The following is a 60,421-nucleotide window of genomic DNA, read 5'->3' as shown; positions in this document are numbered from 1 at the left end:
TAGGTAATGATGGTAGTAATTTAAATAAAAGAAGGTACGGCTCTCGAGATCATTTCCGTATGGCCTCGCCTTATAAAGTCCGCCAAAACAATAATCCGACAAGCGACTAGGTCCACATCTTAGACCTATCGCATTGCACGGGCCACTTTATGGACAATTGACCGTCGACACTAATTCTCGCCATGTACGTACAACATTGACTTGTTCCTAGGAAGTTCATCTTCTATGTGCCAAACTACACCTAACCTACCTCCTAACCTAATCTTTCCGGTTGAATGTTCTCTTCCCCAATGGACATTTGCACGCCGACTTCGTGAGACCATTGTTGCGCTATGATGAGGAATACCATACCATTTATACCATTTATCTTTTACGCAGCGTAAAATCCCGATCGGCGCGATCCTAATCCGTTTTGGTGTCTACTTGAGCCTTAAGCTTGCCAGCTAAATTCCCTTACGGACCATGACGAGGAAGCCTTGCAGCCGTACTGGATTGAGTACCGAAAGGGTATTAATCACTACCGGTAGGTTGTTTTTAAACATTTTTTACTTGCTGCTCTTCAACTCAACTCTTTATTTTTATTTATGGCGAGGCTGGTCTATGATGAACGAATATGGTAAAAGGGCGGACTGCATCTATGGATACTGCTGGTTTTGAATTCTATAACCCGCCTCACATTCAGCCAATGTTTTCTATCTGAGAACGCGTCTTCAACCCCCGCAACATATTATGTAGGGCTCGCCACACTTAAGTTATTGGCCCGTCCTTCACTTCGGGGAGAAGGCAAAGAAAGTTGCAGCAATAGCTGTATGTTCCGCTATATAGGAGCCTAGCTTTGCATTACCACCATAAGGCAAGACCAAAGGCTGCGGTGAATATACGCCCCAGGGCCCAAACTCTGGGGATCGTGATAAGCGAGGTTCGGAATTCGAAGCCGGTGTATCCTGCAGGTTGATGACTCAAATTAAAAACTGAAAAGATCTGAGACAAGCCTCCCATTTCGTTTTCGTTATCCTTTATCGGGTGTGCATACCAATAATTATATCCAATCTAACATTGTCTATAGGACCTCATTTCTTATTGGTGTCTAAAGATATAGGTCGGGTATACGACTATCCTTCATCTTTTTAAGATAAGACGTCGAGCAACATCACAAGACGAATTACTATTCAAGCCACCTTTTTAGCAAGCTCTCGTTTCCCCTTATCTCTGTTCTTATTGCTGCCGCCTTTTTTTTAACGGGTTTGTTCAACCATTTCAGTAAGTAACCTGTCTGTCATTCACCCCGCCAGCTCTCTCCTTTTTTTTTCCTTCCCTTTTTCGTCTTTTCAATTATCTACCCGGATTAATCTGGTCGTGTCTTTTCCTCGTTTCTACTTTTATGCGGTTTAGTAATCAAATTTGCCGGCGGCGCATCTCGACGATCTCTCACTCGTCCCGTAGTTTTCAAGTATTGACTTTTTACTCGAGGTAGTTCCCAGTGTAATCACTGAAGTTATTTCCATCATAAGGGAAAAGGCGGCTAAGATGACACGACTTCGACAAAACTCAAGGGAACGAACGCAGGTATCTTGTTGTTATTTTCGCAAGCCCTCGCGGCTGCCCGCGCATTGGGATTTAACGAAGCCTCCTTCCTACCGCATCACGTTCTTAGATAGAGTGTGATTGGGTTATCCCAAAAATTGAGTCATGGAGAATAACCAGTACATTTTACAACGATGTCAATTCAAAGAATGCGAAGCCCCTATCTTCATCAAGGGACCTTATTGCTCAACGCATACTGACAGCATAAACGCGCTCAAACCTGCAACCGTTATAATGCCCTCTTCTACTCCGGATTATCAGCAGCCGAGCAATGATCAACATTTTCAACGGCCCGCATCGCAGCCCCAAAGTAATTCCACTGCTATAATCCACCAATCAGAGAAGCTGAGAGATGCTATCACTGTGAAGGCACCACTTCCAATGGCGGGTCCTGTGAACGAAAAGAAGCACCTTCCCATTAAAATGGTAGCAAGGAAAACTGCCGGCAACGCGTTTTCTAACTCGAAGCACGAACCAGTAGGCGTACGCAAGTCCGAGCCCAAGCTACCTTTTAATGCTAGCCCTACTGGGGATATCTCTTCCTCGAGTCAACGACCACAAAAACGGCCAAAATTGTCTGCTGACGTGGATAAAGGCGAAGTAGAGACCTATCGTCGTGTTTCTCTATCTCCCGCGGTGATATCGACGAATATTGGTGAACGTGATCACGAACCCGTGGCAGCTTCTGACTTTGCTCTTCGGCCGAGGAAAGGAATATCTTCTCCGTTGGAAACGCCATCAGGGCCTGGATCACGGGATATTTCATCTTCGAAACCTTTCTACAAGGGTCGGCCACGTGAGCAACAAAGTCTATATGACAACTCCAAGGGTTACAAAATTCCAACTCACGAGGTCATAGACCTCACAGAGGATGATAACCCTCGTCCCCGATCTTCCAATAATGCCGTTGAAAATCTGAATGTCAGTACAGAGAAGCATCACGAAGACCATGCCGGAGGTCCCAACCCTCGCACTGCACATATTCCATCCGAGTCAAGGCGCGAGGGAGAGTCAATAAAGGTGCAAGTCTCCAAAAGTAAAGACACGAGTAAGCCGCGCGGAAATGGTGCAACGGGTTGGAAAGAGCAGAACGGTGTTCGCAAGATAAGTTCCAATTCGACAGTTCGGTCCCTCGCGCGGAAGCCTCACGTTCATATCGCACCCCGACCCGCGCCAGCGTTGCCTTCGCCGGACTCACAGGTCGCTTCACCGGCAACGGAACCCAAACCAGCTAACGGCAAGCAAGTCTCTGTCCAGCATCCTAAATTGCCCCATGAAAACCCCGCAGCTGAAGCCTGTCAGAATGATACTCAAGATCAAGGAAAAGGCGAAGTGCCAGAACCGGCGGAAGGTACTAGAAGAGTTGTCAATGGTGCTGCTACTAATCCCCCACCAGTAACGTCTGCTGTTCCTACTACAGTTGCAACGTTGGACACTACAAGGGTTAATGGGGTGCATCGTATACCACACGTCCCGACGAAAGAACAGGTAGATGAATATATACGCAATATACTTGAAAATCCGACAAGAATAAACATTCCCACCATAAAAAGCCCTAGAATTGACTTAGGTACTCCATTATCTCGGTTAAATTCCGAGGAAGTACCTAATCCTACACAACGGTCGCCGAGTAGGGAAGATTCAGATCCTTCAAGTACACAGACACTCGGTAGATCACAGGTGGCGGAGAAACCTCCCTCAGCAAAACGTCATCAGGCTGTGCCAAAGACAGCACAGCCTGCCAATAATCGGAGCACAGCAAAGAGGCCTGCCAATCCGTCGGTGGGCGAATCAACTCTTGCATCCATAATTCAAAACCGGCGTTGGAAACACCTGAGCCCCGAGGAAAGGCGGCAGGTCTGGATATCTAAGCATGATCCGGATAAATTCGACTCATATATCTACGGAAAACTTAATGAAGCTAATAGACCTGGCTCTATGTCGTTCGGTCGACCTGAATATCAACAACCTCCGCGTCCCACTCGTCCAGCGACACATTTTGGCCATATAGACCCGCGAGTCCACTGGACACGTCCCCGCTCCAAGAAGTGGTATTTTGAAAAACAGAACGAGATTCGTGAACGGGGAAGTAGAAAAAGTAATTTTGGCCAAGCTGCAGCTCGTGCAGTGAAGCGGAGACGAGAAGAAGGCGACGACGCGCCCAGAATCGACTTACCTGATCGAGTGCAGAATAACCCTGCCTGGTTATCCGCTCTAGATGAACTAGACGCGATGGCAGACCAGTATTACGCGCAAAGGCGTCATATCCGTCAAAAGGGCATCCAACAAAAGGAGATGGAAGGTAAAAACATGGTTGTGAATGAAGATAGTGATATCGAAATGGACGGAGATCCAGCAGAGGCCGTTTGAAGGTTCAAAAGTGAGCTATAATTCCACACTCCCGGGCCGACTAGCCGCCCGTGAAGTTAATGGCCCGAGGACTATTGAAAAATGCACATATATAATGTTTTTGGCTGGCGCTGCTACGAATAGCTAGGCTTCCGATGGCATGGCGATATAGGCAATAAGGAAATGATCTTTAAAGATTATTACATTAGACGGCGTGAGGCGTCTTTAGACAGGGAGATACCACTTACTAGGAGGTAGCTTCAAGTTTACGGAGGAGCTAGAAACAATATATGAACCAGGGTGGTTGAAGGTAGTCAGTCGCTACTATACACTCTAATCATACGTACATGCGATTCGGGTATCTTGGAAAATTACTATGCGTATGCCACTAGGAGAAATTGACTGAGACCAAAATTATAAACTATTACTAGCCAGCTATGCTCCATGTTACTTTCGCTGAGTTCCCAGGACCAGGGATGACAATTAGTTTTGAAGGTTTAGGTACCTTAGTTAGAATAAAATAATAACTATTCTAAAACGTTAAGTTGACTACCTAATTTAATTAGTATAACAGCTTCTTAAGTGGCGTGTTCCTTTCGGGATCTAGGTAAATTGCTACGGCTGTCTTTACTATAGCTATCAATAATAAGTCTAGCCGCTATATTAATAATTAAGTAAGACAATACTATAGGTAGTAGATCAAGTCGGATATTCTTAATGTTCTTATTCCATACCTATAAACATATTTAGGTATTCCTCCTTCTTCGTTGCAGTTTAAAAGTTTAACAGCTGTAGAAATACCTAGGTAAAAATATCTCCTAGAGTAAAATGTGAACAGGCTTCATTTTAAGTTCCCTCTAGGGTAGAAGTATGTTATCATGTCTATATTTCTTTTTTTTATGTATCTCGACTAAACTTTTCATAACCTAGGTACCGCTTGGCATGCTTGTCTATAATTCCGTCATATAACATATAAACATACGCTACACATATCTATCATCGAGCACATAAAGCTGACCTCCGTGTGCCTCAAATCCACCCATATCACTTACTTTTTCGAGAGTAGATTTAACGCACTGCCTGCGAGAATGAAGCCCGCCTGGTCCTTGCTAACAGCATGCTTCGTCTTTATGAGCACCTCCTCTCCGGTCTTGTGCTTCTTCACCTTAAGCGCCACCTCTCCCTTACCACCATTTTGCAGCATCTCATATAAGCCAATTGTAGATACCTCGTCACCGGCACCGATCTTATCGTAATCAGCCTCGTTGGCGAAAGTCAGCGGCACGACACCCTGCTTCTTCAGGTTCGTCTCGTGGATGCGTGCAAAGCTCTTGGAAAGCACGATCCTGGCGCCTAAGTACCGCGGCTGGAGCGCAGCGTGCTCTCGTGCGCTGCCCTCTCCGTAGTTATGTTCTGCTACCACTAGCCACGGTTGTTTAGCCTCCCTCCAGCGCTTTCCTAGTTCCGGAATCGTGTGCTTGGATCCGTCTAAATCGTAAGCGACGTTGACTTCGCCGGTTTCGGCATTTATCGCCGTGTTGAGCGTGTTCTCGCTAATATTGGGGAGATGGCCTTTGTACTTCAACCAGGGACCGGCGGCAGAGATAGTGTCCGTCGTGCATTTTCCGGTAACTTTGACTAATACGCGAAGGCCTGATAGTTCGGAGGTAGGAAAGGGGTCGAACGGTTCCAGAAGCGCAAGACGTTCCGAAGAGGGTGAAATGGCCACATCTACAGATGGGTCGGGGGCTTGGGTAAGGGGTCGAAACTGTTCTCGAGCTATCTCGAACGGCTGGGCTGGAATTTCGAGACCTGCAGGAGGTGTAAATCTGAATTCCTTGCCGGATGGAGTGGGGAGCGAATCGGTTATGGGATTGAAGGTGGTAGTGCCTGCGAAGGTCATAGCGGTGACGATCTCAGGTGATGCAAGGAAGTTCATAGTGTCGGGATTTCCGTCATTGCGGCCGCGGAAGTTACGGTTATACGAGGTAAGTATAGCGTTGGGGGTTCCCTTTTCAACGCCATCATGTCGCTTCCATTGACCAATACAAGGGCCACAGGCATTTGAAAGCACAGTGCCACCAGCCTCCTTAAACGTATCCAGAGGACCATCTCGTCGTAAAGTTTCCCTGATTTGGTCACTACCCGGCGTTACGTAGAAATCGGATGCAGGTTTTAAACCGGCCTCTATCGCCTCGCGGACCATGCTCTCTACACGCGTCATATCCTCATACGAACTGTTTGTGCAACTTCCGATCAGACCTGCTGATAGCTTGTCGGGCCAGTTTTGCTCCTGTACTGTTTGCTTAAACTGAGATAGCGGCGTAGATAGATCAGGGGTGAAGGGCCCGTTGATATGAGGCTCTAATTTGGATAAGTCGATGGTAATAACCTCGTCATATTTCGCACCAGCATCGGCCTTAAGCTGAATGATATCCGAGAACTTCTTTGCTTCCCTTGCTACATCATGTCGGTGTGTCGCCTCCAGATATCGCACGTGGGCAGCATTAAACGGGAAGATAGAAGTCGTAGCCCCAACTTCGGCGCCCATATTACACATCGTCGAGGCTCCGGTACAGCTGAGTGTTTCTACACCAGGCCCAAAATACTCGATAATAAATCCGGTGCCGCCGCGTACCGTAAGCTGCCCCGCAAGGTTGAGGATGACATCCTTTGGTGCGGCCCAGCCGCTGAGCTTGCCCTTCAGCTCTACTCCCAAAATGCGAGGGGCCTTAAGTTCCCACGGTGCGCCTACGAGAGCTTCAACAGCATCAGCACCACCAACGCCAATTGCTATCGTGGAAAGACCTCCGGCGTTAGGCGTGTGACTGTCAGTGCCCAGCATCATCAGGCCGGGGGCAGCGTAGTTTTCCAGGACGCTCTGGTGAATAATACCAGCACCAGGAGGCCAAAATTCAATACCGTACTTCTTCGCCGCAGATTCTAAGAAGTCAAAGACTTCCTGGTTCACCTTGATTCCCGTTTCTAAGTCGGCCTGCGCGCCTCGTTCGCCCACAATTAAGTGGTCGCAGTGGATGCTAGCCGGGATAGCTGTCGAGGGGAGATTGCAGGTCATGAATTGTAAAAGGGCCATTTGTGCCGAGGCATCCTGCATGGCAACTCGATCAGGCTTTAGCTTAAGATTTGCTGTCCCTCGAATATTTCGTCCACCATCCGTATTAGTCGTGAGAGATTCCTCGACATTATCCAAATGACTATAGAGGATCTTCTCAGCCAGGGTAAGGGCAGCACCCTTACCCAGTACCTCCTTGACCTTTTCATAGTTCTTGGCCAACTTTAGGTATGGCGGTATTCGGGGGTTCGAAGTGTCGAATGTGGGCGTCGCAAAGGTACGTGTCAAAGGGATGCGTCCTTGGCAATTTCGAGTTAAGAGCCCCTATAGTTATACGGTATTAATTCTGGAACTAAGTATAGTATATGAATAGTATATGAATTACACGTACTCGAAGAGGGGTGCCTCGACGGCACAAAAGATTAGCTGTCCTCATTCTTTTTGATTGGCATCGCAGGTGCAAAAGCATGCAACAAGAAATACTTGGCGAAGAAAAAAAAAAGTAACACAAAATCACAAAATTCAATTCATTGCGACAAATTGACAATTCAGTCATTTTGATTGGACCACACAAAAAGTTACTTGCGATGCCGGAGCGGGTAGGGGCAATAGTGGGTCCCTGTAAAATCTGGGGTACAGGAAGGACCGTATCATTAAGATGCACAGTGTAAATCTCGTATTGGCAGAAAGTATTTGATGCTCCTATGAAGCAGGGAGTAAGCCGGCTGTTAATTATATTGGAAGATAGGCTACTAACCTGTTGGCAAGTCAAATAATAGCACCTTCTGCATTTGGATACGAATAAGTTTATTAGGTAGGTACGTATAAGAATCTGGGTTAGGGACTCGTTTGAAATGTTCTATAGGCGAACATTGTAGAATGGAATATTCCATAGTTAATAACTATATGAAACGTGGGCACGTCACTGTCTATTTTCTAGGAGGAACTATTATATAACTGATATAAACGAGTGGCGAGGTTTCTTTTATAATGATATATTGACTCCTATTACTCTTTATGAAATATGTTATAATGCTTAGTTAATATCATTAATACAACTTGGATCCTATAACTAAGTTACCTATGTAAGACTAGCCTCGAAAGGTGCACACATTGTAGACATCAAGGAGCATATGGGAAATGACATCCATAGAAAGCAGCAATACCGGCCTCCTGAATATCCTTGCCAGAATCATCATCTTACAATGCCAAGCAGTCGTATTTTACTCCGGTCCAAGATGTATTACGATGGACCGCCGCTTACATCAGGCTGGGGTCCCCATAGTCTCTGCATACTCTACCTACCCCAAATTGCTTTGTATCTGTGTAAGTTCGTATAAGTTGGCGTGGAGAAACAAGAGCCGGGACGCCACCACGTATGCCACCACGTATGCCGAGACAGCGGACTTAATAGTGCACCAAGTATAGGCCGATGGAAAAGGCCGACAGACCCGATTCGGTACCGGCTGGCTATCATTTTGATCGTATGACCCGTTCGTAATGTTTTCAGGCGTGGTTCGCCGTAAATCTCTGTTTCTCCGTCGCCGTCATACGAGTTACACCAGCTTCATAAATAGGAGAGAAACTCGAGTAGACAAGCTATAAATCTCTATAGGCCAGGAATCGAGCCACCGCTCTAGTATCAAGTCCCTCTCAGTATCACGAAGAATCATGGGCTCTCGTTTACTTGTCTTATTGGCATTATCAGCATGGCCTCTCAATGGCTTCTGCTTCAGCACACCACGTGGGCCGAGACAGTCACTCCAGGGCTATGCGGCCAGCAATGATTCAGGTACCCCAGCCTATAGAGACTCTTCTCTATGCGTCAACGATAGAGTTGAAGATCTCTTTCAGCGAATGACCCTAGAGGAGAAAGCCGGCCAAATGTTCCATGCGATGCTGTTCATGGGTCCTAACGGCACATTGGATGAAGGGAGCGAAGCTGCACTTCGGAATAGCACCGACTTCATGATTGGGAACCAATTTCTAACGCATTTTAACCTCGTGGGTGATATTACCGATGCGAGGGAGACAGCCGAGTTCCACAATCGCGTCCAGCAACGAGCTCGGGAGACGCGTCTTGGAATTCCTATAACGCTATCCTCTGATCCTCGACATCACTTCACTGAGAATATTGGAACTGGCTTCAACGCAGGTCGCTTCTCTCAATGGCCCGAGACTCTCGGACTCGCTGCACTTCGAGACGCCGACTTGGTTCGGAGATTCGCCGAGATCGCTCGCGAAGAATATCTAGCTGTTGGTCTGCGTGCTGCGCTGCACCCGCAAGTAGACCTGACGACAGAGCCGCGGTGGGCGCGAATTGCTGGTACGTTTGGCGAAGATTCGAACCTAACCGCCGAACTCCTTACGGCTTATATCAAAGGCTTTCAAGGCGAGAAGTTCGGTCTCACCTCTGTAAGTACCGTGACGAAGCATTTCCCTGGCGGAGGTCCGATGGAAAACGGCGAAGATAGTCATTTCGTCTACGGAAAGAACGAGACCTATCCTGGAAATAACTTCGATCATCACCTCATCCCTTTCAGGGCAGCTATTGCTGCAGACGCCCGCCAAATGATGCCGTACTACAGCCGTCCGATCGGCACTCAGTACGAGCCTGTGGGGTTTTCATTTAATAAGGGGATTGTCACAGATCTTCTACGCAACGAGCTCGGATTCGAGGGCGTTGTAGTAACCGACTGGGGTTTGATTACTGATACATACCTCGCTGGTCAATACATGCCTGCTCGAGCATGGGGAGTAGAGGACTTATCAGAGCTAGAGCGAGCAGCGCGCATCCTCGAAGCTGGGTGCGACCAATTCGGCGGCGAGACGCGTCCTGAGCTTATCGTGCAGTTGGTCCATGAGGGCGTGGTAAGCGAAGAACGCTTGGATGTCTCTGTGCGAAAGCTACTGCGCGAAAAGTTCATGCTAGGGCTTTTTGATAACCCATTTGTCGATACAGATGCTGCCGCTCGAATCGTCGGGAATGATTATTTTACGCGCTTAGGCAATGAGGCCCAACGTCGCTCGTATACGCTGCTTACCAACAAGGACGAGACTTTACCACTTCGCAACGCTGGGCCGGAGACTAAATTCTATATCGAGGGTTTCAACGCAACTTTACTGCAAAATCGAGGTTATACGGTAGTGGATAAACTCGAGGATGCTGATTACGCTCTTCTGCGGTTAGCAGCTCCTTACCAACCGCGACCAGGAGGTGTCGAATCTATGTTCCACGCTGGATCTCTTGAGTTCTCCGCCGAAGAACGAGCGCGCCAAGAGGCTATATACTCAACAGTGCCGGCTATTGTCGACATGATGTTAGACCGACCAGCCGCAGTACCTGAGGTCGCAGAACGATCGGTGGCAATGCTAGCCAGTTTTGGAAGCAGTTCCGAGGCATTCCTCGATATCATATTCGGTGTTGCTGAGCCTGAAGGCAAATTGCCGTATGACTTACCGCGTTCGAATGCAGCTGTCGAAGCGGCTATGGAAGATGTGCCGTTCGATACCAAAGATCCAGTGTTTAGATTCGGACATGGGCTAAGCTACGCAGATCGACGTGTGAAGATATGATGAGGCACCGAGTGACTGAGTAGCTGGTAAATTAACGATTCTAATGCTAGAAAAGGGGCCTATTGAGAAGTTTTAGTTAATAGATAATTACCTAAGTAATAATATCCAAAAGAAGAAACATAAGTGTTTCCCTTCTCAATACCACAATCAAGCTTTCAGGGCGTTTGATAGGTGGAAAAGCGAGAGCTTGTAGTATAGAAACCTTCCCGGAGGTAATTTTGTTATCGCATGAAGTATAACAATTAATATCCGCCCAGTTAGCTTTTCCTGTTATGACAACATCAAACCAGGTCAGTTTGGTTTTATTGGATACAAGTAGTATTATAAGGTCTCAACCGTTTCCTGTATAGTTTCGTGTGATAAATCCGACCAAACAGAGTCAATACTGTTCCATATACTGGCGTAAGGTTTCTATAATGTTCGTGTAAGGGGTGCCTTACGTTTTGGTCTTCATCCTAACATGGTAAAGGTAAATTGTTTTGTCGTATGATTTAACTTATGTGCATACTTAGAAGAGATGTAAGTTAGGGTGGCGCGTTCCTATACCTTATAAAGTATCGAAGCACCTCCCTCGAGGGATACGGAGCTATAGTACCCAGTCAGGTACACGTGTTGTTTTATATAAGATATCCTCCACTCCTTCCCATACCATTACGTTAAGCTTTTACAACACGTCGTAAGATACGTACCTCTTAGGAAGGTCTCATGAATGAGTGAGCTGCAACTGCAGGTTATGAGGTAGTTAGTTAAGAGGTAGGTGCGTAACAGTTCCTTGCATGTACCTACCAGACGTCTCCATGCGTTGAACTTTCTTACGTCGCCAGAGGAACTCCGACCTAAGCTTAGCGGAGTTAATATTAACTCAAGATCTAAAAATTATTTTCACTCTTTTTCTATTACGAAACCTCCCATCTCTTGCACACACAGACCACAGGAGCACATTGTCAATGATTCCCAACACTTTACCTAACTTTAACAAATACATTAATCATCTATCCTCCTTGTATTCTTAACGGGAATATGGTGCCATACCTAAGCACGCACCGGGCAAGGATTGGTACGACCGGTACCGAAAATGCGAGGACGGCAGCTCGCACTTCGGCAAGCTGGAACTCATCACCTGGGGCGGCGTTTGCTCGAATAACGACGAAGAAATAGGTTGGGGCAACAGTGTCGCGTCCGAGTCGGCGCGATTGAAACGCATGTACGAGGAAGACTTCAAGTCGGACGACATCCGCCCGAGTAATAAACTATACGACCACCATGGCAACGCAAACCTGCGTAGGTTATTGCTTTGCAATAGCAACATTCAACATGGAGCCTATAAATACCTATCCTCGAGTGATGAGTCTTCAATTCGTGGTCTACCACCCACCCATTCACCCACCCAATTCACCCACCCAATTCACTCACCCAATTCACCCACCCAATTCACCTTTTGTACAACTAAGCTATCGGAAGAATGTGAGTAACATTATCCTACCTACAATATATTGAGTAGTTGGAACTAATAGGGACCATAGTCAAGCAAATTCACTAGAACTCCCATTATATAAAATACACACCTACAAGACTCTACATTACTTTCATCTTAAATTGTCCCGGCAATACCTATCAACAAGGCCGACAACCAAACGCTTTCCAATAATACAAAACATCTAAGCTACCTACTCGAATTACTAATTCATAAGCTATGTCTTGCGACGTAAGGATCTACTCGTATCAATCACATCTCTAGAAGCATTTACTCACAAGTTTGTAGGCTTATGACAATGGGGTGCAATGTTCACTACCAAGATATCATTCCTGCTATTGCAACAAACATCACCTCGAAGAAAGGTCTCTATACCATTTCTACAAGTTTGTTGAGCGCGAGTGGGAGTGGTATCAACACAAGGAGCTAGAACATAACGACATCAACAAGCTTACTTGGGCCCATTATCTCCTCTCCATCGCGATTTGCGCACGGCGGGTACACACCAGCCGGTATTTTAGAGAAGATCGCTGCGAAGGACATGAACAGCGTGTATTGTGGCTCCTGTCCGATCGAAATGAGATAGAGGAGTCGATTCTCCTCGCGGACTACGGAATTATCGGACAACAAGAGGCAACCAAGGGAATTAGACGTGTTCTCTTAGAGGCAGTGGAGAACATCGACGAAGAACTAGGCAGTGAGTAACAACTTACACTTTATAACTAGAGGTTACCCCCCGGGCAACACAAAAGCCTAAGGTTTACACCGCACCATGTTTCTATACTATTTTTCTTATTATTATATATTAGCAACCTATGTACCCCCTATTAAACTGGAAGGTACCCCTACAATAGCCCGAATTTACTGCTATTACACGGCTGGACAATACTCTCAGTACGATCGAGAGCTTTGAGACGATACCCCCCAGACCTAAGTAATAAAGAAGCTTTAAACCTATGCATATACAGACTTATTCCTTTCATATTTACAGCTTTTTATGAGGCAGGAAAATTATCTACAAGGTAGAAAGGCATGTGTCCTAAATAGGAAATTTTTACTCGCATTCAACACAACATCCTAAGGTAAACCTTAGGCACATACGTCTTTATGATAACCATTCTAACATTGATTCAGAAACGGAATTCCAAAGGCTATTAACGGAATTCCCGGCAATCCAGATAGTTCCAGAAGACACACCGGGTGCAAGAACTAAGGCCACTGACGACGCCGAGAAGGAAGCCAGAAAGAAATACTATAGTCTAGGTGACTGGTAATTTCACTTTGGTCGATGCCAGCATGGAATAGCCAAATAATTAACACGATGTTGTGAACATCGACAAGGGATTTCCACTAAAACTTGTGGACGAAACCTCGGAATACGACAAAAAGACTCAATAGATAACTGTTGCAATTTGGGGCCGGACTCTCACCAACTTGCCGGATAGGCTCACTTTGAAGAGCTATGGAGTTGATGGCTTTTCGCAATGAATGGCTGATGGACATCAGCCTTGGACAACGTATCATTTATATTGCAGTATGCTCACCCCTACACCTGACTATCCTATTCTTTTCTGCACCACGTCCGCCCCCAGGATTTAACAGCTAACCATCAGTAGATCGTCCGAAATAGTAGATTATTCGGTGCTCAAGTTAGCCATACGGAATCCCTAGAATATAACGATGATTTAAGGCACGTAGCCTGGCTTGAGCGAGAGGGGCTAATCAGGTAGGGACACTTTTCGTTTCCCCCCCGAACCCCCTCTTTCCCATGATTAAAGGGGCTACTGACGTAACCTTCTACTCTCTAGGCTTACATAGGTATACATGGGTTATTCTTGACCTAGAACTCAGCCTATAGCAATGCGATATTGAACAGGAGCTACAGTCTCTTGGCGAGTATGGCTCACTACTTCAACAACTCAAGATCTTAGAATAGACCTCAAGAAGCTGATAGTGGCACTATACTCTATTAAAGCCTGTAAATGAACTGATAAATATGAACGATAAATGGTTCACGATGAAAAGAGACGATTAGTCGCATGACTGAACTGTTGAATATGTCGATTGAATGATATTCTAGCTAACGATTGAGGGGTGATGGTAACTATCTAAGATGTTGATCAGAGGATTGTCTGATACAGGACCTTTATAGGCTCCGTGCGGCTATAGAGATTACGTAAAGATGCCCTATAATAGACCCTAGCAACACTGCACCTGTTCAATATATCAGACTTAAATTGTGTAATACCCGAAAAGAATGTGTTACGCAGTACAGATAACCCAAATTCGACGTCTATTTTAGCGAGTCGGTTATGTATGTTGGTAACATGTAGTATAGGTAGGTAGTGTACGAATTCATACTGTGGTGTATGAAAATTACCTAGGTAATCCCTGCCACTAAACGCTAATTCTTAGCGGTTGAGATAGTGGACGTGACAGTGGACGTGATAGTGGACATGAATTCCCCGAATTTCTTTCATCCAAGTACAACTCATAATCACAACGAATCTTAAGCAATCCATTTATTATAATGGACGAAAAAGACCACACCGTGTCTGAACAATCAAACGCACCTGGTATCGAAGCGGAGGTTAGTTAGAAAGAGAATCCCGAAGTCTATCATGGCGATATTAGAAAGCTATTCTCTATGCTAACTCATGCGGTCAGCGCGCGCGTCTGCGTCGCAACCAGCGAAACTCGAGGGCGAGGAAGCAGGCCTATATCCAAAATCTCGAAAAGCAATGGAATGAATGTATGCGTTTAGGGGCTCAAGCCACTATCGAGATGCAAAAGGAAGCTCAGAGGGTTCAAGAAGAAAACCGACTCCTCCGAACTTTGCTACATGATCAAGGCTTCGACGATGTGGCAATCCAGCGTGTCATTGATGCTGCGAAGCTCGCAAATGGAAGCACGAATCAGATGCAGGTTAGTTTGTCTACACGATTTCTTCATGCGCGTTATCCTAAACAAGGTAGATACTAACTACTAAAATAAAAATATATAGAACTCGCGAGATAGCTTAAAGACTGGTGGTGCATCATCCAATTGCAATTTCTCGCCTATTCCATGTCTACCGGCGCTGTCTCGGACGGAAAGACCACAGCTCTCGGAGGACCGAGAGGATAGATCCCAGCCGCCCCCGGTCCCACATAATTATGTAGCGGATCTCTTCAATCCAGATGATGTCTTTAATACCGAAATCAATGTAAGTCGTAGTTAAACACTTCAACATGTTGAGGTTTGGTTTTAATCTTGCGCAATAGATAAACGATCAAACGTACCAGAATTATCTCGATTTCACAGAGATATTATCTGACGAATCTATGAACTTCCCTGATCTCTATAACCCCGCGTTTCCATTACAAGATGAGTACCCGACGAATGGTTCAAAGCAGGCGAGCGGGTAGTCAGCCAAACCCCCTGGAAATGTTCCATCGTACATAGCCTCGATCATTCAAGGGCGCTACATAGCCTCCAAACTCGCCAACTTTCTAACTAATCGACAACATACGATTCTTCATCAATTGAATCTAACGGTGCCTTGTGTGGCTTCCACCCCATGCCCGCTTCAGTTAAAAAAGGAGCTCAGTCTATCCTAAATATGCCTTGTGCTCCTGGGCACAGCCTCACCACAATTCGTCGCCTCTTCTCCAGACAATTGGCTTGGTTGAGTTAGCATATAAATACCAGCCGGTGTATCCCTTCACCGATCATAGAGCGAGAAAGCCGAAATACGTCCTCAGCCCACCAGCTCGTCCCCGATGATCAGGTGCGTAATGGAGTATGCGCCTCATTATGCATTTCAAACCACCATTCACATCAGCGCGGGGTTCCTCCTGTTCTACGCCCGTAGATTATACCACTTAAACCTCCGTCACGAAAGCTAATAATTGGCGTAATGCTACGCGCCAGAAGCTCCTAGGTACCTAATTCAATCATTGGTTTCGCCGTGTCTCGATACTATAACATAAAAAAATAATCAAGACGACAGTATGAGTTCTGAAGTTTGGTACTTTATCTACTGTGAGAGGAGGGAATTATGGTTCGGGATGTCGAATTCATTGAAGCATTCAAATTACTCGGTATTGGGTTCATACACTTCCCCGTACTTACACGGCCCTTTAATTGAAACTATCTTGCCATGTCCAAACCCCAAAGTTTTCCTTATAAGAAAAATTAATGACGCATTTGACAACGATCTGGGAGGTCTCATCTATCTTCTCGCATGTGGCTACAAAACCCGAGTTTGGCCTATTTAGTCGAAATGCCCCTCATATGACAACAATCCAAATTTCCCAAGACCACATGCGATCTCCCTAAATGTATCAACTTATACATTAGATATATCATATGCCTATTTCAAGACCTACTTAATATTCGGTCAGTCTACTCCCAAAGATCGTATCTCATATTTGGTCGACTTTGGCAAGTGGCTTTCCCATAATCGGACGAACTGTACCGTTATGCTCGGTCTGAGGAGACTCAACTAGTGACGTTCGCCGCAATGGTCGAAACACCAAGTTATCATAACTCCTATGTTCTTATGTTTTTATGCTCTATGAGGTCCTCCCGTAATGATAAACTCTTCGGTGAGATATTATCACCCTACTCTAAGGTAGCAAGTTGATTTCGAACATAGGTACAATGGAGGTGAGAAGAGATATATAAGATTTGGACGTCGCCGTCCTTGAGACTTGTGAAGGCAGGAACTGCAGACGAGAACCAGAAACGACTTTGACCTGCTTCATTCTCGCTCCACAACCTTAACTATTTAGTCTTTTTGAGCTTACGACACTTCTCTCCTTCAATACATAGAAAAAGAAGCCAGCCAAATCATGGCGTCTAGCACATCGCATATCCCGTTGACCGAGCCTTGTATTTGGATAAAAATAAGTATGCCATATGGAGTAGCCAGCTTAGGCTGCCCATGGTGTTCCTCCATGTGGTTCAAAAGACTTGGGGACTGCCAAAATCATTTGTTCAAAGTACATGATGGTATGTTGCGTCAGGCGGGTATCAATTTGACGATGCAGACGAATACATCCACCGCTATCAATCCTCCGCCCGGAAATCCCACATCTTTTCAACTTGGGAATATGGGCGTTACCCCGGGTCACAACTCTGACAATTCGATTCCCATCTCTGGTTCTAGCAAGACTCCGGCGTTCCCTATTAGCAACAACCCGTTTGCACTTCAAAGCCCTCAGTTCAAAGCCACCTTGCCGCCTCAGTTTTCACCTCAGCCTCGGTTCTCATCCCAGATTCAGCAGTCCATTCCGGCTCCGCGATCCACATCCATTCACACATCTGGTCCACCTCCGCCGTCCTATTGTGCCCCGAGCCAGGGCCCACCTCCAAACGGAGCCTTCCAGCCCAATAACCGTGTCACGTCCACCGTGAACGCAGGTATTCCCCCACCTTTTACGCCTCCGCTCCCTTCCAATAATCAACAGGGGAATGCAACTATACTGGACTCGTTCGACCCCAATCAGTGGCTGTCGGAATTCCAGATGAGACCTCTGGAATAAAGGACACTTTCGGTTAGCCAGCCGTAGGCTTCCGTAGCTGGCTGGCTTAGAGTTCCTCGCTAAACAACGAAGTTGTATCCCTGCTTCTTGACCCACCTCACGACAATGGCTGCTCTGACGCTGGCATTGTTAGCTACGAGTCGAGGGGTATATGGATGTATGTGGTCGATTCGGCCGACATTTGACGAAGCATATTATGGCTAGCATATGTAGGATTTGAGACTCGGTATCAGGAAGGGGGGGGTTTTTTTTTCTAGTTGGGAGAGGGGGAGAGGGGGAGAGGGGTTTCTGATTGGTACACAGATACTGGTAAACCGCGAGTTAGAATACTCCTTCGTTATAAGAACTTGTCAGATATTACTATCTGTCCGACACAAATATAAAGCATAATAGGATAGAATCTATTACCAGATAACCTTTTAGTGGTATAGCGGTTTGTTCAACAGAACTTTTCCTCGCTCTCTTTTAGATGGTCAAATTAAGTATCTTAGTTCCTCTTTAAGTTCATGTTTCCTCCCATACGTAAATCCTTATTATACATTCCTTTACCCAATAGACCTTCTCTATCATCCTCTCCAACTGCCGTTCCCTAAAATTCGACAACCGAAGTAAAGACTGTGAGTCTCACGGTGAGACCACCGGGAATGGAAGTTGAGGATGATAGTGGGGCCGATACCGTGTAGGTATCATGAGAGCCGCGGGGGCGGTAATATGTCCGGATGCGGATCTTAGATCCACTAATTAATTATTGAAAAGGTCATATGAAAGACACGAATTTGAAGATCAGTTAATAAAACATGTATATGTAGCGATACATACTGAAGGTATTATAGAAAAGGGGCCAGCACAACGGGATGATTGTCATGATTGCCCCTATAGACGAGCTAACATTGACGGCAACATGGGATCCTATCGTATTAGACGATATATGAACTTCTTGATCTTCAACCTAAATGACCGCTTTGAGGGTAGCTGTTGTCGCAGTGATGGTCGGAATCCGGGCTCTGGAAGTTGCTCCGGTGGCTGTTCCAAAATGGAGGGTTGCTTCTCCTGAGATTGCCCACTGGGGATTGGTTCTGGGGTGTTTTGAACTTGCTGTTCTATCGGAGTCTTGCGGACGACCTCTTCTTGGGTTTCAGATTGGACTTCGGGTTGTATAACCAACGTTCCCTGAGATTCTGCATCGTATTCGTCGTCTGATATGATACTTCGCTGAACCAACGACCGTCTTGATGATTCTTCCCATCGCCGCTCAAGTATAGGGTCCATATATTTCCGTAAGTCCTCGGTAGGAAATCCAGCTTCGAAAAATCCGCTCAAAAGCTGTTCCCAAGACTCCGCGCTTGCGTTCTTTATCGTACCACCCCGAGATGTTAGGAGGCAAGTCAACTTATAAAGCTCCCAGTGCTGTCGCTGATAGTGTCCATACGCTTGGAACCAGGTTGGTGCTCTGAGCGAATTCCTTGCGCAGAAATGGTCTAGAGGCGTCATTCCCAGGGAATCCAACTGGTCCACAAAAGCACCCTTATCCAAGAGCAGTTTTACCGCCAGGAATGGGCCTACATGTAAAAGCGTACTCCGAACGTTCTTCTTACGATAGATAGTAGGAATGCTGACATAGGGCTCCTGGCCATGGTCGAGCAGGAGCTCGATTAAGTCGACATGACGAGATCGTAAAAGTGGGTTGAGGTCATCATCGACTGCTCTGTACAAACTGTCGCCTCGGAGCGTCTTCATCGCGCAAAGGCCGAAGGCCATTGGATCCTGGTGCGGTGTGAACCCGTTCTCTAACATTAACTTAAAAGTTTGTTTGATTTCTTCGTCGTTGGTGTCAGCCGTTGATCTGACGACGCAGCTCAGCAATAAGTGTTTAGAAGTTCGCAGAAGGTCAGGATGGTCGAAAAGAGATTCGAAAATATATAAGCGGAGCCCAGTCGACGCGGCATACTCGAGTGGTGTCTCTATCTTTAATTCAGACTCGACGTATATTTTCCTAAATATCTTTTCTGACACACTGTTGAGAAATACTTTCATACTGCGGCCGCTAACCTGTTCGGCGGCACGAGCGTAGGTCCCGTTGATGAGGGCTTGCTTAGTCTGCATTCGAGTAGCCGGGGCCGTCGTATGATGGAAGTGTTGGAGGAATGGATCACCCTTAGTCTCGTATATGAGAAAATAACACTTAGCTAGAAAGTTATTGCCATTCTCGATCGTAATTCTGGCTAGGTTCCCTAGGACTAGCTGCTTAAACTTTGGATCAGTTACAAAGTCTTCGACGGTTTGGTGGAGAACCTGGACGTATTCGCCTGAAGCTCCGTTAACAACTTCGATCAATCCGCCACAATATTTTCTCGATTCCTTCATAGTCCGGTCCCTGAGGCCACCAGTGGTACGTACGTCCCCCATCTTTGAGAGAACTCCACGGCCGTCCTGTATGGTCTTGGAGTCCGAGCATTCGACTGCGCATAGAAATATTACAGGCTCCAGTGAATCTTTAGATCGCACGGCAACCTCGAGCATAGCATATGCTTTCCACCTAAACGGCCGCGGAATTCGTTCGATAATCTCAGCGTAGTAAGCATTAAGCTCGTCTGGATAAGACGCCAATAGCCTCTCTAACTCCATCTTGTTCAGCGTATTGAACCTCGTAGCTTGAGCAAGATCTTTAACGACGAATTTTACCCATAGAAAAACACCCCTCGAACGCGTCACGATATCAGGAACCAGGTCTTCGAGTAGAACAGATGATAAGCTTTCTTCCCTAATAGAACCAAGACAGTAATCCCTAATGTCTTCTTGCGTAAAATCATGGATCTGAAACCCGGCAACATCTTGGAAGGCATTGATAAAGATTTGCCAAGGTCGGCTAGAGAAACAGATTTTAATTCTTTTGGTTTGGGTAGGAGGAATTTTACCCAGCTCCAAGAGAAACTGACATATGAACTCCAGTCTTCCGTCATATTCGTCGAGAGCATCTAGGAATAAGCAAAGATGTAACGGCACCTCATTCTGTCTTATTATGGTATGGAACCCTTTTTGGAGAATGGGTAAGGTCCACATCCTTGGGTGCAGAGACTCAGCAGGATCAAATAAAGTCTGAAGAAATTTGGCAAGTGGTGGGTTCTTCGTAATGATTTGGTATAGTACGTTTCTCAGAAGGCCTTCGAAGGACTTTTGCACCGAAGTTCCACGATAGTGAAAAAAGAAAGCCACATTGATATAGCTGCTTTCTCCTTTCCAGTCGGAAAGTAGATCTGAAGTGCGCCGATCCCTACATATAAACTTCATCAAAGTTGATTTCCCGGAGCCTGGCTTCCCGTTTATCCAGAAGAGACCAGTATCGCTCTGAAGCCATTCACCAAAACCCGAGTCCGGTTGGTCATAGATCCAGTCAAATGTGTCCTCGAACTTATCCTCGATTTCTTCAACCCGACGATCTCCTTCGGGCACATGGATTGAGTTCAGAACCGCTGGTTGAAGATAAGCCAATGACTCACTTATAATAACAGAAAGCGGTTTACTCACCTTCGTAACTCGGACCTCTGACCGAGGTTGACTCACGGTTCATCATCCTTTGGACTATGCTCGATTCAAGCATAAGCGTATCTCTTCCACTCGTTTTAGGCAGAGATGAGCCCTTTGAAAAAAGAATCTGGGATAGTTTTTGTACTACTACCGAGTAGTTCGAGTCGTTCTCGGAGAATTTAACCATGTTTGAGTGATCCTCGTTAATCGGGTATATCGAGTCCGATCGCCTGTTTGCTCCATATAACCCGCGTGTCGCAGAGTCCGGAGTAACTAATATCTCTTTGGGTCCCGTCCTTGACCATATACCATTCGAGTCTAGCTACGAAAAGTCAACACGGGAACAGTTAAAAAAGGACTCGAATATCCATCCTTACGGCAACAGTTGGTGACTTCTTTGTCTCATAGCACCAGTAGAGTAAAGCATCTTGAAGGTACGAGATACCGCTAAATTGTTGATCTAGATGCTGGAGATAGTCGGACTGAATCGAGAGGTCTTCGACAAGTTGCATATTGGCTTGACCTTCCACGACAGCCATGAGATGTGACTGCGCCATGCCCAGATTAGGTACGCCAAAAAACACAGCTCCTCTTATCGCCTGTCGAATTGGGTCATCACGCTCAATCTTATTCGCAAGCGATACGAATGCCTGCTTCAAAACAATCCCCCCTAAGCTGTGAGCGAGAAAGACGAGAGGCTTGCAGGTTGGCAATGTCCACCCGTTAGCCTTAAGTTGATTGATCAATCCCAAGGCGAGATCGAATATCGTCTGGAACGAAAGACTCTCAACAAGAGTGGTATCGTAGCCGTACAAGATAGGCCGTACATTGCGTAATGATTGCGGCAATGCATCACGAATCCACATGAACGACTTTGAGCGCCCTTTCGGTTGCCAAGATCCGAACGGGTGGCTTGCAAGTCCTGATATTGCAATACAACTAAGAATATGAGCTTTTAAACTTGAAATGCGTCCTAGGCAAGCAATGGGGAAATCTTACTCGGCATCATGAGAGTCTGGATCATATAAGGGTGTTAAGCCCCGAAAGTGAGCATCCAAGACTAAGCCGTCGCGAATATTATCGGCGACAATACACCACTCATCATCCCGCTTCGTAACATTTGGGTTCCCGCCCTGTTCAAGAATATTCCGTATATTAGCCGCATCATTGAACATCAAGGTAGCTACTTTGCTAGGGAGCCATGGATCAACGGAGCGGGCAAGGGAGAAAATCCGAATGACCGAAGTCTCAACACCTAACGCCGTGCTGAGTAGTCGGACAGTGTCTAACCTATCGAAATCAAGAGGCAATTGCCGTAACCTGAAAACCATGCGGTCCATATCGGCTCAGGAAAAGACATGCTGTCGATCAAGGTAGGTAAAGCGCAAGGCTGGGTTTGAAGCCCCTCTTAAGGGAAGGGCGGAGAGCTAATTCAAGTAATATTACGCCAGCAGACGCACGTGAGAACCCAACGAACCAATTGATCGGAAATGAAATCGACAAGGCAATATTAACCTCGATTGGGAAGTTGGGGGCTGAAAGGAGCTGAAAAGCCCCAGGTCCGCCAAGATCCAAATAGCCATAACAGGGAGAGAGTATACCTACATACCTCATAAGCTGTTATGGAATTAGAATTTAGCTGATGTAGGGTTTTATTTTTAGCAGCCAGAGCAAATAGTTAAAAAGTTAGGTATAGTTAATTGACTATAAAATTGAGTATAAGATCCTTCAAACGCGCGTAGCCTACCTCTGGTATACCTAAGTAGATTAGGCAAGTAATCCCAACTTTCATATCATACCAATTATAAAATTAATCAAGCAAAACGGCCGGTATTACTATTTATCTAACTACTGTTACGATCGTTGTCTGTTGCCACCTCAAATGGCAGATATCGTAAATATCGTGTCCCTAGATAGCAGCACCAAGGTACCCTTCAACTCTATCCGCCAGCCCAGAAACAACGGATGCTCTTAATTCCTATTATTCGTCTCGTGGCGTCTTCAAGGGTGCTGCACCGGAAAACAGCACTTCAGATCATAAGCTTGCCATTGACATTTTGCCAAACCGCCTAGCTTGCATCCCCTGCCGAGTTACACTTAGCTCTGTCTCCCCGCGGTTTGAGTACATATTTTTCTCGGAGTTAACCACGAAGCATCTCGACGATATGCTATCGATGCTAGGCGCAGCTGTTGGTGCCGATTTATTCCCGCTCCACCGTAGCCGTAATCTCAACTTCGGGCTCTGATTATCCCCCTGTCACGACAGCCTCGGGGCGGGGATGGCTGTGGCGCTCATCGCGATTATGATACCTACCTTCGGGACTTGAGATTGAAAGCCCGTCTCGGCCCGAAGAATGGCTGCCTTGTACCGGCTGACGAGTCGTCATGCTCTGTGGCTGATGCGCTTTCGTCTTTGGTGGCGACGAGCTTCGAGCCATTAGACACGGAGTCCGCCGCCGGCCCCGCGTCGGAAGGCTCGGCGCTATCTTGTTCGTGATGCGGGCTTTGAAGCCGATCGCCCAGGACGAAGACTCCGGTTGGTTCTCGGCTGAGATATTGGAAGGCAAGTTCAATGTGAGCTGGGTCAAGGAGTTCATGGGAAAGAGATGGTGCTGGCGCGAAGGTAACTCTCGACTTGAGGACGGCGAGGATATCTTAGAATAACCAAGGATATCGAATATGTTCTATGGTGAATGTGTCATGCGGAGTGACGCTTGCCCAATAGACGGTTTTATAAGAATGGACATGCCTTATATCGTAGTTATATAACGCGCACCCCGACCCATCTTCAAGGTTAGGCAGCCGTGTGTTACTATGGGCAAACATCTAATAAATTACGCCTTACAAGAAATAAATAGCTCGTCCTGTCGCATTTTAGGTGTGCGTATTGTTTACGTCCGTTGGCTACATGTAGAGAGATGTCTGGATTATCCCCCTCAACGTGTTTTCGGGTAGCCACTCCCAGAGGCGATTATCACATCACCTGGATGTCTATATTATCCATTGGCGGAAGAGTTAGGACATAATCGACCAAAGAGAACCGATAGTGGTGCGGGATTACATGCATATCCGTTCGAGCGTCAGTTTAAGTCAACTAAGCGATTGGCCCAACTGCTGCGCAAACAACCTGTCTCGGGCGCACAAGAACAACTGGCATCGATCCGGATGCATATCAAGACCGTAGCTTATATATACACGCATAAGCTACACGACATGAGCATGTGCATATCCGAGACGTACGTACTATACTGTATGTATTAGTCCCGTGGCTTAGACGAACTATTTCCTCTTTCCTCTCCCTTCGGATAGTCGTAAATATATTGCTGCTCACCAAGAACGAGTACCTAATGTATCCAAGGTAGGTATTCTTCGTCGTCATCGTAGCCGCAGTCGCAGTCGTCAGCTCGATTGTGGCTGAGAAAGACTGTGGCAACCAGCTTTTGTCAAGTTCGGACTCGATCGGGTTTCTATTTTTGTCCGTGCAGCAAGATTCTGGAGAAACCTAGCTGGCTTGGCTTTTAATTTACGCGACATCACCTTGCGCGTTCTTGCGACTTCACCTGTTATTATCGACTGCTTGTTTTATTTCACAATACTGTATATGGTTGGATAGGTTGGGTTTTTGGTTAAAGTTATGATTATTTAAGAGTTGCGTCTTAAATGTAAAAGAAGAACGATGTCCCACGTGAAATGAAGGGACTTAAGGATGCGATACTTAGGTACTCAAAAGCAAACGACGTCACTTGGAAACGTGCTATAGGTAAGTGGCAGAAGTGGGGCAAGATCAGACGGGTGCTGGGCCGACCGGGATGGAGAGGGGAAAAGGTTAGTGTTTGTTTGGCACCCATGTACCCTTCGTACCCTTCGTACCTTTTGTACCAAAGTATCGGCATCTTTTACAGGGCAGCTGCAGGGTTAAGGTGTTGGTTTAGTGGCCTGTAATTCGCTGCTGCGCCCACTTTGTTGATCTGAAACAGGCCATCACCTGCTCCCAAGTGACTTAAGTCCTTGACAATTAAGTTGATGTTCCCCCAACCGTCGCTACCCAGTCAATATTGTCGCAAATCTTCTGCCTGGTGAAACTCTTCGATGAGAAACCCAATTCTCTCTCTTCCACCCTCAACTGCCTTTCTTTGCAGAATCCCTAATCGCAATCAACCCTTAACCCCTTCCTTCGTTTTTCCCTCCTAGCTAAGGAGAGAAATAAGAAATAAAGCAGTCTTCGGTGATTTCTCAAATATCGTTTAGTCTCCGTCGCCTGCAGACATCTCGAGTAAATTCGCAACATATTACTTGATAGCCGCAACCCTTTGTTGTCCACGTCTCGTACAAAGTTAATTATTATAACGGGTGCTTTATACCTGGTAAAACCCACTCGCAAATAACTCAATTTCAGGGTTCAAGGGTCGTTTGAATCTACCGAGGACGAATCGAGTCTCCATCCAGACCCCATTCCGCGTACATGCCACCATATTAGCACATTCCAGTCACTGGTTTAGGAGTCTCTCGTTGCGATCGCAGTCGCGTACAGCCAAAGTCTCACTCACTTCTGCCGCAACCCCTTACAACTTAACCGCTTGAAGCGCCCACCCTTCCCGCAGGGGAAATAAAACATAAACCATGTCGTATAATCGCTTAGGTATGTATCATGACTTAACCTTCCCTCAACCTGCTCTTGGAATCTTCCCATCTTGTTTTTTCGCCTCTCTTTCACTGCCACCACTCAGCTGGGCTGTTCAACGAAAGTCTTTCCTTACCTATTCATTGTCATTTCCCGCACATTCATCTTGATACTTTCGATGCCCTATTGTGTGTGGAATATACCCTGTTACGGCTTTGTTCTACCAAGTCATAAGTGACGCCAACCTCCGTGACGCAGGCGGCACATGTAGCTTAAAGCGCTCTACGTGTACTCGGATATATATATTAATTCCGACCTGAATAAATAACCTTGAAGGCCTATTGTTCTGACGAGTCATTCTTTCTCTAGACGACGATTACTACGATACTACTATGGATAATCATAGAATAGGTCGTACGCCCTCGCCGGGTCATCCTCTTCAGCACGGGTATCAGCTCGACGATGTACCTTATGGCAATCACCCTGCACCTGCAAGTAATCTTGACATACCTGCTGGCCCAGGAAGATTTACCCCGAGTGACCGTCTCCCGTTAAATGCTGCGCACTCTATGGACAGCCTTTCTCAAGGTCCCTATGGGCATAGTCAGGGCGGGTACCCTTCCGAATTCTCTGTCAATCCCGAACAACACCACGATGCTTATTACAACCAACCTTATGAGCCGCCTTCCTCCTCAACACCCTTCGCCGATCAGCATGGGTATGATTATGATGACCAGGACCCAATGCTCGCCCAGAATGACCCTTACGTGCAAGCTCAACCTCAACCGCAAGAGCCGTATGCCGACGACCCAAATCGCCAACAGCAGCAGGGTGCAGGGATCAAGAGGTGGAAAACGGTGAAACAGGTGCTCCTATACCGTGGTAACTTGGTTCTGGATTGCCCAGTACCCCCTCGACTGCTGAATCAACTTCCCCATGGTGAGCGTGACGAATTTACCCACATGCGATATTCCGCCGCTACTTGCGACCCGAATGATTTCTATAATGAGAATTTCACCTTGCGCCAGAAACTCTTCAGCAAACCGCGACACACTGAGCTTTTTATCGTCATTACTATGTACAACGAAGACGATATTCTTTTCGCCCGGACCATGATTGGTGTTTTGAAAAATATCGAGTACATGTGTAGCCGGAAAGAGAGCAAGACGTGGGGTCCAGATGCTTGGAAGAAGATCGTGGTATGCGTGGTGAGTGACGGACGTGCCAAGATCAATCCGCGGACGAGGGCGCTTCTTTCCGGTATGGGTGTATACCAAGAGGGTATTGCCAAGCAGCAAGTCAACGGAAAGGATGTCACTGCGCATATCTACGAGTACACAACGCAAGTTGGGATGCAAATCAAGAACGATGTGGTGCAACTCATCCCCAAAAAACAGCCCGTGCAAATGCTTTTCTGCTTGAAGGAGAAGAATCAGAAGAAAATCAACTCCCATAGATGGTTCTTCCAGGCCTTTGGCCGTGTTTTAGACCCTAACATTTGCGTACTAATTGATGCGGGTACTAAACCGGGTGGAAATTCTATCTACCACCTTTGGAAGGCATTCGACCTGGAGCCTATGTGTGCCGGCGCTTGCGGTGAGATTAAAGCAATGTTGGGTAGAGGTGGAAAAGAATTGATTAATCCTCTCGTTGCGACCCAGAATTTCGAGTACAAGATGAGCAATATCCTCGATAAACCCCTGGAATCAGCGTTCGGCTTTATCTCCGTCTTGCCCGGTGCCTTCTCGGCATATCGATATGTTGCTTTGCAAAACGACAAGAACGGTTTGGGACCGTTAGAAAAATACTTCAAAGGCGAAACGCTCCATGGTGCTGGTGCTGGTGTTTTCACCGCCAATATGTATCTGGCCGAAGATCGTATTCTCTGCTTCGAACTTGTTACCAAACGTAACTGCCACTGGATCTTGCAATACGTGAAATCGGCAACAGGAGAAACAGATGTTCCCGACTCTGTAACCGAACTTATTCTACAGCGTCGACGATGGCTGAACGGCTCTTTCTTCGCTTCTATCTACGCCATTGCACACTTTTACCAGTTTTTCCGTTCGGACCATTCTATTCTTCGTAAGCTGATGTTCTTCCTGGAGTTCGTCTTCCAGACCTTCAATACAATATTCGCTTGGTTTGCTATTGGCAATTTCTTCCTGGTTTTCAAGATATTGACGACAAGTCTTGGAGATTCTACTCTGCTAGGCCAAGTCGGCGAGATTCTTGGTGTTGTTTTTGAATGGTTCTATGGTATCTCATTGATGGCCTGCTTCGTCCTCTCTATGGGTAATCGCCCGTCGGGTTCCGGTAAACTATACACTGCCATGGTTATTTTCTGGTGTGTCATTATGATGTAAGTTCAGCTCCATCGTTTTCCTCTAACTTGGGTTATTAACCGTCGATATTAGATACCTAACCTTTGCGGCTGTGTACATCACCGTAATTGCGGTTCAAAACGAAGTACAGAAGAATATCGAACAGAACAAGTCTTTCGACATCAGCGATATATTTAAGAATAAGGTTTTCTATTCACTCATCGTCTCTATGCTGTCAACTTATGGGCTTTGGCTTATTGCCTCCCTCATGATGTTCGACCCGTGGCACATGATTACTTCATTTTTCCAGTACCTACTATTAACGCCAACTTACGTTAACGTTCTTAACGTTTATGCGTTCTGCAATACACACGATATCTCGTGGGGTACTAAGGGAGACGACAAGGCTGAAGAACTTCCTACAGTTGACACTAAGGACGGTAAAGGTAAGACCGACCTGCCCGATGAAGGAGACTTGAACGCCCAGTATGAGAGAGAATTGGCGGTATTTGGCAAGAAACACGTGGTTATTCAAAAGCCTCCCACTGAGACTCAGAAGGCCGAGGCTCAATTGGATTACTATCGCTGGATCCGTTCATTGGTCGTCCTTATCTGGATGATCTCGAACTTTGGTCTTGTGGCCCTAGTTCTCAGCACTGCTGGTCTTGAAAAGCTCAGCGCCCAGCAGGAAGAGGAGAGTCAAAACCAACGCTCAACGTTATATATGACAATTATCCTATGGAGTGTTGCGGGTCTCTCTGCTTTCAAATTCATCGGCGCCGTTTGGTTTCTCGTCGTCCGCATGTTCAGGGGTGTTTAGGCGGCTTCTATTCTAGACATGTCTCAATCAACAATCATTCGTATTCTACTCTTGTCGGATGTTTAGAGAACTATTATCGTCTTACTAGAGGGCATTTCCCTAGTCCTTTTATCTCGGCTTCTGGAAATACTCTTGCGGCTTCGGTGAAGCTACGAAGTAGTTAAGCAAATCTTTTGCGTCGCTACCATGCCTACAACATAGTACTCGGGAGGTTCCTCGCGGACTTGACAACAGTAGGGCCTGGGCTTAATACGGTGTTTCTCTGTCCGTTTATCCCCCTAGCGGTCGTGGACGATATTTTACATGAGCATCATATTGTTCTTCCTGCCTATCCCACACTACACTGGATAATGGTTATCTTGCCCTTAGCACTCACCCTCGATTTCTATTCTTGGTTGCTTGACGTTATGGACTTTTCAAGCATATCTTCGATGATCCTAGGCCGCCCACGGCATCTATCGACCTTCTGATCCCCATACTTGGGGGACTAGCCTGGGCGTATCTCGACTTGTCATTCCGTCCTCGAGTCGCACATTACTAAACCTCCTTACCACATAGTTCTATTCTTGATTTCCCTCTACCTCCGAAGGGGCTTCGGATTTTGTAAACATATACCCATTTCATCGAGTTCACTACGACATTCAGAGGCTAGAGAATGAGACGGCGCCAATTATTGTCGCATGGAACAATTCTGATCGCGTTGAATAATGAAACGAGAGAAAATGTACAGCGAAAAGCTGAGATGAATGTATAATGACGTTTTGCGCTGGCGTCATCGGATTATGATTTAATGTCCCTATAGAATGAAGGCGTGGCGATAACCCCTGAGGATTATTGGAGTCCCCGGTGATAGATGTTATGAGTGAAGGGGTTGCATTTATCCTTAAACTTAGGCCGTGCAATCCTTGATGGAAACGGGCCGGCTAGTTTGGATTGTTATGTAAATAGGAGAGCGACTCGTGGAGTGGCTGATGAAGTGGTATCAGGATGGTAGCATCAGTTGGCGCAGTGGAGTTTCCCAGTTTCTATTTAGTTGTTGATAGTAGCGCGGCTTTGAGATGAATGCATTATTGTACTCTTCTGAAATATATTTGCTTTGCAGTACAGAGGTGACAATTGCTGTTGAAGTGTGATGCGTATTTCTCATAGCCTCGTAAATGGCTACCTGAGTTTTGAACTGCGGTGATGTAGAGCTTGTATTTAATAGGCTTGTTCATAGGACTGATGATAATCACGAACTGATTATTGTGAGGCCATCCGCTACTTGGGAATACTTTCTGTGGATAATGGTTATATTTGAAGTCGAGCAAGGTAAGTTCTATAATTGTAAGAGGTCGATGACAAGTGTAAAATACCTACCTAAAATATTAACATGCATCTTGGGAAGAGAGTTGAGAATTATGACCCAACCTACCTAGCCCGAGGAACCAGTTTTGTCTCGAAAGAATTCTCGCATATACTTTTAGAAGAATGATATTTATAAGCAACTGCAACTGGTTGGACTTGAAAAGGGGTTTATTATATAACCTACTGGTGTGTCTATGTGCTTGGACGGGTGGCTTAGTTACTAGTTACACGTACACATATATACAAATCTAGCAATGCTACGCTACCAATATAAACACAATTAATTAACCAAGCGCACGACCACAGGTGAGGCTATATTTCTTGTTGTATTTATTAGTTCATCTACTCCTTTTTCCTTTTTCTTTAAACTCCTATCCTAGGCCGCTACCTATCTCGGGTTACTCTACGGGACTTCCCGTCCCAGCCTCTCCAATTCTTCCTTGATGAACTCGTGCGCGTTCAGGAGCTCCGTGCTACCGTACACGACTCTCTTCTTGGCGCGACCCCCCTCGCCCGTCCGCTGCACCCACTCTTGTAAATTGCCGTATTCGTCCATGCTGCCGCCGCCGACGGTGAATACGACCGCTTCTGTGTACCCCTGCCGTCGCTGCCCGAAGCTAGCGCCTGTTCCGGGGCCCTGAATCCCGGGACCGCCGGGGAGTGATCCTGGTGTGCTGCCTGCTGCACCGGCTCGCACCGCGCTGGGCGGCGGCATGCTACCCCGCGCGTTTGCACTCCTCGGGTCGAAATATAGGTAATTCTCTGTTTTGGCGATGGCGGACGTCGATGCGGCTTGAGGATCCATGATGGACTCGACGATTTTAGTGATAGTTAGGTCGCGGTTGGCTGGGAGGAAGTTTTTGATGCCGCCTATTAAGGAGTCAAAGTTAGAGGCGAGATTTGTGGGGACTCCAACGCCGGTCTCCTTTAATCGGTCAGTTAGGCGACTCGATAGAGAAGAAAAGCGGCCGAAGAGGTCAGTCGAGCCGGATTGCGCGGTTGAGGGTTGAGACGGCCCGATAGTTGTTAATTGGGTCATCTTCGTCGTAGCCCGAACTCTGAAGGTCGATATTAGTTTACTAGGAAAAAGTAGCCAAGTATAAGCGAAGAACTTACTGTCGGATATAGGCAAGAGAAGTAGTGTCTGCTCCTGCTGCCGTGAGAGCTTCTTCAAACTGGGCCCAATCCGCCCGACTGACTTCCTGCTCTGTGCTTAAGAACCAGATTATGAATAGGCGGAGCTTGTCTAAGGGATCGTTACCCTTGTCGTTATCCTTGATAACTTCTAAGACTTGAGCTTTCGTCTGCTTCATGACGTTCTCTTCCATCTGGAAGTAATTATCCAATTGCCGGTCTTTTATTCCCCTTAAAACTGACGCAAGGATATTCATGTGCATATCTAACACGGCTTTTCGTTCCCTTAACTCTGGCAGTAACGTTATCGCCGCCTTGAGATGCTGAGCGCTCGCACTTGTATCATTCTGCAAGTCCTCTATAGACGATGCGCCTGTCTTTTTGGTAATTTCTTGCGCGTCTTCTTTGTACCGCATTAACTCAGCGTCGATATCTTCTGCAACTTGGGGGAAGGGTACGCCGGAGTTCTTCTCCCAGAAAAAATCCGTAGAATTCAGGTCGTAAGCTTTCTTTGTTACCCCCTTCGCCGGGTTCTCTTCGTCTATAGGCGTCTCGATAGTGATCCTATTGAGCTTCATGTTAAGGACGTCATGTACGAGCGACTGATATGTCCAGGAATGCGAGAGCATGGGGTTCAGATCGACATTTCGGTCAAGGATGACAAGAACGGGACGAGAGGCAGGAGTGCCTGCGGATGAGGCGGGACGCGTATTAGAAGAGAAAAGATTGTCTTTAGAGTTAAGAATGTGGTCGCGAAGCTTTCGGTCGAGTTTACCAGCAATCATCTCCGCGGCAGCACCTTTAGGACATCGTATGATTGGAATGACACCTGGAAATATCTAATCAGCATAGTGATTATCATGCGATCTTGTTGGAATATCGTACCCATAGTCACGGCAACACTAAACAAACCACTGACTATCCTGTCGACGACGTGATCTAATTCCTCATCCTTGGTCTTTGCACTATTCAATGCCCAGTATGTGTGTTCCTTTTGCATCCCTAAGCTAAATAGGTCTGGTTCCGCGACGATAAAATTAAGGTACTGGTCGAATAGTTGAGCAATGTGCTCCGCGGTGCCGGCAGCTGCGGTTTGCGATGCAAAATCCTCGAGGAGGGGGCGCGGTATGGAGGAGAGGAAGTTGATATAGGCAGGAGAGTAAAGGCCTTTTTGTAGATCGCCCGTTATGCCCTCCAAATTCTTCGGACTCGGCTCGACGAGATATATGACGGGGACGTCGGGAATAGGATGTCGAGATGCGGCTAGATGCCTGGATAAACACCGTATGTTAATAAGTGATACGATAACGACCTATCCAATTCGTAAAGGTTTATTACATGTGCATAGTGACGCCCATTGATCGCAAGTCATTTACTCTCATGACGCTACTGATTACATCGCGACCAAGGTCGTCGAAGACGAGGACCTTCCATACAGGCTCGCCGTTAGCGTTTAGGATGGGACCGACAGGGGCCAACCCGTTGACATGGGTCTCGTCTTCATCTTTCTGTTCGACGACCTCGTTCAAGTTGAGAATCTTCTTTAGCGATGCTAATGTATGTTAGCTGGACAAGTCCGGAGAGCTAGAAGAAGAGGGATCTATGCTGGGAGTCGGACCAATTTGACGATCGCGTAGCGAATTCCCCTTGGCTCCAGCCATGAGGATGACGATAGAGACGATGACGGAGACGATGAAGTTCGGGGGAATATGTTTTATTCACATCCGTTTTTGCGCCGTGTTGCTATATTGGACCCTTGCGCGGTGCTGCTAGAAGTGTACTTGTCGCCGTCGTCCAAGTCATACATATACATGTATTTAGAATGCGACCTGTAAGTTGAGAGAAGATAATCGAATTGTAGTCGGATTGTATATTTCTAAGTCGTCACTCATATGCCGCTCTCGAATCGTAGGGGATTGCGATATCCCGGGGTATCATGCTTCATCCATCAAAATATTATCAAGGCTCATTGACGTCGAGGTTATTGAATTACAGAGAAGAGCTTAGCTCCCGTGGATCCAGCAAATGACACGACTTCCTATTCAATGTACGAAGTACCTAGGTATTTTGTAGCCTCGCACGTGTTAATTGGAGGATTTGGTCATTTTAATGTTCTGGTAGTACAGATTCATAAGTATCTAACCTAATAAGGTCTGGAAGGGCACTATAGCGCGCTATTTCTTTTTATGTATTTAGCAAGAGTACAGACAGGTACCTAACTGTTTTATTATATAGATGATTCGATCCCCTCTCTTCTAGCATTACTCGTATAGTTAGGTAAATATACCTACATAGCCTTGCGCTATAACTCTTGATAGGTAGGTAGGTAGGTACAAATAGATTAAATTTTATATTTATGAGATCCGGGCTGAGAAGATATGTGTACTTACTTGGCTTACTTATGATGATTACTGGCGCCTGAGTATAATAGGTATACGCCACGTTAATAATAGTAAGATTTATAGGTTTGATTACCACTTACTACTTATGTACATAATATTCCGTAGCTACCTATTGGACAAGAGGGCACCCCTGTGGGGCACCACAATAGCCCGAGTTTACAAAGGACTGAAAATCAATCACGTGCCGCTACTGGCGGGCGGTCGGCGCGCTGCGCGCGCCGCCCGCCCACCCGTCACCCGCCAGCCGGCCCGGCAACAGCGGCAACAAACTCGAATACCAGCCTTTACTAGAATTTCTTTAAAAATTGGAAAAATTGGAAAAAGGAAGAAAGCGTGGGATTCGAACCTCAATACCCTTCAGCAACCCTCAACACCCTCAGCACCCCTCAGCACCCCTCAACACCCCTCAGCACCCCTTAGCACCCTCAGCACCTTTAGCATCCTGGAGGAGGGCTCGAAACAGTACGTATTTCGACCTTTTTCTCAAAAGTGGGGAATCTGGTATCTGGTAAGACCCGTTATTCTTAGAAGATGCACCCAATAAAAACGCTTAAAGGCTGCGCACGGACGAACTTCCTTCTCAAGGAATTCTTCCATTTTAGGAATTTGAGATCAGCCAGACAATATCCCTCGTAAACTCGGGCATACGTATGTATGTATGTAGAACACACCACACAACCGGGATTATCAAGGTTGCATTTACCTTTTATTGATTCCAACTGTGAAACAAGGAAGCCGACATACCAGCGCTAGCCCCCCAAAGGGCCATAGGCGAAAGTCTCAGCTCCACTTTGGGTGGTTTTTCTTTCCCCTTGCTCGCGCGATCCCCCGAAAAAAAGCTTGCGACGCCAACTTTCCTCTTTTATCCTTTTCCCGCCCCGTCACGTCTCTTTTTCTTCTCTCTCAATTGCCACATTGTCTCTTGTCCTCTTGTCTGTCATCGACTTGCCATCACTTAATTGTACTCCATTGCAGCTCTGGTATTATCTAAATTTAATTCTCTTCTAATTTGAGAGTAAATAATTCCCATAGAGAGGGTTTCTTCGTGGTTAGTTGACCATATATTTCGCAATATTTTGTACCGTTCGCTCGGTCGCTCGCTCTTCGTCATCCGATCATTCAGGCTAGCAATCAACAAAAAACTGTTCTTCAGTCCACTCATTCAGGATCTTTGAGATAGACTTATTTCTTTCCTCCCATCTAAGTCCCGAGGAGAATTGATGTCGTAAAAGTATATCTCTCAATAATGAGAGCATGACAAGCAGCTGTCCTCTTCATAAGAAGAAGCAGTAGCAAACAGCAGCAGAAGGAGGTGGATTTCAATCGCCGGATAGGAGTTTAAACTAAAGACTATAAAGGGTATGACAATAACATCAAATCCCCTCCCCCTTTTCTCCCCCCCCCCTTTTTTTCCCCTTCCCAAGAGCCCTTCCAGCACTATTGTCTGCACAAATTTAAGAGAGCATGTGTTTGTATGTGTGTGTGCGCCCTGGTTGATTACTCTATCACGGGTTTTCTCCGCCCATCCCCGAATCCCGATTCTTGCAGCAGTATATTTGCGTTTCGGCAGTAGGAAATTTGGGTTGGCAGCCAACAGCAGGATTAAAAAAAAAAAGGAAACAATGGACGCATCTTCACTTTGAATTACAGCAGAGCATCCGAGGGGTATTACTTGAACATTAAGAGTTCTAGTGACCAATCCAAACATCTAACAAGTAACTCCTAAATTCCCATCTTACAGAGGGACGGAGAGTGAAAGAGGCTTAAAAGCTGAAGAGAGACGTAGTCTCCCTGAAAATACCCTAATTTTGAATATGAACGTCTAGCAGCATATGAGATCGTTCTGGTCTCGGCATGCTGTTAGGCTCTTCATCAGTCAATTAATGGTCTCTCCATTGTTCCCAGCCAAGAGTTCTTGAGCGTCCCTCCAAGGGGATAGGGACTGCTTTATGCCGGCAGGTCCACCAAAGGTTTGGACAAAGACAGTTAGCGAAAGCACATGGAGCAATACTCATCAGTCCGATTTCAACCCTAGATATCAAGCAGCATGTCTTCAGCTATGCAGTTTCGACTTATAATCACAAGTTATCCGGTCCCCTTTTAGAGATTCCGGCAGGCTGAACCATGCTGTGGCTGTATCTTATTCCATTACCGAAAGGGCGTGAGCGTTATAATAGGAAGCTCAGGCGTCCCGAATTTATAGACGACCATATCTAGTTATAACGTCAAAGCCGATCCGCGATGGTTACGCCAATATCCCCTTCCTGGCCGATGATTTTGGACGACGATGGCTCGATAATGCCCCATCATCGTCACTGAGATGCCACTGCCCAACTGCCTGTCTCCAATAATATTTTTTTTCTTCACTGATTTCTATCCAGTGTTGTTTCCTTTCTGCATTTTCCTAATCCACACTACCACTTCTCACTTGTGCAACTTTTTTTTTTTTTTGGTTTTCCTTTCCTCGAGGCCAACACTGATTTGTCTCTTTGCAGGTGGCTTTGATCTGCTGTCAACCCATACCTGTTCCGGTCTGAACGCAACCTGCAAGCCCCAACTGCTTCTTACAGGATCACCTTAATACCACACCCCTGCACTTTGTGGATTCACTAAACCGACACCTTTAACCCATTGAAGATCCATACCGAGTTTCACAACCATACCAAATTGACGACCTTTTCCCTGCTGGAGACGTACCCTTTACTCATGGCATTGACTGTAATGCTGTGACCAAGATATCCTATCACGCACAATCAGCCTTGGTAAGTGATGACAGCTGCTGAATAAGTTCACTTTTTGAATGGGGCTGCTTGATATCCCCACCCCTTGTTCCCCTGACGATTCTTTACCCCCCAATAGGGTTGCAGCAGCCCCACTCCATGTGTGGCTGTGATTACTAATGTGGAGACACACAGAATAGATCACGTGCCACAATTGATCCCCTATCACGTGCTCCCCCAAAGGACTTCAGCATAGCCCATGATGGCCGGTCATCCCCCCAACTGGGATCCGACCAGTTATGGTGCGAGTGGTCTCAAAGCAGATGAAGGACGCATCCAAATAGGCTCTCTGGAAGGATTCCAAACAGCAGATCCAAATAACCTCGCCCACGGCCATGTTTATCCTTCACATACTGGGCATCCTGGGAATCAGTTTGATTTGCATGGCCAGTTTCCGGAAGGTAGTGCCCAGGACCATGGGCGATACTATGGAAATCTCCATGGTTTTGGCGGTGCGAACACAAACGGAGGTGGTATCCATGGCCATGGCCAGTTCGAGCACCCATACGAAGGTCCTTTCAATGTCGACACAGGATATGAACCTGGATTCTCGAATAGGGAAGTCCACAGTCAGTTCATAACTGAACAGCCGAGTCGAACTCATAGCCATACGCCGAGTGCTTTCAGTTCTCAGCCATGGCAAGGACCTCAAATTCAACAGTTCCAATCCGGATTCGACCTGAATCCCGTTAATTATGGTCATCGCAATGGCGAACCGACGTACCAACAGCATGTGAGCTCTTACCAAGGAAATAATTTCTTTAATCAGGAGGTATTCAGCGCCAGGAATGGACCAACAGGCTTCAGATCGCAGCCTCAACCTGTGCTTCAGTCTTATCCGGGCCATCAACCGGGAGGTGCGACTATTATGCAGTTCCAGCCTGACCCGAGTGCAGGTGTGCAAGAAACTTCCGGTCAGATTTACGCACGGCATCAACAGATGCAAGGTATTGTTCCAACACCTAAGGCACACCCCGCACCCGCACCCGCAACCGTAGCTGCCAACAGTGTACAGGCGGCGCCAGTTGTGGGGCCAACGCTTTCAAATGAACTAGTTGTTGCTACGGAACCCGACAACTCTTGGGTAAACCCTGACGGTTGCCCTTTCCTTCTTGTGCGAAATCCGCCGCCTACAAAAACAGGCAGATATTGCGACGTGAACCTACGAAACACAGATAAACCATACATTGCTAAACACGACCCGCGCACCTTCACTCTCTTACCTCAACGTGAGAGTCGACTTCCCTGTGAAATTCAAGCAGAGCTTGACATATTAAAAGAAGAACACGCTAAGGCCCTTCAACCCAAGAAAGACAAACTGCAAAATCGGATAACCGAACTGGAAAACGAGCCTGTTATTGTGTCTGGATCTAAAGGTAAGCATTAAACCCTTGTTACATTAGAAATATTTACATCGGTCTTTTTTTCCCTTTGGTTAGTTAAGCTAATATCTCACTGCAGACCTCATACCTGGTGCACAAGTAAAAGTCAAAGCCAGCTCGAAACGTCAAGCATCCAACATGGATCCTGCTTCAAAGCCTAAAAGCTTGGAGAATGTGCCTGAAGATGAAGAGAGCGCGACAGACACCGCAGCACGAACGGTATGTTACTTTTAATTGCTGGAATTACTTTAATCTTTTCCCATATCTAGCTGTTTGTATCAATTTTTAAAACTAACGCGACTCTAAATAGATCAAGTCAACTCCTCGGCCAAGCAATGCTCTTAAGGCCATAGAGTATGATATTATCAACATTCTCTGGCGCGATCCTAAGCATCCTGAATTTCCACAGAAGTTGGTCGGGGAGAAGGTCCATGCCTTTGGCGACTACGTTATAGACTTGTGGTCTAAGAGCAAAGACTTAAGGAGCAAAGTTGATGATGCTAAAAAGGAAGATGATCAGGATAAAGCAAAATCACTCAAAGCTGATTTGGACACTACATATGACTCGATCCGTGTCGCTATTGAGGCCGCTATCATGTTTGGTGATAGATTCACCGTCACTCAACTGGGTATACATACCAAATTCCTAGGCAACCTTTCCATTATACTCCGGACCCTCTTCATAGCTGAAGATTATAACGGCCGCCTACCAAAGGCTATCTTAAAACTCCTCTCACTATTTGTTACGGTGGAAATAGAGTTTTTGAAAGAGAGAGTCAAACTGGATCGCGTCCGACAGAAGTTTAAGGACAATCTCGATGAAGAATCCACCGATTACATGGATCAGATCTTTGACAATGCTAAGAAGCGGTCTGCATTGAAGGCTGAGGAGACTCGAGAGGACGTCAAGAAAAGCGACGATGCTAGGAAAGCTAGTCAGGGTCCTAAGAAGTCATCTTCGATGAGCACCAAGGACCCTGTCATAGCTCCTTCTAATGCATCGCTTTCGAAGAGTGATGCTGTGTCGAAGAAGAATAGCGCAGACATCAAGAGACCTGTCGACTATTCCAACCTTGGGTCGGCCAGAAAGGTTAGCAGTACAGCTACAAAAGCGAGCCCTTCTCTTACTGCTTCCAAGAGACCTGGGGATGATGGCGTCGATTCGAGAGTCCCGAAGAAACTTGCCGTCGAGAATGCTGCCGGTGCTCCGTCGAGTGCTAAGACATCTAACGCAACTCCCGCAGTTCCCCAAAGTTCGTCAGCGAACGCACAGTCTCGCTCTAGGCCTAGCGGGTCAATGCTCCCTGGCAGATCACGACTGTCTACCAAGGCACAGCCGAAGAAGCCGGTTCCTCGACAATCTGCCTCTTCCACAATTGGTGGTCTCCTCGCCGAGATCAATTCGGAGGAGAAACCCAAGCAAGCCAAGGAACCGGAGAGAGCCCCAGAGACTCCAGAGGAGACTGAGATCAGACTCCGTAAGGAGGCGAGACGAAAGCTGCATGTTACTTGGAAACCGGATAGTGAACTCACGGAGATACGTATCTTGGAGCACGATACAGCAGAGGATAAGGGCCGAGATGATAACATGCTACGAGATGCCCGAGACAACCGCTCTGAAGGTCAGGTGCTGAGAGAGTCAGTTCAACGGGAAAAGGAAGGGGTAGACGAGGCTGAGGAGGACGAAGCCCGAGAGAAAGCAAACGATATCGCCCTCCGAAAATGGAGCGAGCCTGCCCCTTATTCATCTGTACAAGAGAGCCGTATCTCTCAGAAGCGGCAAGAAGAAATGTTTGCATCTCGTGGTGGCTTGCGTCCAGTCGAGTCCAAGCAGAATAAGGTGATGGAAGAGTACGAAAGCCGGGAATTAATGGCTATATACACAAGCTTCTCGGAAATTCCCGAGACGCCTAGATCGCCAACCGGTAGGATCGCCGAGACTGTAACGCAACCAAAGATCCGAACTCTGCCATCAGGCCCGACCCAGTGGCATGAATCTCTGCCGGCGACGAATACCAAACATGCAGAGATTCACCGCCGTTGGTCCGACAATATACATTTTGGACCCGAGGCGGCACGAGTCAATGCCCTTCATCGGGCGAGAGGCTCACCTAGTTCGACGGATTCTACTAATGTAGCGCGTAGTCGCAGTGGATGGGATGCTTCAAGTGGAAGAGATGATGCGTCAGAAGTGCTCGCCTTACTACAATCGGACAAGGTCAAGAACTACGTGGATCCAGACCCATTCGACCCAGCGCACCCCAAGACTCACCGTCGGCATGATTATGGGGATCCTAAGGTTCAAGCAGACATCGATGCTTTGGAGGATACGTTTGCAATGTTCATCAGTAAACAGGCCCCTCCCAGCCAGCCAGCCATGCCCCAAGCAAGCGTTGGTCAACAATACCAACAGCTGGCCCAGCCACAGTACGTTCAGGCACAACAGGTCCAGCCGCAGCCGCAACAGCAACTTCCACCAGAGTATCTAGAAGCTCTTCAGAAAATCAATGCCCTCAGCGCCGGTCAGACTCTCCCGCCGAGCATCCAGCCTCCTGTGGCCCCTTCTCCTCAGCCGAATCCTGTTGCCCAACAGCCATTCCTTGCCGCCTTACTTCAGCAGTCAGGCCCTCCACCTCAACCAGCTCAGCCGGCCAATCCTTTGCAAGGTTTACAGGGGATTTTAGATGCCCTAAAGGTAGCCTCAGCACCGGCGTATACTACCCCTCACGCGGCTCCCAATGTCGTTCCCAATGCTGCTTCCTACGCCGCGCCTCAGGGCTATTGGCCAGACTGGTCTCAGGGCCAGGCCCAGCCTCAGATTCAGCCCCAAACCAGCCAGGCATATACTGGCTATGGTCATAACAATCAATCTTTCGGCGGCCAATCCCAGCACAATCAACCGCAGGCAACGCAAAGTCAGCATGATAGTAATGACCGCGGCAACCGCAGGGATTTCCGAGGTAACAGGGAGCAAAAGAACATCAACCGCTCCCTCATCGGCACGAAACCATGCTCATTCTGGGCGAAGGGTCAGTGTGCCAAGGGCAGCAATTGCACATTTCGACACGACCCGAACGATCTTCAGAACCAGGGTCCGAATTAGTATAACTAGTACCAGACCAGCCTGAATCAAGACTCGACTTACGAATACCACTCTTAAGTTATATCTGCGCTTTTTTCTTCATTATTGTACAAAAAATCTGCATTGCAAGGAGTTCGCCTCAAGGAATAGGAGGCATACGGCATGAAAGGGGATTCTTGCATCGTACTCCCGTTGGTAGATCGGGATGTCATTACAACCGGTCTCGTCGGCCAGTCTGAACTTAATTCTTTTTCTCTTTTTCTACGAGCAAGCAGGCCAGTAGCATAGGTTCTCTCACCGCATACCTTGCCGGGCCTTGCGTTGAGTTACTATGATTTTTCTTTTCTTTTTTTTTAAAAAAAAAAAAAAAGGAAACCGCATGAAAACCAGCATTCTGACGTTGTCAGATCCATTTCAAGGAACGAGACTCATAATTCAAGAGGGATGGTGTAATACGACATGGGTGTTACGAAGGACGATATGATCACTAGGAGGAATGTATAATAGTTGCTTCGAGCTTAGCTTTTGCAAACCTGACGATGGACTTGCGGACCTAGCCCATTCATCTCGATAATTTATCTGAGATCGGCTTGTGTCTTTCCATCTCTCTGTTGCTCAGTTGTAATGATACTTTTTTTGGTCCTGCAAATCAAGCAAGGGTTGGCCCCTTATTTACATTAAGTCCCGTACCATAGTAGTACATCAATAATACGTAAAACCGCGCCTCTTGTGTTACCTAACCCCTATTCCTAGTACTGTGTGTGTAGCCACTCGTATTACTACCCTACATCACCCAACTAACTTTAGACGGCAAATTGGTGAAACTGCTCACTTATTCATTTAAGCCCAGTCTGTCTTCGATGATAGGAACGATGTCCTTCCATTCCATCATAGCGCCGTCTCCAACGTCGCCACACGCCAGCGTCTTCTGCTGCGGTCGTAGAACTTCGAACCAGCCGCCATCATCGTCAGTATCAGCGTTTTGGACCTTTTCTTCTTCTACCGCGTGGCCCTCGTCTGCGGTTGGTACTTGCGCTGCTTTGCTGCTGTTACGGTGGACACCCCATTCCTCCTCTAGAATGCGTAGCGATTTGGCCGTAACGGGGTGTCGCCACATGGCTGTGTTCATGGCGCTGAGATTCTCGGTCAGTGACATGGGTTCAGATGCGACTTACTTATGATAACACGAATAACTAGGCTCTGAATACTCGAATATCTAGCGGGGTATGTATGGTGGAATTACTTACGGCGCCACAATAATATGTTTCTTCTGCCGCCTCCTTCTGTTCCCGTTGAGAAGAGGTTGTTCGCCGTTAGTCAAGACCAGGTCGCTGTCGAGCTCGCCCCATGCGTCCCACGCACGCACGACACTTGTCAGAATGCCATCGGCAAAGCCGCCTACGATCTTGGCCATGGTATTTGCGCTCAGGGGGGCGATGACGAGGAGGTCAGCCCCTTTTTTTCTTAAGTGTTAGTCTATGTATTACGTTCTTGAGAGGCAAAAAAAGATAGGTATTAAGAGTGGTAAGAAAGTACTTACATCGTCGTAGCTCGATATGTAGAATCGCATCGCCGCGTTTCCAAGGCTCGCGCCACTCATCTGCGTCCACGTAGACGCCATCGACGCACGGCATCGAAAGTAGCGATGACACAGGAGGCTGTTCGTGGGACTGGCCCGCGAGGAAGCGCGATGCGGCTGGCGTTAGCAACACGCGGATGCTGAGCTCCTTGCCGCTATTTCGCGCCGAGTGCCTCTTCGCTAGCGCCTCGATGATCAGGGGTAGTTTAATGGTGGCGACGGATCCGGAGGCCGCAAGTAGTAGATGTGCTTTGTTATCCCGCAGCGAGCCCGTTAGACTTGCGAGCGAATTCTTGCGCCGCCGCTCGTGGTGGGCGTCGTGTTGTGAGGAGATGGCTTGGAGCATGGCTGCTTTTTTGCTCTTCCTTCTTATATATGTTCCTAGGGGGTATACTGTAAGGTGAATATGATGGTCTTTAATCAATTAAGTACCTAAGCTACCTATGTTTTAGTTAAGTCTAGAGGCAATAATAAGTCAGGTCAAGTTCAATTTTGCAACAGGATCAGGTTTAACTAAATAACATGGAAACGTCAAGATGATGGCAAGCTCCGAAGACGAGATCGGAGCTTCGAGGCCAGGTCTTTGTTAGGTAATCAGATCACAGGTGAAGTCTCGCTTGATTATCCAAGCTTCCGTTTGTAGTTGGTATAGAAATATGTTTCCTAGCTAGGGAGCTCCTTGCGGTTCACCCCCAGATCTTGGGATCGGACCAGCCCACTTGGCTTGCACCGTCATACCATTATACCATTGAGCTAGGTACCGGTAACGAGGTCTCGGATAAAGAAACTTGGATGGGAATAAGAACATGAGGAAAACTTACGTTTCTCCAAGGTCTGTGGCGGCCGCTTAGGAGTTGGGGACTTGTCATATGATGTATTTGTGAAGTATCAATCGCATGACGGCAGTTTGCGGGGTTTATTATGTATAGGTATCAGCACCCTTCTGCGGCTATTGTACAGGTACTTAAGCTGCTAACCAGCTAACTCAGAGCTCTGGGGGGTATGTGGGGCTTGCGATCAGAATTTGATTGGTCCCAGCACATAATACACTACCGGCGTCTTCCGTGCCTTCATGCTAACAATCGGCCCCACTACTTTATTTCGTTCCTAATTTCTTCCCCCCCTTTTCCGCGCCTGCTCCGTACCTACTCCGTGCCCACCCCCGAATACCCTCCATTTTCCTTTACGTATGTAGCTCACATACGATATGACAGTAAACTCTCCTCCTTCGTAGGGCCGTGTACTAGCTGGCGTGCGCGCATTGTCTGGGACCAGGGAATCCAGGGCGCGTTCTCGTCGTCCTCCTCTTCCATCGACTCCGGGACGCGATCGGGGTTAGACGCGTAATTGGTATGTACCCAGGGCGCGTTTTCATCACTCGAGATCTTCTTGGGTCCTTTCTTGGATCCTTTCTTGGATCCTTTCTTCTTCGTGACTTCGCTCGTACCATGGCTAGTAGGCTCCTCGTCGTCTGAGTGATCGCCCTTGAAGTAGTTCCAATCCGCACCCTTTCCCTCAATCAGTCGGCTGATCATGTAGTCTTTGAGGTACTGAGGCATTCGCGCGTAGAACGGTTCGGGATCATCAGTCGGACGCGTTCTAGTCCACTCGTCGATAGCTGTTGCTAGCTTTCCCTGCTGCTTACTCTTCTCGGTCTCTGAACGACCTAGAATCCATGTGATTCGGTTGTAAAGAGTGCGTGCGCGGATCAGTTTCTTCATGAGATGGGGAAACCGACCGTCAGGTACGATTTCAGTCCAGTCGTGCTTTTTACGCGCCGATTCGAGAATGGCGTCGGTAGGGAAGCGACTGTAGTCGATAAGAGCAAAATAAGTTTGCTGAAAGGTATTGGAAATGATGTTGGCGTCATTCATGATAGCGGCTAGTGCGGCGTCGACCTTGTCTTCTTCGAGGGTAGGCGCGGGTGCCTCGATGGCCCATTTGACTCGAACCCAGTCTTGCTTTTTTTTGAAGATCTTGTGGCCTTCTTTGAAGATGAATCCGTCATGGGGTAGAATGTCTTCCAATTTGGTATCATACCAATTAGTGAGCGGTTCCCAAGGGGCGAGCGGCATTCCTGGTTCCACCATATTGACCGTGCTGTGTAGTATTACTAGAGTTGTAGTTGTGAATGTCGGCGATGCGGCAGTTATTGTTGTGAGAATTATTGTTGTGAGAAGGAAGTCGCCGATTTTATTTCGTGCCTGAAATTTACAAACTTGTGTAGAATTTTAAAGGTTACGAATATTAAAGGTTACGAATATTTTTCCGGTGCACAGATACACATTGAAATCAAGCACACACTACTGGGAAGGGACGACAATGGTGGGCTCATTTTGCACAGATACTGGACTTTTCCTCCATAACAACCACAAACAACGCACAGTCACAGTCTTTTGCAGTACTTTAGAAGTTAAGAAAGCGCCCCTTGGTATACCAAACATTGTAGTTCCCACTATTTCAACCAGGCTCCCGAGGACAAAGTCTGTATCTTATTTAGGTTATTTCCCTCTGGCCCCCTTAGTCTTCAGCTGTCTCGTAAATACCGTTGTGGGGATAACGCGTGGTCAAAACTACTTGTAGCCCCAACAACGCGACCAAAAGTGCTGATTCTACCCTTTGCCTTCCATTTTGGTACTTACTACCTTTTTTTGATAAATACTATCGGGTTAACAGATAATTAGGTATCAAGTGATTCAGAGATATATTGGCCTAATCCGGTTTACACTAAAGCAAAGCAGTTCTTGGAGGGTAAGTTGCTATTCATTTTACTAAAAAGTGGAAGTAGATCTCATTGATGATTACTTTTATGATTACTTCCAAGACTTTGGTTGGAGTGGGTAAAAAGAAAATATTTTTCGTTTCTATGGTTTCCAACTTTCGGAGATCGTCAAGCAAGCATGGTACATGAAGTTACGAAATAAGTGTCGTCTCCTAGCCTATGTGTAGTTTACCTATAATACTTGTTTTCTTATGCCAATATTATTGTCAAATCTTTGAGTACAGAACATATATTCCACATCATCTCTTGATGGATTTGTATATTATTAGATGAAATACGGCCGGTATAAATCTCAAAGTTTCTAGGTAATAAAGTAAAGACCGCAGAGCATACGATCAACTCTAAATGAAGCAGGAAAACAGTAAATTTATTTGATTATGGACATATCACAACTTCCACATAACTACCTCATAGCATATTGTTAGTGTTAACTATTCTCTCAAGAACTCATATAGCTAGCTGATAGTAATAACCTAATATTACCGATTTACACATTTGTCCATTAAGAAGTCTCCGTTACTCGATATGTGACATACTAACGTGCTGTGTTGGTTAACTCAATCGAAGTTCATGATAGTGAAGTTATTTACTAGCTATTGCCGCATGTTTTTATTTGTTCGGGTAGGCGTAATTCTTATCAGGAAACTAAATAATATTGGACCGTTTAAGTAGAAACTTGTTAGTGCTCGGCCTTATATATTAGACATATTGGAGTTATAATACTATAATCTCATGAACTCATTTTACGATAGGAGCCAACACCGGGAATCGCTCAAGGTTTACCTATGGTATATGTAGCACTGCATTTTAACCGATCATACATTTATACACTTCGAAATTAATATTTACCCTTATAATCACATCTCTAACGGACCTAGCGTTTTCCCTATCATGAACATCGCAACAACGCTATGAGTACTCGTTGTACATAGCGTAGAAATCCCATTGCTACAGCCCGCCTGTTCCGACGATTACTATATGGAAATAATCAAAAAGGAGCAGGCAAGTTACGTCAAGCCCCTCGTCTTACTGAAAGTCTACAACTTGTAGATAAGCACTATGCGGAGTCCGAGGAGCGCAGACTTCAATTAACACTTATTGAAGGAAAAATATCAGGTATACTCATATACGCGATATTTATAATTCTCAACGGAAATAATGAACTGTTCACACTGGACATAAAAACGGGATAAAAGTACCTATATAATAGTTTTTATGTGGAAGGGCGATCAGAGTTGCTTAATTCTATGCTATGATTGCTGTTCTCGCTAGTAGCTGGCGGAAATGTTACTTAAAGAACAAACGATAATATTGAACAATAAGCAAAGAAGCTCCTCAATCACGCCAACGAAAAAAACCAAGAGTCTATTGTTCTTTAATTCGTGGGTTTTCAACTATCAGCCTGCTGGGTTTTCAGTACAGTGTAGGATCGTCTATCCGGGCCTGGTTTTGAATGCAGCCATATTTAGCCTTTATGTATGTGATCAGGAATACGAAGCTCCTATTTTTCTCTCGGCCTATTATTAACGGAGTAATCTCGCGAAACTGCGCAAAGATGGGTCTGGAATATATTGCTGGATGACCAGTGAGGAATCGATCTGCAGCGTACTTGCAAGGACTCAAGCACATTGATTCCAGTATCTTCTTATAAGTAGGTACCTAATGAAGTCTACATAGCAGCAGAAACTGGAAAGCGTGATATTCAATTTCTAGCCTTGATCCATTAGATTCAGCCAACACATCAGCAAGAACCAGAGCAACAAGATGATATCGAAAACGATCCTCTACGGCCTGACCCTTGCCAGCAGTATATCAACAACGCTAGGCCATTGGACTTATAGCAGACTAATTGTGAACGATGAAGTCGTCGGAGAGCCCTGGCAGTATATCCGACGTCACAATAACTCAAATGCGCCATTGACGAATGTGAACTCGACCGATTTCCGGTGTAACGTGGACGCCCAGGCAGCCGAGACTTATACGGTGCGCGTCGGCGACGAGGTCGGTTTCGGGATCGACGAACACTTCGGCCACCCGGGCATCCAACAGGTGTATCTATCTAGAGCACCCGAAGGTGTCGCGGCCGCTGATTACGACGGATCCGGGGGTTGGGCTAGAGTGTACTCGCTCACATCGTCGCCAACCAATTCCACCAATTCCTCTTCTACCAATGACGAGGAGGAGGAGGTGCTCACGTGGGCCACGCACAACATGGAAACTTTCCGGTTCGCGCTGCCGACTTCGACTCCGCCAGGCGAGTACCTCCTCCGAGCCGAGGGATTAGCATTGCACGCGGCGCACAAATGGGCGCAAGCCCAGTTCTACGTGTCGTGCGCGCAGATTAAAGTCGTTGCGGGGGAGGAAGATGTGACTAATAATCTGGGCGCGGACGTAAGGGAGGAGGAGGAGGATCTCGGTCCGCTAGTCACGATCCCCGGCGTGTACAGGGGGGACGAGCCGGGGGTACTGATCCCGGTATTCTGGTCTTTCCTGACGAATTACACAGCTCCTGGCCCGGCTCTGTGGCCGGAGGGCACGCAGGAACAGCATGTTGTTGAGCAGCTTTGAGGTTTCTTTTCTATTTGAGGTAGTTAATATGAGGATAACTGAGTTGTACAGAGAGGGATACGATAGATAAGTTCTTAAATTTGATGAAAGCGTGGGGGAGGGGAATCGTTAGAGTCCCATTTATTGGTCATACTTTTAATCCCGAATTGGACAAGTTTCCTAACGGTTAGACGCCGTTACTTGGGACGGCTCCGAAACTCGGGGTCCCGGCTACGCTATAGCAAGATTATTAGTCTAGGGAGGTATTTGCCGAGGCAGGCTTAAGCCTTCGGGTACAACATACCAAGACTGCGGATACTGGAGGTAATCGCATACTGTACAAACGTCATTTGAACTCTTATCTCTCGAGGGGCTGAGCTTGAAAACTATAACCTTGTCTTATTTCACTATTCGCTGCTTGAACTGTTCCTGAATGTGTTTATACCCTGCTATTATAGTCTATAATTTATACAAGACTCGCTGACTCAACACTTGAGAAATTGCTGTGTTAAGGAGAACGAAGCACCTGGTTGTCTCTCAGTAACTAGCCCAAAATGCCTCTCGCTACGCCGTCACTGTTTCCTCCGGCGTCACATGTCTTCTCCAAGTTTCCAAGCCGGCGAAGTGTAGTCCATAGTACGAAAGGCATTGTATCGTGCACGCAACCCCTCGCGGCGAAATGTGGTATCCAAGTCCTGGAAGCTGGGGGTAACTGTGCTGTACGTGTTTATTAACAGAGTCCCGGTGTGGATTGGATGCTCATATCTCTATTAGGATGCAGCTGTGGCCGTCGGTACGATATAATACAACTATATGGTAACTATATGGTAAAGTGTAAATGACTAATAAGATCATGTAGCTGCCGGGCTCAACATGACGGAGCCATGTTCCACGGGAATAGGCGGCGACATGTTCTGTCTCTTTTATGACGCCAAGACGAAAAAAGTCTCCGCATTGAACGGCTCTGGTCGCTCCGGCAACAAGTGTACGCTTGAGACGATTCGCAAGGCGCTGGGTATCAAAGATGGCGAATATGGTAAGATCCCCAAGAGCAGCGTGCATGCCGTCACCGTGCCCGGCGCCGCGGCCGGGTGGTACGACACAATCCAGCGCTTTGGCAGTGGGAAGCTGTCCTTAGAGCAGATCCTAGCACCAGCTATCGAACTTGGAGAAAAAGGATTTCCCGTCTCGGAAGTAGTTGCGCACTTTGTAAGTAATTATATACCTTCTGGTTAAGCCTTTCTGAGGACGAGTTAGACTGAAACTTAGAAACTTTCCGACAGTGGAATAAATCAGAAGCGAAAATAAGGGGGGCATCTCCAAATGGTGGTGAAATGCTGAAGAAAGACCCCGGCGCGCAGAATGGCGTGCGTGCTCCTCGGGCAGGGGAAATCATGAAGAACCCGAATTTGGCTCAGACGTTCCGGGCCTTAGCTACGCAAGGCAAGAAGGGATTCTACGCCGGCCGTGTAGCGTCGGAACTTGTCAAAGTAGTGCAAGATCTCGGTGGATATCTTGAACTCGAAGACTTAACTCACCATCTCGAAACGGGTAGCGAGCCTGTTGAGCCCATCTCGCTCAAGTTTCGTGGACAAAACGTCCGTGAGTTTCTCAAAGACAAGGTTATCGGCGGAGGCGAGGGGCAGGATGTTGGTCTAGAGCTGTGGGAACACCCGCCTAACGGACAGGGCATCGTGGCGCTGATGGCGCTGGGTATTATTCAGGAACTTGAGGCCGCAGGTAAGATCCCGACATGGACTCCCGCGGACTTTAATACGACGCCGTATCTGCATGCTATCATCGAAGCACTGCGCATCGCCTTCGCCGACGCAAGATGGTTCGTTACCGACCCCAACGTCACCAAGGTACCTACACCCGGACTGATCTCACAGCCGTACCTCGCGGAGCGCGCCGCGTTATTCAACCCGGATAAAGCATCCCAGGTAGTGGACCACGGGTCGCCAGCGTTGCAAAGCAGTGACACGGTGTACTTCGCAGTATCTGATGCCGAAGGAAACGCCATCTCCTTCATAAACAGCAACTACGGCGGATTCGGGACGTGCATCGTCCCCAAGGGATGCGGGTTTACGTTGCAGAACCGAGCGGCCAACTTCTCCCTCGACGCAGCGCACCCGAACGTTCTAGAACCGCGCAAACGCCCGTACCACACCATTATCCCGGCTGCGGTGACGAACCTGCACGACGGCAGCCTGCATAGCGTTTTTGGCGTCATGGGCGGGTTCATGCAGCCGCAAGGACACGTACAAGTGCTACTAGGACAAATCGTGGGCCATCTCAGTCCGCAACAAGCGCTCGACGCGCCGCGCGTGTGCATCAGCTCTGACATGAGTATTGGGGGCAAGGCAGACCTCACGGTATTCGTGGAGGAGGGGATGCCTTCTGAGACGGTGGAGGGTCTGCGGAAGCTGGGACATCAAGTCGAACTTGTGACGGATGTGAAGAGGTCGAAGTTCGGCCGTGGTCAGATCATCCGTTGGAGCATTGACCCCATTGAGAACGTGGGAGTGTGGTCCGCGGGCAGCGATCCGCGGGGTGATGGCGGGGCGTATCCTTTATGAATGAGAGCGTGGATAGTTGAATTATACCATACCACTAATATTCATGTTTAGCCTATGAAGGGGATGGGATATGGGGTGACTGTTAGGGTGCTTTTTTATTTTTTTATTTTATTTATTAGATATGTGTTACGAGGTGTTATTAACATCGTGCTTTGTGATATTACTCGCTGACTGTATTATTTGCTATATTGTTTCGAGACCTTGTGGATATACTTTGTCAATTCCTACCTAATAGTCATAAGATATCGTATTCGATAGCCCTAACTCGACCAAGTGCTCCCGCATTAAATACATACTGACGTCTATATATGCATTACTAACCAAATCGTACAAACGTCGTCTAGCTTCTATTTTGGAGTATAGAATCATTGCCCCTCGCATACTGCTCTCTTTTTATTTGCCTTATTCCTTGGACTCGGATGTGCCGTCGAGGGGGGCTAGGACGCCCTTCTCCTCGAGCATCTTGGCAAGCGAACCATCTTGGTGCATTGATACGAGGATATCGCATCCGCCAACGAATTCCTTGTCGATGTAGAGTTGCGGGATTGTTGGCCAGTCCGAGAATTCCTTGATACCTATTCGAGTAGAGTAATGTATTAGCTTAGACTTCTCACCTCACGATGCGTTATTAGATCGGAGGCGGGGGAGAAGAGGACTCGTACCTGATCTAAGCTCTTGGTCTTCTAGCACGTTGAACGCGGCGAACTTGCTGGGGTCGACGCCCTGTAAACCGAGAATTTGGATGCTGGCGCGCGAGAAACCGCACTGCGGCGTTTCGGGAGTACCCTTCATGAACAATACAACGGGTGCCGAGGAAACGGCCTTCTCGATCGCTTTCCGCGTGTGGTCGGAGAGAAGTCGCTGCTGGAAGGTTGTGAGAAAAGGTGTTGGCCGACTGCAAATCACCGGCCTGGCGATGGGTCGGGCGGCTTGCCGCAAGGTCTGTCGCCACCAAGAAAGTTTTAGTTAATGTCTGTCTACCAGGTATCTATCATTGCTACTGCGAGGAGCGTAGAAGAAGACATACTGCTGAGAATAATGGGCGCGAAAACATGGTGATGTGCCAGTCGCGATAGTATCCTTCTTTATCACTTTTGCGGTTGAAAAGTTGAGATGATCAATCCGTCAATCGGGATGATGTAAACGGCTGGTGCCGGGGGCTAAAGAGCCTTTCAGGGTAGCTCGCGCCACAGTGTCGTTTGGCCAATCATAGCTCAGCTATCAATGGATTACAAATGTGATACTTGAGTACAAAGTACTTCGTACGGGTTCGAATATACAATGCATTATGTAATTGCTTAATGGCGAGTTGCCGTTAGGAGTTTTCAGGGTCTCACGAACGTATGCAAACGTATGCACTTCCGCATAATGCAATTGCTTTTATTGGCTGTTTCTATCTGCGTAGGTTCGTATATGTATTACTACCTCAAATAGACATCGTAAAGAATAAGATCATCATGAAAGAGGGGGTTACGTCTCAATTGGTACTGGATATTGTCTGACAATATTAACTGCGGAACTGCTGGTCTCGTGTCGACGTACGGACCTATGGATATTCGTCATTGGTAGTACGTGTATTCCGTATATACCTGTACATTAAGGTTTAGCAACGATATCGAAACAACCAACATGCCAAAGGACATCCTGAGAGAAGAATCTCAGATCCAACTGTCATAAGACTAGGTACCTTTCATGACAGGTATAAGCGGCCTAGACCTAATGCTAAAACAAAGAGTTTAGAACATATCATCTACATACACTGGCGACCACTTCGATGCGAGACTACGATATTGTCCCAAGTCGGATCGTCATCAACATTGTCAAGAAAAGGGAGTTGAAAGAGGACAAGTCCGGAACGAACCAATGGAGAGATGCACGTACATATGTAAAAGTATAATCAAGGGACCTAATGTTCTAAATACTTCTGATTGGCTGATAGAAGATAGATTTGGGCATCGCCACCCATGGAACCAAAGCTTTCCCCGCATTCTATCGAGATCTAACCAATCAAAGCTTAGATTAAAAACTGACTTTCTGACTTTTTGCAGCATCGGAGCTCGGGCGTCAAATGTTCTGTCTCCGTTATCCGTTGGTTTCTTCCATGGCCCCTCGTTCGATGAGCATTCCATTTAGTCTCCATCCTCCATCAGCAATCGCACACACATCACATCACCTCGCATCACCACCTCTTCTCCTCCTCTATATTCTTCCCCTTTCCCCCCTTTTTCTTTTTGTTCTTTAGGTTAGGATTCCCTTACAATTTATTTGTTGCTAAACATTTTCTAACCATTTATTAATCTAGCCTCGATTTAAGGGCATTATCACCTACGAAAAGCCCGGGGAAAAGGGAAAGGAAAAAAAGCAAGAAAAATTTGTTCGGTTTCGAGGCGATCGCATCGGAACCTTTCACGAGAGCCACACCCATGTCGATATAGACATTTAAATCACAGGGACGTCTGAGATTTTACCTTGACGAGACCTGAAATCCCTATTATTCAAGACTTTTCTTCACCTTCGCCTTTACACCTAATTTCAAGCAGCCGAGGCATATAAGTCGTACCTGACTACCAAGATGGTTCTCACGCACACGACCAATCATACCTATTCACACCCATTCCCGACTGTGACTTTAGCCTTCTTCCTCCGTTACTACTCGCCACGTCTCAATCCCTTCTCTAGTCATGTCCTTTCCAGCGACACCATCTCGTCACATGTCGACCCACAGACTGGTCGCCTGCACACGACTCGCATCCACATGAAGAAGACCCGCTTGCCCTCCGCCGTAGTAAAGCTCCTTCCCAGCAGCGTTACTGGTGGAGGTGGTGACAAGTCGAGCTATGTCCTCGAGACTAGTGTTGTGGATATTAAAGAGGGATGGATGAAGACGGAGAGTCGGAATCTGAACTACACGGGTGTCCTAAGTGTAGTTGAGGAGCAACGCTATTCAACCACCCCTCCCGACCAGGCTACGTCATCCTCGTTGTCTGGTTCCGGAACCGTAGGAAGCTCTCGTACCCTGGCTCCTAACACCTTTGTTACAACTACGTTCTCCTACAGATCTACGCTGGGCGGAAAGAAGCACGAAAAAGCTGCGGCAGAATCTACGGATGGAAATGAAGAGTCTGGTACACGACGGTTTGGTGACTGGATTTCGGGATGGGGTGCCAAGCGGATCCAGAGCAGCATCGAATCCATCGCTTCGAACAAGACAGACGACCAGATACTCAAATCGCGCGACGGGATGCGCATCGTCTTGGAGCGGCTGCGGAGCAACGGCGTCGTTGCCGTGCTAAGGGAGCTCAGGCGGCGAGAAGGAAACGTCTTTGAGCAGTGAACATGGATCCGGATTATTTTTCCTTGGCTCAGGATTATACCCGTGTTACAACACAACTTGTATATCCATCTCTGGTATTTCAAATTAGCAAGGCGTTTGGGGAATTAGCTGGAGGCAGCAAAAGCGATAGCAGGCTCGCAACGTCTTTTATTATGAACGACCACAGCACGAATCGGAATATCGAAATATTATGGGGAGGGGAGAAAGGAGGGGAGCGGGGCGGGGCTGGTAAGGCTGGCTTGGGAGGTATGAAGTGCTTATCCTTACGATACTATCCGCTCGTTGGGTAGGACATGGTGTAGTTCGTTGTTCTACTCCCCTCATGTACTAAAAATTCACGAATTTCTCAGTTTGGGGCTTCTTATGCCATATTGATTGATGACTTGAAATTTCATGAACAAATCTTTTTGTAAACAAGAACCATTTTTTAATCTTGGCAAATCTTCATTATCTAGCGAAATAGTTTATAACTTAACAGATCACAAATTGGTCATCGCAACCATAGCCACGGCACCGGCGGCCACCAGCACCGTACTGAAGCCCATTCCGATCCTCCCCGCATCAGAGCCCTTTGTCTCAGTACTTGCCGCTACGCCACTCGTGCCCTGCCCTGCCGCGCCGTTGCTGAATGTCCCGGGTCCCGTCCCGTTTCCTAGCGCGTCTTCGGGGGGCTGTGGGTAGTTAGGCTCGATGGTAAACGGCTGGACGGAGCTCAGGCTGTCGACGCGGCCGAGCAGGAACTCGAGATGGCGGAATGCGGCGCTGGGCGCATACTGCGGGATCATGTGGCCGGACAAGTCGACGCTGACGTAGGTGAGTCCGCGTTCCGTGTGTGCTGTTCCTAGCACGCCTGCCGCGGCGATGCTGCCTAGCTTTGTCTGGTCGGTTTCCCGCTCGATCTGGTCGGCCGTGCTGAGGGTGTGGAAGGGCACGAAGAAGGGCTCGACGGGAGGGGATTGGAAGCCAAGCTGTCCGCCCCATGTTGTGTTTTGGATCGTGAGCAGAGTGCCGTTTGGCAATAAGATCATGTCGAGGGATCCGTGTCCGATGATGACGTTCTTCGTGGCGTCGATGACGTGCGGGAGGACTTTCCACGAAGACGGGTCTGATCGGTCGCCGCCTACGAAGACGTCGCCGTCGGCGCACTCGGCCCATTTCGTGGCGGGGTCTGCGTGGATCGCCGCCTTCACGTCGGCCCGGTCGAAGTAGATTTCGCCGCCTTCGGGGAGGTATCCGATCGTGCCGGGGAAGCCGAGGACGTCATACAGCAGGGGACATGTGATGGCGACCTGGTACACGTCGAAACAGGGGTTGATGCTGAGAGCCTCGTCCAGCACGAGTTCCCACAGGTTCTGGCACTCGCGACTGACGCTCTGGGTGTATCCCTTGGGCTGCGGGCCTGAGGGGGGGTACGTCAGGTATTTGGCGTTGTAGTCGGCGAAACCGCAAGAATCGTGTAGTTCGTGGATGTGAGCGCTGAAGGAGTTGTTGAAGGTGAATAGGTTGTGGTGGTAGTCGACGAAGGGGACTGTGGTGGCCGACTCCTGGACGACGTCGTCGCCGAGAACCGGGTCGTACACGATTAGGCCTGACACGTCGTAGTAGGCGGTGTCGTTCTTGTCTAACATGGCAGATGCGATGTACGGGCAGTACGCGCCGGCGTAGGATTCGCCCGAAATGTACACCTTGTAGCCTTGCAGAGAGAAGGTGTCGATGAAGTTCTTCCAGAAGCCGAGGAATTGGGCAGCCACGTCCTCCTCTCCGCGGGCCGTCACCTTGCCGCGCGCGAAACCCGTGCCGATGGGCTGTTCCACCCATACCACGTTTGTTAGCCGGTTCCAGGCCCACGGGTTGGGGATCGGCTTTAAGGTGCCGGGTTGCCAGATGAAGGGGCCGTTTTCCTGGAGGAGACCCTCGAAAGAGGAACAGCCGGGCTATATATATGAGAACGAACGATGGTTAGCTAGGTGTATAGAACCATGCGTTTCTCTAACAGTCGAGAGCTATAAGTGAATAGTGACTTACACCACCGTTAAGCCATAACAGGATCTCTTTCTGGGTCGTGTTCGTCGGGGCTGACGAGGGGAAGAACCAGAAGAAGAGCTCATCGGTGTCGTCAGGATTATCGGTGATGGGTAAATACCCAGCATATGATTCTCCAACGTCGAAGTCGACATCAGGGATGCCGGTACCGTTGACGGCGAATTCTGCCGACAGGCTGGTTAGCTGATAGATACTCTTGAACACATCATATGGTTTCACGACGTCTCATATAGGTTAGGTAGCTATGTGAAACGCAGAGAAAGGTGCCGTACTTGTGGTGTTTTCATTAGCGAATTTGGGGGGCGGCAACTGTCGCGTCGCTAAGAAATGGGTAGCGAAGTTATCGTGCTCCGAGATTGTGGACTTGGGTCTCGCATCCTTCTTGCCCACGTGCTGCAAGCTTCGGCGCGCGTCCGTCACGACGGCGGCGGATAGCAGAAGCCCAGACGCAAGCTTAGGCCAATGCATGACTATAGGTATCGTACTTATACAGAGACGTATATGTATATATCCTGATTCCCGACGGCCCCGATTCAAAAGGGCAGGGCCAACGCTGAACTACTTTCGAGCAAGCGTTCCCCAAAAACGAGAAACTTGTGGCTGCGCCGAGACTCTGGGCGATGCAGCTTGGGAGAAAAGTTAGGAATGCGAGGGGAGGGAAACCAAGATATGTAAATGAGATCGAGGAATTCCCCAGATGGTGGCTGGCTGGCTGGCGGTGGCAGGGTGAATCAACAACAACTTGCCGGGATTACGGCAACGGTCTATTTCGTATTCTGCCTACATAACCTGGTCTGGCCACTACATATGTATTAGACTGAGTTACCAAAATAGGGAGTTCACGCAACTGAGCCCTGCCATGACCCAATGGCCCATCGGTGCAGCAGTGCTACATACGTGGGTTGTATGTACACAAACTGGACCCATGTCTATAGGCACCGTACCCCATAGATACGTGAGGCAAAGAGTAGTACCAAAGTGGTTCAAGAAAAGCAGGACCTCAGGTGAGGGGAAATGAACGGGTTCCTGGCCGTGCCGCGCGAGGGTTGGGGAGCTGAAGATCAAACGCTGAGATAGATAGGGAATGTCTAACGGTGGTATTGTTCTTGTTCGTCCATTGGTAGGACAGACAACCTTGCGGGGATAATATATAAGGAAATCAATCAGAGAAGAAACATACATATGTGCCTAACCTTTGGTATTGTAGGTAAAATAGAAGACGCACCTAATTCTTCAACAAGACAGCTTCTCCAAATCCTACCCCAAACTTGATGTTCATTCAATTACATGTAGGTATACAATTATAATATCCTCTCAGCCCTCTACGTCCATCTACAGCTTGCTTATCTGCGGGGACGGGAATAACGCCCCAATATAAGACGCGGGGGGCCACCGTGTTTGCGAGATGCGAGAACCTGCGAGAACCGATCAATTGCCTCATTAGGAAGCTCGCCAGGAACCGTTACCAAGCTTCCTGATAAGCTTTTCCTAGCACGTATGTAAGGGTATGTAAGGATTATGTACAGAAGACGCAGAAGACGTTGAAATGACGAAAAAACGTTCCATTGGGGAGATGTCGGTTTAAACCGGCTCACTGGGAATCGATCCACTAGATTTATGTGTTTATCTATCTAAAGAATACGGTCGGTAGGTTTAGGTATCGTGGCACTTCGAAATTCGAGGGCAGTAGATGATTCTCTATTGAAGCCAGCTCACTACTAAGAGGCCTCTTACACGCGAGGTGTATATACATCGTCCATGTCGTAAATCAAATAACACAATGCTATTTATTGATACAAGAGAGACAAGAAGACTCATTTCTTCGTCTTCTTCGTCCCCTTAGTCGTAGGCGCCGCAGCAGCCTCTTCCTCGGCGATCAGCGCCTCGATGTCTCTCTTTATCAGCCACTCTTTCGTGCTCTCCATAATCTTGTCTAGTGTTTCTCCACCCTCCAGCACGTCGGGTAGGTTGTGTACGTCCAAGCCGCTTCGATGGTCCGTGCATCGGTCCTGGCTGTAGTTGTAGGTGCGGATCTTATTGCCGCGAGTGATCTTGTCTTTGCTTAGCACGCTATTGCGCAGCGCCCATGCCTCTTCTTCGCGCTCCTCACGTCGGCGCTGGCCGATACGCGATCGTAGCAATGTCCACGCCGACTGCCGGTTACGGTGCTGTGACCGCGAATCCTGCATCGATACCGTGATGCCTGTCGGCTCGTGGGTTAACCTTATGGCACTCTCTGTCTTATTGACGTGCTGGCCACCTGCCCCGCTTGCGCGCATCTTCTCTTCCTTGACCTCTCGCGGGTCTACGTAAAATATGCTATTGGGATCGTTGAAACTCTGCTCGTTTGGCATATCGCTCTCGTCCTCGGGGAACGATGGCAAGACCCATACCGCAACGGCGCTCGTGTGTGTGCGCCCACTTGTCTCTGTAGACGGCACGCGCTGTACGCGGTGCATGCCCGCCTCGCCGCGGAACTGGTCGAATGCGCCCACATCCAAAATCTCGAGCACCGCCTCTTGAAGCGGAGACTCGCTCGAACCACCGGTTAAAGACTCGCCGCCGTCTACTGTCTCGTACTTCAGAATGCTTGTGCGCATGCCCTTGCGTATACAGTACTGCCGGTACATGCGGAATACCGCGTCTGCGAAGTAGCGACCTTCCATGCCGCCGGGCCCCGGGCGCACCTCGAGTAGACAAGGCATATCAGCGAAGGGGTCACGTGGCGTAAGAGAAGCGGACAGAGCAGTGGCCAAAGAATTAAACTTGGCATTGGTTGCGGATAATTCATCTTTGGCTAGTTGACGTAACTCGGTATCCTGTGATTGTAAGAGAGCAGTAAGCTCTACTATAGAGGATTGAGCGGTTTCCCATTCTTTCAAGGCCTGAGCGACGCGGGACAGTTCGCCGACACGCTTAGCTATCTTGGAGTCGAAGTCATTGGCAAGGTCGGCTGCGAGCTTGTCATGTTCGGCGGTTATATTCCGTGCGCGTTGGAGGAGAACGGAGGGTAGATTCGTCTGTGATTCTTGGGCAATGTGCAATGTTAGTTCCAAAATGACAGTTCACCATTCGAATTATAGCGGATAATATGTGTAATATGTGTAGTATATACCTGTTATTATTACGTACCTGTACTAGCTAACCGTATGAATTGTCGATTCAGAGGCTGTGCTAGTGCCTTGATACAGCGACGGCACACCCATTGCGAGGTCAACATATTTGTTCCATCAAAAATATCTTAAGTAATAAGACTCTTTTCCAGCTCGGCTATAAGAGCATAAAAATTAAGGCTCGATGCTGTCCGACTGTCTTATCGATATTCTATCGATAACTCTTTTGGGTTAGTACGCCTCCTCTAGGACTTCTGCGCAGTTGCGTAAAACATCTCATGCAAGGGAGGGGAAATGAAAGGAATAAAATAATTGAAAGAGAGAAATATATAAAGTCCCCCGCCCTTACCCCTTCTAGGGAATATTTCTCTTCATACTTTCCCTTTTATGGACAATTACTCCCGCATAACCAACCATCCTAGGGTAAAATCACCATAATAAAATCACCACTTAATCATTCGTCTTTCAGGTACTTAAGTACTTACTTAAACCACTCGAGTATTTTAAACATAAAATCTTTTATTTATATACTTTATCTTATTTTATTAATTATTATCTACATTTTTAACCTTTTTTAATGCTATTTTTTTCTTTTTTCTTTTATATTTTTTTTATATTTTATATTTTATATATTTTTTTTTATTTACTTTTTTTCCCATTTTTTTATTAATAATTTTTTAAAAAAAATAAGTTAATAAATGGCTTTTTTATTTAAAATACTTATACATTTTAAATAAAAAAAAATTAAATTTAAACGTATTTATTATATTTTTAATAAATTATTAATTATAATAATTTAATAAAATCTTATTATTTAAATATTTTTATAAATAAAATAAACGTAATAAAATTAAATAATTTAAATAATTTAAATAAAATAAAAAATAATAAATTTAATTAAAAATTATTTTTTTTTTATTTAATTAATTTTTTTTAATTTTAAAATTTAACTTAATTTTTTATAATAATTTTTAATTAATTACTTTTTTTAAAAAAAATAAATCTTTTATAATTTTAATATTTTTTAATAATATCTTTTATATTAAATAAAAAGTTTTTTTATTTTTTTTTTTTTTTTTAATATTTTTTATTTAAAAAAATAATATAATTTAATATTATTTTATTTTAAAATATTTTTTTAAAATAATTAATAATTTTTTAAAATATTTAAAAATTATAAAATTTTTAAAAAAAATAATTTAAATATATTAATTATAAAAATTATATTATTATTTATTTTTTTAAAAATTATAATTATTAAAATTATTAATTTTTTAAAATTATATAATATAAATAATTTTTTTTTTTAAAAAATTTTTTATATTTTTAAAAATTTACATTAAACCTTTTTTATTATAATATATTTTATTTATATATAATTAATAATATAATTTAATTTATTTATAAAATAATATTATATTTTTTATAATTTTTAAAATAATT

General features: G+C 46.7%; 17 protein-coding genes across 17 annotated transcripts; 9 read left to right on the top strand and 8 right to left on the bottom strand.

Annotated features, from left to right (window-relative positions):
• Nucleotides 1-1,240: 1,240 nt before the first annotated feature.
• On the top strand, nt 1,241-4,414 carry F5Y00DRAFT_241297 (uncharacterized protein). The gene has a single exon (XM_048008360.1). It carries the CDS (start codon nt 1,690-1,692, stop codon nt 3,952-3,954), a length of 2,265 nt encoding a protein of 754 aa, XP_047863314.1. The 5' UTR covers nt 1,241-1,689; the 3' UTR covers nt 3,955-4,414.
• Nucleotides 4,415-4,789: 375 nt separating this feature from the next.
• On the bottom strand, nt 4,790-7,494 carry F5Y00DRAFT_241295 (aconitate hydratase). Its single transcript, XM_048008359.1, has 2 exons — nt 7,398-7,494; nt 4,790-7,330 (listed from the first exon to the last, which is right to left on the bottom strand). Exons 1-2 carry the CDS (start codon nt 7,473-7,475, stop codon nt 4,982-4,984), a joined length of 2,427 nt encoding a protein of 808 aa, XP_047863313.1. The 5' UTR covers nt 7,476-7,494; the 3' UTR covers nt 4,790-4,981.
• Nucleotides 7,495-8,677: 1,183 nt separating this feature from the next.
• F5Y00DRAFT_253956 (glycoside hydrolase family 3 protein) lies at nt 8,678-13,330 on the top strand (the record flags this gene model as incomplete). Its single annotated transcript, XM_048010113.1, has 4 exons — nt 8,678-10,568; nt 11,100-11,101; nt 12,345-12,753; nt 13,191-13,330. 4 exons carry the CDS (start codon nt 8,678-8,680, stop codon nt 13,328-13,330), a joined length of 2,442 nt encoding a protein of 813 aa, XP_047863312.1.
• Nucleotides 13,331-14,546: 1,216 nt separating this feature from the next.
• F5Y00DRAFT_117377 (uncharacterized protein) lies at nt 14,547-15,756 on the top strand. Its single transcript, XM_048003992.1, has 4 exons — nt 14,547-14,646; nt 14,724-14,981; nt 15,061-15,261; nt 15,320-15,756. The coding sequence occupies exons 1-4, from the start codon at nt 14,587-14,589 to the stop codon at nt 15,461-15,463; spliced, it is 663 nt and encodes a 220-aa protein (XP_047863311.1). The 5' UTR covers nt 14,547-14,586; the 3' UTR covers nt 15,464-15,756.
• Nucleotides 15,757-16,562: 806 nt separating this feature from the next.
• F5Y00DRAFT_241291 (uncharacterized protein) lies at nt 16,563-17,682 on the top strand. The gene has a single exon (XM_048008358.1). The coding sequence runs from the start codon at nt 16,892-16,894 to the stop codon at nt 17,582-17,584; it is 693 nt and encodes a 230-aa protein (XP_047863310.1). The 5' UTR covers nt 16,563-16,891; the 3' UTR covers nt 17,585-17,682.
• A 324-nt stretch (nt 17,683-18,006) lies between these two features.
• F5Y00DRAFT_241290 (uncharacterized protein) lies at nt 18,007-22,556 on the bottom strand. The gene is made up of 4 exons (XM_048008357.1): nt 22,109-22,556; nt 21,487-22,048; nt 21,110-21,431; nt 18,007-21,054 (listed from the first exon to the last, which is right to left on the bottom strand). Exons 1-4 carry the CDS (start codon nt 22,447-22,449, stop codon nt 18,494-18,496), a joined length of 3,786 nt encoding a protein of 1,261 aa, XP_047863309.1. The 5' UTR covers nt 22,450-22,556; the 3' UTR covers nt 18,007-18,493.
• A 3,455-nt stretch (nt 22,557-26,011) lies between these two features.
• On the top strand, nt 26,012-29,365 carry F5Y00DRAFT_117345 (glycosyltransferase family 2 protein). Its single transcript, XM_048003991.1, has 2 exons — nt 26,012-28,092; nt 28,148-29,365. The coding sequence occupies exons 1-2, from the start codon at nt 26,123-26,125 to the stop codon at nt 28,872-28,874; spliced, it is 2,697 nt and encodes an 898-aa protein (XP_047863308.1). The 5' UTR covers nt 26,012-26,122; the 3' UTR covers nt 28,875-29,365.
• Nucleotides 29,366-30,548: 1,183 nt separating this feature from the next.
• On the bottom strand, nt 30,549-33,525 carry F5Y00DRAFT_117313 (Sec1-like protein). Its single transcript, XM_048003990.1, has 5 exons — nt 32,974-33,525; nt 32,694-32,907; nt 32,241-32,626; nt 31,338-32,184; nt 30,549-31,279 (listed from the first exon to the last, which is right to left on the bottom strand). Exons 1-5 carry the CDS (start codon nt 33,014-33,016, stop codon nt 30,625-30,627), a joined length of 2,145 nt encoding a protein of 714 aa, XP_047863307.1. The 5' UTR covers nt 33,017-33,525; the 3' UTR covers nt 30,549-30,624.
• Nucleotides 33,526-36,461: 2,936 nt separating this feature from the next.
• Nucleotides 36,462-41,428, top strand: F5Y00DRAFT_117303 (uncharacterized protein). The gene is made up of 4 exons (XM_048003989.1): nt 36,462-36,519; nt 36,673-37,913; nt 37,999-38,138; nt 38,230-41,428. The coding sequence occupies exons 2-4, from the start codon at nt 36,737-36,739 to the stop codon at nt 41,020-41,022; spliced, it is 4,110 nt and encodes a 1,369-aa protein (XP_047863306.1). The 5' UTR covers nt 36,462-36,519; nt 36,673-36,736; the 3' UTR covers nt 41,023-41,428.
• Nucleotides 41,429-41,833: 405 nt separating this feature from the next.
• On the bottom strand, nt 41,834-42,926 carry F5Y00DRAFT_263521 (flavoprotein; the record flags this gene model as incomplete). The annotated part of the gene is made up of 3 exons (XM_048011524.1): nt 41,834-42,134; nt 42,249-42,456; nt 42,542-42,926. The coding sequence occupies 3 exons, from the start codon at nt 42,924-42,926 to the stop codon at nt 41,834-41,836; spliced, it is 894 nt and encodes a 297-aa protein (XP_047863305.1).
• Nucleotides 42,927-43,564: 638 nt separating this feature from the next.
• F5Y00DRAFT_241280 (uncharacterized protein) lies at nt 43,565-44,783 on the bottom strand. Its single transcript, XM_048008356.1, has one exon. It carries the CDS (start codon nt 44,668-44,670, stop codon nt 43,777-43,779), a length of 894 nt encoding a protein of 297 aa, XP_047863304.1. The 5' UTR covers nt 44,671-44,783; the 3' UTR covers nt 43,565-43,776.
• A 2,317-nt stretch (nt 44,784-47,100) lies between these two features.
• F5Y00DRAFT_241278 (glycoside hydrolase) lies at nt 47,101-47,987 on the top strand. Its single transcript, XM_048008355.1, has one exon. The coding sequence runs from the start codon at nt 47,127-47,129 to the stop codon at nt 47,928-47,930; it is 804 nt and encodes a 267-aa protein (XP_047863303.1). The 5' UTR covers nt 47,101-47,126; the 3' UTR covers nt 47,931-47,987.
• A 226-nt stretch (nt 47,988-48,213) lies between these two features.
• On the top strand, nt 48,214-50,598 carry F5Y00DRAFT_117149 (gamma-glutamyltranspeptidase). The gene is made up of 4 exons (XM_048003988.1): nt 48,214-48,628; nt 48,684-48,702; nt 48,769-49,118; nt 49,193-50,598. Exons 1-4 carry the CDS (start codon nt 48,464-48,466, stop codon nt 50,486-50,488), a joined length of 1,830 nt encoding a protein of 609 aa, XP_047863302.1. The 5' UTR covers nt 48,214-48,463; the 3' UTR covers nt 50,489-50,598.
• A 292-nt stretch (nt 50,599-50,890) lies between these two features.
• F5Y00DRAFT_263517 (glutaredoxin) lies at nt 50,891-51,542 on the bottom strand (the record flags this gene model as incomplete). Its single annotated transcript, XM_048011523.1, has 3 exons — nt 50,891-51,063; nt 51,151-51,430; nt 51,516-51,542. 3 exons carry the CDS (start codon nt 51,540-51,542, stop codon nt 50,891-50,893), a joined length of 480 nt encoding a protein of 159 aa, XP_047863301.1.
• Nucleotides 51,543-52,839: 1,297 nt separating this feature from the next.
• Nucleotides 52,840-54,062, top strand: F5Y00DRAFT_117042 (PRELI-like family-domain-containing protein). The gene has a single exon (XM_048003986.1). The coding sequence runs from the start codon at nt 53,061-53,063 to the stop codon at nt 53,820-53,822; it is 762 nt and encodes a 253-aa protein (XP_047863300.1). The 5' UTR covers nt 52,840-53,060; the 3' UTR covers nt 53,823-54,062.
• On the bottom strand, nt 54,062-56,549 carry F5Y00DRAFT_117098 (alpha/beta-hydrolase). Its single transcript, XM_048003987.1, has 3 exons — nt 56,138-56,549; nt 55,848-56,029; nt 54,062-55,756 (listed from the first exon to the last, which is right to left on the bottom strand). The coding sequence occupies exons 1-3, from the start codon at nt 56,331-56,333 to the stop codon at nt 54,302-54,304; spliced, it is 1,833 nt and encodes a 610-aa protein (XP_047863299.1). The 5' UTR covers nt 56,334-56,549; the 3' UTR covers nt 54,062-54,301.
• A 764-nt stretch (nt 56,550-57,313) lies between these two features.
• On the bottom strand, nt 57,314-59,243 carry F5Y00DRAFT_241253 (release factor). The gene is made up of 2 exons (XM_048008353.1): nt 58,998-59,243; nt 57,314-58,893 (listed from the first exon to the last, which is right to left on the bottom strand). The coding sequence occupies exons 1-2, from the start codon at nt 59,083-59,085 to the stop codon at nt 57,680-57,682; spliced, it is 1,302 nt and encodes a 433-aa protein (XP_047863298.1). The 5' UTR covers nt 59,086-59,243; the 3' UTR covers nt 57,314-57,679.
• Nucleotides 59,244-60,421: the final 1,178 nt, after the last annotated feature.

Source organism: Daldinia vernicosa (genome assembly GCF_022497035.1).
Source record: "Daldinia vernicosa strain CBS 139.73 unplaced genomic scaffold F5Y00scaffold_34, whole genome shotgun sequence".
NCBI lineage: Eukaryota > Fungi > Ascomycota > Sordariomycetes > Xylariales > Hypoxylaceae > Daldinia > Daldinia vernicosa.
Note: the sequence above shows the minus strand (reverse complement) of the source record. Positions and strands in the feature narration are given on the sequence as shown.

Coding starts and splice junctions, on each gene's coding strand:
- F5Y00DRAFT_241280 (XM_048008356.1), bottom strand. CDS start 44,670: ATGGTGGAACCAGGAATGCCGCTCGCCCCTTGGGAACCGCTCACTAAT.
- F5Y00DRAFT_241291 (XM_048008358.1), top strand. CDS start 16,892: ATGGCGTCTAGCACATCGCATATCCCGTTGACCGAGCCTTGTATTTGG.
- F5Y00DRAFT_241278 (XM_048008355.1), top strand. CDS start 47,127: ATGATATCGAAAACGATCCTCTACGGCCTGACCCTTGCCAGCAGTATA.
- F5Y00DRAFT_241290 (XM_048008357.1), bottom strand. CDS start 22,449: ATGGACCGCATGGTTTTCAGGTTACGGCAATTGCCTCTTGATTTCGAT. Junction 21,432..21,486: donor AGAAGTCACCAACTGTTGCC/GTAAGGATGGAT, acceptor GACTTTTCGTAG/CTAGACTCGAATGGTATATG. Junction 21,055..21,109: donor CAGAGGTCCGAGTTACGAAG/GTGAGTAAACCG, acceptor ATCTTCAACCAG/CGGTTCTGAACTCAATCCAT.
- F5Y00DRAFT_117042 (XM_048003986.1), top strand. CDS start 53,061: ATGGTTCTCACGCACACGACCAATCATACCTATTCACACCCATTCCCG.
- F5Y00DRAFT_117345 (XM_048003991.1), top strand. CDS start 26,123: ATGGATAATCATAGAATAGGTCGTACGCCCTCGCCGGGTCATCCTCTT. Junction 28,093..28,147: donor TTCTGGTGTGTCATTATGAT/GTAAGTTCAGCT, acceptor CGTCGATATTAG/ATACCTAACCTTTGCGGCTG.
- F5Y00DRAFT_117149 (XM_048003988.1), top strand. CDS start 48,464: ATGCCTCTCGCTACGCCGTCACTGTTTCCTCCGGCGTCACATGTCTTC. Junction 49,119..49,192: donor CGGAAGTAGTTGCGCACTTT/GTAAGTAATTAT, acceptor ACTTTCCGACAG/TGGAATAAATCAGAAGCGAA.
- F5Y00DRAFT_117377 (XM_048003992.1), top strand. CDS start 14,587: ATGGACGAAAAAGACCACACCGTGTCTGAACAATCAAACGCACCTGGT. Junction 14,647..14,723: donor CACCTGGTATCGAAGCGGAG/GTTAGTTAGAAA, acceptor TCATGCGGTCAG/CGCGCGCGTCTGCGTCGCAA. Junction 15,262..15,319: donor TCTTTAATACCGAAATCAAT/GTAAGTCGTAGT, acceptor CTTGCGCAATAG/ATAAACGATCAAACGTACCA.
- F5Y00DRAFT_241297 (XM_048008360.1), top strand. CDS start 1,690: ATGGAGAATAACCAGTACATTTTACAACGATGTCAATTCAAAGAATGC.
- F5Y00DRAFT_241295 (XM_048008359.1), bottom strand. CDS start 7,475: ATGCTTTTGCACCTGCGATGCCAATCAAAAAGAATGAGGACAGCTAAT. Junction 7,331..7,397: donor GTCGAGGCACCCCTCTTCGA/GTACGTGTAATT, acceptor GTATAACTATAG/GGGCTCTTAACTCGAAATTG.
- F5Y00DRAFT_117303 (XM_048003989.1), top strand. CDS start 36,737: ATGATGGCCGGTCATCCCCCCAACTGGGATCCGACCAGTTATGGTGCG. Junction 37,914..37,998: donor TATTGTGTCTGGATCTAAAG/GTAAGCATTAAA, acceptor ATCTCACTGCAG/ACCTCATACCTGGTGCACAA. Junction 38,139..38,229: donor CAGACACCGCAGCACGAACG/GTATGTTACTTT, acceptor GACTCTAAATAG/ATCAAGTCAACTCCTCGGCC.
- F5Y00DRAFT_117313 (XM_048003990.1), bottom strand. CDS start 33,016: ATGGCTGGAGCCAAGGGGAATTCGCTACGCGATCGTCAAATTG. Junction 32,627..32,693: donor ATGGGCGTCACTATGCACAT/GTAATAAACCTT, acceptor GTGTTTATCCAG/GCATCTAGCCGCATCTCGAC. Junction 32,185..32,240: donor TAGTGTTGCCGTGACTATGG/GTACGATATTCC, acceptor AGATATTTCCAG/GTGTCATTCCAATCATACGA.
- F5Y00DRAFT_117098 (XM_048003987.1), bottom strand. CDS start 56,333: ATGCATTGGCCTAAGCTTGCGTCTGGGCTTCTGCTATCCGCCGCCGTC. Junction 56,030..56,137: donor CGCTAATGAAAACACCACAA/GTACGGCACCTT, acceptor GCCTGTCGGCAG/AATTCGCCGTCAACGGTACC. Junction 55,757..55,847: donor TGTTATGGCTTAACGGTGGT/GTAAGTCACTAT, acceptor TCATATATATAG/CCCGGCTGTTCCTCTTTCGA.
- F5Y00DRAFT_241253 (XM_048008353.1), bottom strand. CDS start 59,085: ATGTTGACCTCGCAATGGGTGTGCCGTCGCTGTATCAAGGCACTAGCA. Junction 58,894..58,997: donor CATACGGTTAGCTAGTACAG/GTACGTAATAAT, acceptor ACATTGCCCAAG/AATCACAGACGAATCTACCC.